This window comes from Bos indicus, chromosome 5 (genome assembly GCF_029378745.1).
Source record: "Bos indicus isolate NIAB-ARS_2022 breed Sahiwal x Tharparkar chromosome 5, NIAB-ARS_B.indTharparkar_mat_pri_1.0, whole genome shotgun sequence".
Classification (NCBI taxonomy): Eukaryota; Metazoa; Chordata; class Mammalia; order Artiodactyla; family Bovidae; genus Bos; species Bos indicus.
The window spans coordinates 5,010,193-5,071,856 of NC_091764.1; the positions used below are offsets into that span (position 1 = coordinate 5,010,193).

The following is a 61,664-nucleotide window of genomic DNA, read 5'->3' on the forward strand; positions in this document are numbered from 1 at the left end:
TCTGGATATTTGCCAACGTTACTTTAGTGAAAAACCTGCACTCACTTAACTCAACCGTCTGTTTCGGTTAGTTCTGCAGATGGTTTTCCCTGTTTTGCCTCTTGCTGATACTTTTCCCTCGGCTCCCGGAGAGGCGGGGCCCAGCGCGCCTGCACCGCCCCTCCCCGTTGACTGGTGGGCCGCCGGGGCGAGCGTGCGCGTGCGCACTGGCCTGTCCGCGGTAGGTGGACTATGGAGGCACTGCCCTTCTCCGTGGAGTGGTACGCCCGATGGTTTCCTTTGACGCAGACGGGCATTTGGAAGATGTGTCTGTGTGAGTTCTGGCTGCTACTGCTGGGTTCCGGTTTGAAAGCGCATCTTTTGCCTGACGAGGAGGACGTAACGTTTATCAATGAGTACGTGAACCTCCACAATGAGCTCCGGGGCAACGTCTTGCCCCGAGGGGCTAACTTGCGCTTCATGGTGAGGCCCTAAGGCGGTCGCCTAAACCTCCGACAACCCCTGTCAGGACGCGCCCCCTCAGCCGCAGAGTTTGGGCCTCTCCTCTGCTGAAGGTTGTGGGGAACCGCACTTAAGAGTTTGGATTTTAAAATACACGTAAAGTTTACACGTTCAAGAAATGAAAACCACTCTCACTCTAACGCATACTTGTCACCAAAGCTTTGCGCAGGGCTGGGACTAGGGTGAGTAGAGCTCCTCGCCTGGGGTGCAAGATTTAAGGGAGCTTTCCATTTGAGAAAATGATAGTTTAATCCAGTATTTTTTTTTAATTTAAAAATCAGTGCAAAAGTACTCTTGATGAAAATCGTATCGATTTAAACAAAGCCAGGATTTTTAAGCTTGAACTGGGGAGAGGCACGTGTGCCACGCTCAGGATAGTGCAAGGGAGAGGACAGATTCGGTTTTTACTTAAAATTTTGAAGTTTTATTATAGATGTTTTCACACTAATTTTGCCTTTTTGAAATATTTTTTATCATGGCTATTGAGTTTTTTGGTATCCAGCCTAAATTTTGCTCTCCGGAGGGTGTTTCATTCACTTCTTCCTAGACCAGACCTGATTTTGCATTCTTACGTTCTTGCTTCTCTGTTGCACTTTCCCCCTATTTCTTTATAATATCTCATTAGCTTTTCCTTTGGTACTGTGGCATCTTCATGGTTGTCATTAAAAAGGAATGCACAATTAATTGAGTAACTATAGGGCAATTGGGAGCTTCCAATTTACATTGTAAATATTGCAAAGACTGTCTTCCTAAATGTAAGTCTTTTCTTCCTTCTGGATTAGTCTTTTAGGAAAAATTCCAGGCTTGTGAAAAGAATGATTTTTTTTCTATGTGTACGATACATAGCAAGTACTCTATTGAAGGACAGTGCCAAAGTAAGCAAAGATTAGAATTATACTGTTTTCACCACATCTGACTGACTGGGCAGTTTAGGGAACTTTCCTTTTATGTTAATTTTAAAGCCTTATTTTGATTGGACATACTTTTTTCTTTCTTGTTCATTTTCTTTACCTTTTGCATTAAGTTTCTTCTTCTCTTTATTTATTTTCTTGTAGAAATACACTAGCATTGTATTTGCTGAAGGTAAAGTTTTTATCTTGTGAATTTAGTTAGAATTTGAGAATATTGGAGAGTGATATATATGTATTTTTCACCCTTCACACTTTGTGATCAATTTTATTTCTTTCAAGTTTGAAGATTGGCCTTCCTCCTGATAATGAATAATCACAAAATATTTTAATACAATGTTTAATAGGTTTTGTATTCTTAATCTCTAAAAATTGTATTTCAAACATAAAGCATAGAGAATAATTTGTGTCCCTACAGTATATATCTTCATATGTGAACATTTTTGAAGGAATAGTGTTTGGGGTACAGTTTAAAGCCCCAGTCTAAATTTTATCCTTCTTTTCTTTCTAAAAGTTGATGTCTATTTTTGCCATGGATTTTACTAGGATATAAATAATAACCAGTCAATAATATAGTCTATCATAATAGTACATTCTACTTAGAAATTTGCCTTGACACGTTTGGAAATCATACATTTTATTTTCATTGGTTATGCTCAACATTTTAGTGTATATAATTTATAAAGTCCAAAGTTAAGCAACATCTATAACCTCCTCCCGAATATTAAAAAGATTCTACAACACACAAATTCTGACTGTCTCCTGCCCATGTCCGTACTGTTGTTGTAACCTAGTAGTTTTGCTCTAGATTGTTTTTAAACTCAAAAATTTTATTGGTTTCTTTAATTATAAAATATACAAAATTTATGGTTTTAACCATTTTTTAATGTACATTTCTATATGCATTTACAGTGTTGTGCAATCACTACCACTATTCATCTCCAGAACATTTTCATCCTCCCCAACTGAAACTGCACCAATTAAACACTAACTCCCCATTCCCTTCTTGCTGCTGGCAACTACCATTTTGCTTTTCTGTCTGGAAACCTTGACTACTCCAGGTATGTCATATAAGAATCTGAAGTGTTTCTCTTTGAGATTGTCTTATTTCACTTAGCATGTCTTCAGGTTCATGCTGTAGCATGTGTCAGAATTTCCATCCTTTTAAAGGCTGAATAATATTTCACTTTATGGATATGTGATATTTCGTTTACCCATTCATGTGTCGATGGACACTTGAATTTCTTCCACCTTTTGGCTATTGTGGATAATGCTACTGTGGACATAAGTATGTGAATAAATATCTCTTCAATACCCTGCTTTCACTTCTATTGATTATATACCTATAAATGGAATTGCCAAAACAGGTAGAAATTCTGTTTAATTTTGAAGAACTGATATTCTCTTTCTGATAGTGGCTACACATTTCCCATTCCTACTAGCAATACACAGGGTTTCAGTTTCTCCAAATTTTTGCCAACCCTTGTTTTCTGGGTTTTTTTTAGTTCATAAGGGGTGTGAAGTTCTGTCATTATGGTTTTGATTTGCATTTCCCTAATAATGTTAGTTTGAACATCTTTATTCTTTACATAGGTAGAATTCTTTATATATTATAAACATATATATCAGTTCAGTTCAGTTGAGTTCAGTCACTCAGTCATGTCTGACTCTTTGCGTCCACATGAATTGCAGCATGCCAGGCCTCCCTGTCCATCACCAACTCCCGGAGTTCACTCAAACTCATGCCCATCGAGTCGGTGATGCCACCCAGCCATCTCATCCTCTGTCGTCCCCTTCTCCTCCTGCCCCCAATCCCTCCCAGCATCAGAGTCTTTTCCAATGAGTCAAGTCTTCACATGAGGTGGCCAAAATACTGGAGTTTCAGCTTTAGCATCATTCCTTCCAAAGAAATCCCAGGGCTGATCTCCTTTAGAATGGACTGGTTGGATCTCCTTGCAGTCCATGGGACTCTCAAGAGTCTTCTCCAACACGACAATTCAAAAGCATCAATTCTTTGGCACTCAGCTTTCTTCACAGTCCGACTCTCACATCCATACATGACTACTGGAAAAACCATAGCCTTGACTAGACGGACCTTTGTTGGCAAAGTAATATCTCTTCTTTTGAATATGCTGTCTAGGTTGGTCATAACTTTCCTTCCAAGGAGTAAGCGTCTTTTAATTTCATGGCTGCAGTCACCATCTGCAGTGATTTTGGAGCCCCAAATAATAAAGTCTGACACTGTTTCCACTGTTTCCCCATCTATTTCCCATGAAGTGGTGGGACCAGGTGCCATGATCTTCGTTTTCTGAATGTTGAGCTTTAAGCCAACTTTTTCACTCTCCTCTTTCATTTTCATCAAGAGGCTCTTCAGTTCCTCTTCACTTTCTGCCATAAGGGTGGTGTTATCTGCATATCTGAGGTTATTGATGTTTCTCCCGGAAATCTTGATTCCAGCTAATGCTTCCTCCAGCCCAGTGTTTCTCATGATGTACTCTGCATATATGTTAAATAAGCAGGGTGACAATATACATCCTTGACGAACTCCTTTTCCTATTTGGAACCAGTCTGTTGTTACATGTCCAATTCGAATTGTTGCTTCCTGACCTACATACAGGTTTCTCAAGAGGCAGATCAGGTGGTCTGGTATTCCCATCTCTTTCAGAATTTTCCACAGTTTATTGTGATCCACACAGTCAAAGGCTTTGGCATAGTCCATAAAGTAGAAATAAATGTTTTTCTGGAACTCTCTTGCTTTTTCGATGATCCATCAGATGTTGGCAATTTGATCTCTGGTTCCTCTGCCTTTTCTAAAACCAGCTTGAATATCTGGAAGTTCATGGTTCACGTATTGCTGAAGCCTGGCTTGGAGAATTTTGAGCATGACTTTACTAGTGTGTGAGATGAGTGCGATTGTGCAGTAGTTTGAGCATTCTTTGGCATTGCCTTTCTTTGGGATTGGAATAAAAACTGACCCTTTCCAGTCCTGTGGCCACTGCTGAGTTTTCCAAATTTGCTGGCATATTGAGTGCAACACTTTCACAGCATCATCTTTCAGGATTTGAAATAGCTCCACTGGAATTCCATCACCTCCACTAGCTTTGTTCGTAGTGATGCTTTCTAAGGCCCACTTGACTTCACATTCCAGGATGTCTGGTTCTAGGTGAGTGATCACACCATCATGATTATCTGGGTCATGAAGATCTTTTTTGTACAGTTCTTCTGTGTATTCTTGCCACCTCTTCTTAATATCTTCTGCTTCTGTTAGGTCCATATCATTTTTGTCCTTTATCGAGTCCATCTTTGCATGAAGTGTTCCCTTGGTATATATACATAAATATATCTTTATATATATAAAGTAATGCCCAAAATTATCCAAGCCAGGCTTCATCAATATGTGAACCATGAACTTCCTGATGTTCAAGCTGGTTTTAGAAAGGGCAGAGGAACCAGAGATCAAATTGCAAACATCTGCTGGATCATGGAAAAAGCAAGAGAGTTCCAGAAAAACATCTATTTCTGCTTTATGGACTATGCCAAAGCCTTTGACTGAGTGGATCACAATAAACTGAGGGAAATTCTGAAAGAGATGGAAATACCAGACCACCTGATCTGCCTCTTGAGAAATTTGTGTGCAGGTCAGGAAGCAACAGTTAGAACTGGACATGGAACAACAGACTGGTTCCAAATAGGAAAAGGAGTACATCAAGGCTGTATATCGTCACCCTGTTTATTTAACTTATATGCAGAGTACATCATGAGAAACGCTGGACTGGAAGAAACACAAGCTGGAATCAAGATTTCTGGGAGAAATATCAATAACCTCAGATATGCAGATGACACCACCCTTATGGCAGAAAGTGAAGAGGAACGCAAAAGCCTCTTGATGAAAGTGAAAGAGGAGAGTGAAAAAGTTGGTTTAAAGCTCAACATTCAGAAAACGAAGATCATGGCATCCGGTCCCACCACTTCATGGGAAATAGATGGGGAAACAGTGGAAACTGTGTCAGACTTTATTTTTCTGGGCTCCAAAATCACTGCAGATGGTGACTGCAGCCATGAAATTAAAAGATGCTTACTCCTTGGAAGGAAAGTTATGACCAACCTAGATAGCATATTCAAAAGCAGAGACATTACTTTACCAACAAAGGTCCGTCTAGTCAAGGCTATGGTTTTTCCAGTGGTCATGTATGGATGTGAAAGTTGGACTGTGAAGAAAGCTGAGCGCTGAAGAGTTGATGCTTTTGAATTGTGGTGTTGGAGAAGACTCTGGAGAGTCCCTTGGACTGTAAGGAGATCTAACCAGTCCATTCAGAAGGAGATCAGCCCTGGGATTTCTTTGGAAGGAATGATGCTAAAGCTGAAACTCCAGTACTTTGGCCACCTCATGTGAAGACTTGACTCATTGGAAAAGACTCTAATGCTCGGAGGGATTGGGGGCAGGAGGAGAAGGGGACGAGAGGATGAGATGGCTGGATGGCATCACTGACTTGATGGACATGAGTTTCAGTGAACTCCAGGAGTTGGTGTTGGACAGGGAGGCCTGGCGTGCTGCAATTCATGGGGTCACAAAGAGTCAGACATGACTGAGTGACTGATCTGATCTGATCTGATAGAGGATTTTTTATATATTCTAGATAAAATATATTTAAAAATACATGAATTTCAACTGTTTTCTCCCTTTCCGTAGATTGTCTTTTCATTCTATTAATAGTATCTTTGATACACAAAAGTTTTTAATTGTAATGAAGACTAATTCATGTATTTTTTATCGTGTTACCTATACTTTTGGTGACATATCTAAGAAATCATTGCCAAATCCAATGTCATGAAACTTCCCCCTTTGTTTCTTCTAAGAATTTTATAGCTTTAGCCAACAGGTACATAAAAAGGTCCTCAACATGACTAATCATCCAGGAAATGCAAATTAAAACTACAATAGATTATCACATTGTATCTGTTAGAATATCATCAATAAAGACAGGAGATAGAGAGACAAACAACACAATTACCAAAATTAAAAATACTCCAGAAGGAATCAACAGCAGAATATCTGAAGCAGAAGAACGGATCAAATAAAGTAAAAAAAAGAAAAGAACGTAGGATAGTCTCAGAGACCTCTGGGACAACATCAAAGTCACCAGCATTCGAATTATAGGGGTCCCAGGAGCAGAAGAGAAAAAGAAAGGGTACGGGAAAATTTTCAGCTCTAATCTTTTCAAAAATTTTCTCAAAAATAAAAAAAGAAAGGGTATGAGAAAATTTTTGAAGAGAGAAGAGTAGAAAATTTTCCTACCATGGAAAAGGAAATACTCCATCAAGTCCAAGAGGCACCAAGAGTCCCATACAAGATAAAACCAAGGAGAAACATGCCAAGACACATACTAATCAAACTAACAAAGACTAAACAGAAAGAATAGTAAAAGCAGCAAGGGAGAAGCAACAAGTAACATACAAGGGAAACCCCATATGCTTAACAGTTGATCTTTCAGCAGAAACTCTGCGGGCCAGAAGGGAATGTCAGGATATATTTAAAGTGCTGAAAGGGAAAAATCTACAACCAAGATTACTGTACCCAGCAAGGATCTCATTCAAAATTAATGGAGAAAGCAAAAGCTTTTCAGACAAGCAAAAGTTAAGAGAATTCAGTACCACCAAACCAGCTTTACAACAAATGTTAAAGGGACTTATATAGTCAAGAAATACAAGAGAAGAAAAAAGATCTACAAAATCAACCCCAAACAATTAAGAAAATGGCAATAGGAACATATATATCAATAATTACTTTAAATGTAAACAGATTAATGCTCCAAGCAAAAGACACAGACTGGCTGAATGGATACAAAAACAAGACCCGTACATATGCTGTCTACAATAAACCCACCTCAGACCTCAAGACACATATAGACTGAAAGGGAGAGGATGGAAAAATATATTCCATGCAAATGGGAAGCAAAAGAAAGCTGTAGTAGCAATCCTCATATCAGACAAAATAGTCCTTAAAATAAAGAAGTTTACAAGAAATAAGGAAGGACACTACATAATGATCAAGGGATCAATCCAAGAGGAAGAATAAATTGTAAATACCTAGGCACCCAACATAGGAGCACCTCAATATGTAAGACAAACACTAACAGACATAAAAGGAGAAATTGATAGGAACACAATAATAGTAGGAGACTTTAACATCCCACTCACACCAGTGGACAGATCATCAAAACAGAAATTAAAAGGGAAACACAAGTCTTAAATGATACATTAAATGAGATGGATCTCATTGATATCTTCAGGACATTCCATCCAAATGCAGAAGAATACACCTTCTTCTCAAGTGCACATGGAACAGTCTCCAGGGTAGACAACATCGTGGGTCACAAATCAAACCTCAGTAAATTTAAGAAAATTGTAATCGTATCAGGCATCTTCTCTGACCACAATGCTATGAGACTAGATATCAATTATAAGAAAAAACCATAAGAAACAGGAACACGTAGAGACTAAACAACACATTTCTAAATAACCCACAGGTTACTGAAGAAATCAAAAGGGAAATCAAAAAATTTCTAGAAACAAAGGACAATGAAAACATAATAACTAAAAACCTATGGGATGCAGCAAAAGCAGGGAAGTTTATAGCAATACAATGCTACCTCAAGAAAAAAGAAAAACATTGAATAGACAACCTAACTTTACACCTAAAACAACTGGAAAAAGAAGAACAAAAAAAAAAAATTAGTAGAAGGAAGCATACAAAGTCTGAGCAGAAATAAATGAAAAAGAAATGAAAGAAACAATAGTAAAGATTAATAAAACTAAAAGCAGGTTCTTTGAGAAGATATACAAAATTAACAAGCCTTTAGCCAGATGCATCAAGAAAAGAGAGAAGAATCAAATCAACAAAATTAGAAATGAAAAAGGAGAGGTTACAACAGACAATGCAGAAATACAAAGGATTATAAGAGAGTGTTATCAACAACTATATGGCAATAAAATGGATAACCTGGAAGAAATGCACAGATTCTTAGAAAAGTTCAATCTTCCAAGACTGAACCAGGAAGAAATAGATTCTGGATAATTACAGGAACTGAATTACAGGAACTGAAATAGAAGCTGTGATTTTAAAAATCTCCCAAAAAACAAAAGCCCAGGACAAGATGCCTTCATAGGAGACTTCTAACAAACATTTAGAGAAGAGCTAATGCCTAGCCTTCTAAAACTCTTTCAAAAAATTGCAGAGGAAGGAACACTTCCAAACTCATTCTACGAGGCCACCATCACCCTGATATCAAAACCAGACAAAGACAACACAAAAAAGGAAAACTACAAGCCAATATCACTGATGAACATAGATGCAAAAATCCTCAACAAAATTTTAGCAAACAGAATTCAGCAATGCATCAAAAAGCTCATACACCGTGATCAAGTTGGGTTTATTCCAGGAATGCAGGTATTCTTCAATATATGCAAATCAATCAATGTGATACACCATATTAACAAATTGAAAGATAAAAACCATATGATCATCTCAATAGATGCCAAAAAAAGCCTTTGACAAAATTCAGCACCCATTTGTGTTTAAAACTCTTCAAAAACCGACCATAGAAGGAACCTATCTCAAGAAGTAAATGGCATATATGATCAGGCTACAGGAAACATTATTCTCAATGGTGAAAAACTGAAAGCATTCCCCCTAAGACCAGGAACAAGACAAGGGTGTCCACTTTCATCACTATTATTCAACATAGTTGTGGAAGTCCTAGCTACATCAATCAAAGAAGAAAAAGAAAAGGAATCCAGATCAGAAAAGAAGTAAAACTGTCACTGTTTGCAGAAGACATGATACTGTACATATAAAACCCTAAAGATAGTATCAGAAAATTACTAGAGCTAATGAGTGAATTTAGCAAAGTTGCAGGATACAAAATCAATACACAGAAATCACTTGCATTTCTATATACTAACAATGAAAAATCAGAAAGAGAAATTAAGGAATCAATCCCATTTACCATTACAACAAAAAGAATTAAATATCTAGTAATAAAGTTAGGTAAGGAGATAAAAGAACTGTACACAGAAAATTACAAGACACTAATGAAAGAAAGCAAAGATGACATAAACAGAGGGGGAGATATTCCATGTTCCTGGGTAGGAAGAATCAATATTGTGAAAATGACTATACTACTAAATGCAACCTACAGATTCAATGTGATCCCTATTAAATTATCAGTGGCATTTTTCACAGAACTAGAACAAAAAAATTCACAGTTCATATGGAAACAGAAAAGCCCCCAAATAGCCAAAGCAGTCCTGTGAAAGAAGAATGGAACTGGAGGAATCAATCTTCCTGACTTCAGATTATACTACAAAGCTACAGTCATCAAGACAGTATGGTACTGGCACAAAAACAGAAATATAGACCAATGGAACAAGACAGAAAGCCCAGAAATAAACCCTTTCACTTATGGGTACCTTATTTTTGACAAAGGAAGCAAGAACATACAATGGAGCAAAGACAGCCTCTTCAATAAACGATGCTGGGAAAACTGGTCAGCTACATGTAAAAGAATGAAATTAGAACACTTCCTAACACCATATACAAAGATAACCTCAAAATGGATGAAAGATATAAATGTAAGACCAGAAACTATAAAACTCTTAGAGGAAAACATAGGCAGAACACTCGATGACATAAATCAAAGCAAGCTCCTCTATGACCCACCTCCTAGAGTAACGGAAATAAAAACAAAAGTAAACAAGTGGGACCTGACTAAACTTAAAAGCTTTTGCACAGCAAAGAAAACTATAAGCAAGGTGAAAAGACAGCCCTCAGAATGGGAGAAAATAATAGCAAATGAAACAACTGACAAAGGATTAATTTCCAAAATATACCAGCAGCCTCATACAACTCAATGCCAGAAAAACAACCCAATCAAAAGTGGGAAAAGGACCTAAACAGACATTTCTCCAAAGAAGATAAACAGATGGCTAACAAACACATGAAAAGATGTTCAATGTCGCTCATTATTAGAGAACGGCAAATCAAAACTACAATGAGATATCACCTCACATCTGTCAGAACAGCCATCATCAAAAAGTCTACAAACAATAAATTCTGGAGAGGGTGTGGAGAAAAGGGAACTCTCTTGTGCTGTTGGTGGGAAAGTAAATTGATACAGCCACTATGGAAGATGTTATGGAGATTCCTTAAAAAACTAGGAATAAAACCACTATATGACCCAGCAATCCCACTTGTAGGCATATACCCTGAGGAAACCAAAGTTGAAAAAAACACAAGTATCCCATTGTTTACTGTAGCACTATTTACAATAGCTAGAACATGGAAGCAACCTAGATATCCATCGACAGATGAATGGATAAAGAAGTTGTGGTACATATACACAATGTAATATTACTCAGCCATAAAAAAGAACACATTTGAGTCAGTTCCAATGAGGTGGATGAATCTAGAACCTATTATACAGAGTGAAGTGAGTCAGAAAGAGAAAGATAAATATCATATTCTAACACATATATATGGAATCTAGAAAAATAGTCCTGAAGAATTTATTTACAGGAAAACAATGGAGAAGCAGACATAGAGAATAAACTTATGGACATGTAGAGAGGGGAGGAGAGGGTGAGATGTATGGAAAGAGTAACATGGAAACTTACATTACCATATGTAAAATAGATAGCCAATGGGAATTTGCTGTATGGCTAAGGAAACTCAAACAGAGGCTCTGTATCAACCTAGAAGGGTGGAATGGAGAGGGACAAGGGAGGGAGGTACAAAAGGGAGGGGATATATGTATACCTATGGCTGATTCATGTTCATGTTTGACAGAAAACAACAAAATTCGATACAGCAATATCTTTAAATAAAAGGACAGGAGAAAACAAATGTTTGTGAGAATGTGGAGAAAAGGGAACCTTTGTGCATTGTTAGTAGAAATGTATATTCATGCAACAATTTTGGAAAACAGTATGAAATTTCTTCAAAAAAAAAAGTTTTTTAAAGTTCTGTGTGATCCAGCAATACCACACTTAGGTAGCTGCATCCAAAGGAAATGACAACAGAATATCACAGAGATGTATGCACTCTTATGTTCATTGCAGCATTATTCACAATAGGGAATATATGGAAACAACCTACGCATCCATCAATGAGTGAATGAACAAAGAAGTAGTAGTATGTGTACATACAATGGAAATCTCATGGTTCAGCCATCAGAAAGAAGGAAATCCTGCCATTTACAGTAACTTGGAGGGAACTTGAAGGCATTGTCCTAAGTGAAATATGCCAGATAAAGACAGATATTACATTTTGTTGATGTTTAGTTGAACCATGAACTTCCAGATGTTCGAGCTGGATTTAGAAAAGGCAGAGGAACCAAAGATCAAATTACCAACATCTGCTGGATCATCGAAAAAGCAAGAGTTCCATAAAAACATCTATTTCTGATTTAATGACTATGCCACAGCCTTTGACTACATGGATCACGATAATCTGTAGAAAATTCTGAAAGAGATAGGAATACCAGACCACCTGACCTGCCTCTTGAGAAATCTGTATGCAGGTCAGGAAGCAACAGTTAGAACTGGACATGGAACAACAGATGGGTTCCAAATAGGAAAAGGAGTATGTCAAGGCTGTAAATTGTCACCCTGCTTATTTAACTTAGATGCAGAATACATCATGAGAAACGCTGGGCTGGAGGAAGCACAAGCTGGAATCAAGATTGCCCGGAGAAATATCAATAACCTCAGATATGCAGATTACACCACCTTTATGGAAGAAAGTGAAGAAGAAATAAAGAGCCTCTTGATGAAAGTGAAAGAGACTGAAAATGTTGGCTTAAAGCTCAACATTCAGAAAATTAAGATCATGGCATCCGGTCCTATCACTTCATGGCAAATAGGTGGGGAAACAGTGGAAACCATGGCTGACTTTGTTTTTCTGGGCTCCAAAATCACTGCAGATGGTGATTGCAGCCATGAAATTAAAAGACGCTTACTCCTTGGAAGGAAAGTTATGACCAACCTCAATAGTATATTAAAAAGCAAAGACATGACTTTGTCAACAAAGGTCCATCTAGTCAAGGCTATAGTTTTTCCAGTCCATGGGGGTCACAAAATGAGTCAGATACATATGAGTCAGATATGTATAGATGTGTGAGTTGGACTATAAATAAAGCTGAGCACTGAAGAATTGATGCTTTTGAACCATGGTGTTGGAGAAGACTCTTGAGAGTCCCTTGGACTGCAAGGAGATACAATCTGTCCATCCTAAAGGAAATCAGTCCTGAATGTTCATTGGAAGGACTGATGTTGAAGCTGAAACTCCAATACTTTGGCCACCTGATATGAAGAACTTGACTCATTTGAAAAGACCCTGATGCTGGGAAAGATTGAAGGCAGGAGGAGAAGGGGACGACAGAGGATGAGATGGTTGGATGGCATCACCGACTCAATGGACATGAGTTTGAGTAAACTCCAGGAGTTGGTGACGGACAGGGAGGCCTGGCTTGCTGCAGTCCATGGGGTCGCAAAGAGTCGGACACAACTAAGCAACTGAACTGAGCTGACTGAGTTGCTCAGTCATATCTGACTAATTTTGTGACCCCCATGGACTGTAGCCTGCCAGGCTCCACTGTCCATAGGATTTCCCAGCAAGAATACTAGAGTGGGTTGCCATATCCTTCTCCAGGATATCTTCCTGACCCAGGGATTGAACTTACATCTCCTGCATTGGCAGGCAAATTGTTTACCACTGAGCCACCAGGGAAGCCCCCAATATTGCATGGTATCATTTATATGTGGAATCTGGAAAAAAAAAAAAGAAGTCAAATCATAGAACCATGACAGTAAACATTCCAGTGGCAGCAATTCCACTCCTAGGTATTTTTCCAAAGGGTGAAAAAAGGAAATACTAATTCAAAAAGGCATCTACACTCCTATGCTCATTGCAGCATTATTCACAATAGCCAAGAAATGGAAGCAACCTAAGTGGCCATGGATAGATGAGTGGATAGAGAAAATGTGGTATATACAATGGAATATTACTCAGCCATAAAAAAAGAATGAATTCTTGCTATTTGCGACCACATGGATGGACCTAGAAGGTATTATGCTAAGTGAAAAAAGTCAAACAGAAAAAGACAAATACCATACAATTTCACTTATATGTGGAATCTTGAAAATGAAACAAACAAACCATCAAACAGAAAAAAAAAAAAAAAAACCACAGATGAAAAACCGGTGATTGATTGCCAGAGGGGAGGGCAAGGAATGAGTGAAATAGGTGAGGAAAATTAACAAAGTTACAGTGACAAAACATATGAGTAAGGGAAATTAAATGTAGAACATGAAAATATAGTCAATAGTAATGTAATATCTTTGTACAGAGACAATGTACCTAGACGTGTTGTGCTGATCATTTTGTAATGTATGAAAATGTCAAACCACTATGTTGTTCACCAATAACTGATACATGTTTTATGTCAATTATACTTCAAAAACTATGTATATATATACCAAACTGATAGAAAAAGAGATCAGATTTGTGGTTATCGAGGGTAGGGAGGGATTGGATGAAAGTGGTAAAAAAAAAGGAACAAACTTCCAGTTATAAATAAATCCTAGGAATGTAATGTCCTAATGATTACTATAATTACTCCTGCTGATGTTACCTGAAAATGTTAAAAGAGCAAATCCTGAGTTCTCATCACAAGGGAAAAATACTTTTTTCTGTTTATTTTATATCTGTATGAGGTAATGGATGTTCATTAAACTTTTTGTGGTAATCATTTCATGATATATTATGTGACTCTTTGTGACCCCATGGACTATACAGTCCATGGAATTCTCTGGGCCAGAATCCTGGTGTGGGTAGCCATTCCCTTGTTCAGGGTATTGTCCCAACGCAGGGATCCAACCCAGGTCTCCCACATTGCAGGCAGATTCTTTACCAGCTGAACCCCAGGGAAGCCCATGTATTGTGCTATACACCTTAAGTTTATACAGGGCTGTGTGCCAATTATATCTCAGTATGAATGGAAGGAAAAAACCCACTTAGAATAGTAATTAGTGCACTATAAGCATATGGTGTGTTGTGTAAGCAATATGCAAAATTAAGTAGTAGAAAGATGGTCCATGGAGCTTTGTTTGTAAATGGGAAAGAGTCAGAAGGGCCATCAATAGTGGAATGATAACCTTTATTACATGCTCCTAGCCACACTATGTGGAGAAGGCAATGGCACCCCACTCCAGTACTTTTGCCTGGAAAATCCCATGGATGGAGGGGCCTGGTAGGCTGCAGTCCATGGGGTCGCAAAGAGTCGGACACGACTGAGCGACTTCACTTTCACTTTTCACTTTCATGCACTGGAGAAGGAAATGGCAACCCACTCCAGTGTTCTTGCCTGGAGAATCCCAGGGACGGGGGAGCCTGGTGCGCTGCCGTCTATGGGGTCACACAGAGTCGGACACGACCGAAGTGACTTAGCAGCAGCAGCAGCCACACTATGTAATACTATGAAGAGTTTTAAAAAGTTAGGTAGATCTATTTGTGGTAATAAGGAATAATCTCTCTGAGTGAAAACTGCATATGCAGGCCAATAATATTGTGAAGTTATGATTAAAACAGTGCAAGGACAAAAATCATAAAATATTCATCTAAAATACCCTAACATATCTTACTTTGGATAGTATGTACATGGAGATAGAGAAATGTATACATAAGCCATATTTTAAACAATGATTACCTTTGGGAAAGAAAATAGTGTGGGAACGGAGGGGATATGCTAAAATCCTGATTTATTTTCTATAATATATTTTCTGTTTATGAAACTAACCAAGAAAACTCTAAGGAAATCTTAGTAATGTTTTCAAAAATGTTTATTTTCAAATATACTGTAACGTACATTTTTAGCATGTTGGTTTTAGAACTATTGATTTTTCTATTTGTGTGTGTTTTTTTGTTGTTGTTCTTGTCCTTAACTAAACAATGAACATTATACTGAGCCTCTAAATATGACAGAAGTACACATTTTTGGAAGTTTCCATTAATGGAAGATGGCAGCATCTTGTAACATTTTCTCACATTTCTGGAAACATCCATAAAGCTTTACATGTACCTCTTGTATAACGTTTACAAACTACTTCTATATGTTAAAATTATATATACATGTATATGTGTGTGTGTGTATATATATATATATATGTATGTATTATTCCATGTTGTTCTAATAACAATAAGAAGCTAGAGGACAAACTTTATGTTGACTTCATTTTATTCCTCAAAGTACAACAGTTTGCATATAATCAGTGTTCAATAAATAGTTCTTAAATATGTTAAATTATTGTATTATTATGTATAAAAGGCATGAGGTTAAAAATATGCATTTTCTGAATAGACTACAGGTAAGAGTATTATAATCATTTGCATCATCTAACAATCTGACTTTCTAATTACAAAATATGCATAGTCCTTCATCTCCGGAAATAGTTGTTTCATTTATAATTATCTCAAAACACTTTCCTCCTTAATAAATTCCACAAATCAGACTGATAGGCACAAAATAAGAATTGTTTTCCTTAAATCTAAATATGAGAATTCAAGGAAAATAATTTAGAGCACAAAAAAAGCCTTCATTATTATTATTATTTTGTTTTCTTTGTCTTTTGCATTTTTTTTCAGACTTGGGATGTAGCTTTGTCACGGACTGCTAGAGCATGGGGGAAAAAATGTGTGTTTGAGCGTAATACTCATTTAGAAGAACTATATATGGCCCATCCTAAATTTAATGGTATTGGTGAAAATATATGGGTCGGCCCTGAAAATGAATTTACTGCAAGTATTGCTATCAGAAGTTGGTTTGAGCAGAGGAGAAAGTACAATTTTGAAAAGAACAGTTGCTCTGGTAACTGTTCTAACTATCTACAGGTATCTAATTTTATATTATTAATTCAATAGACTCCTTAATTGCCTTACTACTAAGTTTTTATTGATTGTTTCAATTTTATAAATAAATTCAAATGGTAAAATTACTTCCTCTAATAGAATCAAAATTCTGATCAGTCCTAGATCTTCTGAATGTTCGTAATTTGTTCTATTTGCTTGAACCATACAATTAAAGCATTCCTTTAAATATAGTAAATCTAATCTCTATACCCAAAGATGAAAGGTACCTTTCTAAAATAATGCATGCTGGAAAAGGAAGTAAACAGTAAATAAAAATTAGTTCTAGTTTATTGACTATTTAAACATAAATAAGAGACTTGATTTTTTTTGCATGAATCAGTACACATTCTATGGTATATGTATGTATGAAAACATTTTAATTGCAAATACATAGTATTATTTTCCTGCCTCATATCTAACAATTCACCCTTACACTTTGTACTCCAAGAATACTGAACCACTTTTTATTTCCTGTGCATACATTCATTATTTTACATATTACATTTTTCATAATCATTAATGTATGAATCTAATACTATGCAAAGGGCAGGGACATTGTCTTCTCTTCCATGTATTCTCAACACATCAACATGACATTATTTAGGTCTTCAATAAGTATTTGTATGAGGAATCAATAAACTATTTTTTTTAATTTTATTTTATTTTTAAACTTTACATAATTGTATTAGTTTTGCCAAATATCAAAATGAATCCGCCTCAGGTATACATGTGTTCCCCATCCTGAACCCTCCTTCCTCCTCCCTCCCCATACCATCCCTCTGGGTCGACCCAGTGCACCAGCCCCAAGCATCCAGTATCGTGCATCAAACCTGGACTGGCATCTCGTTTCATACATGATATTTTACATGTTTCAATGCCATTCTCCCAAATCTTCCCACCCTCTCCCTCTCCCACAGAGTCCAAAACACTGTTCTATACATCAGTGTCTCTTTTGCTGTCTCGTACACAGGGTTATTGTTACCATCTTTCTAAATTCCATATATATGCATTAGTATACTGTATTGGTGTTTTTCCTTCTGGCTTACTTCACTCTGTATAATAGGCTCCAGTTTCATCCACCTCATTAGAACTGATTCAAATGTATTCTTTTTAATGGCTGAGTAATACTCCATTGTGTATATGTACCACACCTTTCTTATCCATTCATCTGCTGATGGACATCTAGGTTGCTTCCATGTCCTGGCTATTATAAACAGTGCTGCGATGAACACTGGGGTACACGTGTCTCTTTCCCTTCTGGTTTCCTCAGTGTGTATGCCCAGCAGTGGGATTGCTGGATCATAAGGCAGTTCTATTTCCAGTTTTTTAAGGAATCTCCACACTGTTCTCCATAGTGGCTGTACTAATTTGCATTCCCACCAACAGTGTAAGAGGGTTCCCTTTTCTCCACACCCTCTCCAGCATTTATTATTTGTAGACTTTTGGATCGCAGCCATTCTGACTGGTGTGAAATGGTACCTCATAGTGGTTTTGATTTGCATTTCTCTGATAATGAGTGATGTTGAGCATCTTTTCATGTGTTTGTTAGCCATCTGTATGTCTTCTGTGGAGAAATGTCTGTTTAGTTCTTTGGCCCATTTTTTGATTGGATCATTTATTTTTCTGGAGTTGAGCTGTAGGAGTTGCTTGTATAGTTTTGAGATTAGTTGTTTGTCAGTTGCTTCATTTGCTATTATTTTCTCCCATTCTGAAGGCTGTCTTTTCACCTTGCTAATAGTTTCCTTTGATGTGCAGAAGCTTTTCAGGTTAATTAGGTCCCATTTGTTTATTTTTGCTTTTATTTCCAATATTCTGGGAGGTGGGTCATAGAGGATCCTGCTGGGATGTATGTCAGAGAGTGTTTTGCCTATGTTCTCCTCTAGGAGTTTTATAGTTTCTGGTCTTACATTGAGATCTTTAATTCATTTTGAGTTTATTTTTGTGTATGGTGTTAGAAAGGGTTCTAGTTTCATTCTTTTACAAGTGGTTGACCAGATTTCCCAGCACCACTTGTTAAAGAGATTGTCTTTAATCCATTGTATATTCTTGCCTCCTTTGTCAAAGATAAGGTGTCCATAGTTGCATGGATTTATCCCTGGGCTTTCCATTTTGTTCCATTGATCTATATTTCTGTCTTTGTGCCAGTACCATACTGTCTTGATAACTGTGGCTTTGTAGTAGAGCCTGAAGTCAGGTAGGTTGATTCCTCCAGTTCCATTCTTCTTTCTCAAGATCGCTTTGGCTATTCGAGGTCTTTTGTATTTCCATACAAATTGTGAAATTATTTGTTCTAGCTCTGTGAAGAATACTGTTGGTAGCTTGATAGGGATTGCATTGAATCTATAAATTGCTTTGGGTAGTATACTCATTTTCACTATATTGATTCTTCCAATCCATGAACATGGTATATTTCTCCATCTATTAGTGTCCTCTTTGATTTCTTTCACCAGTGTTTTATAGTTTTCTATATATAGGTCTTTAGTTTCTTTAGGTAGATATATTCCTAAGTATTTTATTCTTTCCGTTGCAATGGTGAATGGAATTGTTTCCTTAATTTCTCTTTCTGTTTTCTCATTATTAGTGTATAGAAATGCAAGGGATTTCTGTGTGTTGATTTTGTATCCTGCAACTTTACTATAGTCATTGATTAGCTCTAGTAATTTTCTGGTGGAGTCTTTAGGGTTTTCTATGTAGAGGATCATGTCATCCGCAAATAGTGAGAGTTTTACTTCTTCTTTTCCAATTTGGATTCCTTTTATTTCTTTTTATGCTCTGATTGCTGTGGCCAAAACTTCCAAAACTATGTTGAATAGTAATGGTGAAAGTGGGCACCCTTGTCTTGTTCCTGACTTTAGAGGAAATGCTTTCAATTTTTCACCATTGAGGATAGTGTTTGCTGTGGGTTTGTCATATATAGCTTTTATTATGTTGAGGTATGTTCCTTCTATTCCTGCTTTCTAGAGAGTTTTTATCATAAATGGGTGTTGAATTTTGTCAAAGGCTTTCTCTGCATCTATTGAGATAATCATATGTTTTTTATTTTTCAATTTGTTAATGTGGTGTATTACATTGATTGATTTGTGGATATTGAAGAATCCTTGCATCCCTGGGATAAAGCCCACTTGGTCATAGTGTATGATCTTTTTAATGTGTTGTTGGATTCTGATTGCTAGAATTTTGTTAAGGATTTTTGCTTCTATGTTCATCAGTGATATTGGCCTGTAGTTTTCTTTTTTTGTGGGATCTTTTTCAGGTTTTGGTATTAGGGTGATAGTGGCCTCATAGAATGAGTTTGGAAGTTTACCTTCCTCTGCAATTTTCTGGAAGAGTTTGAGCAGGATAGGTGTTAGCTCTTCTCTAAATTTTTGGTAGAATTCACCTGTGAAGCTGTCTGGACCTGGGCTTTTGTTTGCTGGAAGATTTTTGATTACAGTTTCAATTTCCGTGCTTGTGATGAGTCTGTTAAGATTTTCTATTTCTTCCTGGTCGAGTTTTGGAAAGTTGTACTTTTCTAAGAATTTGTCCATTTCTTCCTCGTTGTCCATTTTATTGGCATATAATTGTTGATAGTAGTCTCTTATGATCCTTTGTATTTCTGTGTTGTCTGTTGTGATCTCTCCATTTTCGTTTCTAATTTTATTGATTTGATTTTTCTCCCTTTGTTTCTTGATGAGTCTGGCTAATGGTTTGTCAATTTTATTTATCCTTTCAAAGAACCAGCTTTTGACTTTGTTGATTTTTGCTATGGTCTCTTTTGTTTCTTTTGCATTTATTTCTGCTCTAATTTTTAAGATTTCTTTCCTTCTACTAACCCTGGGGTTCTTCATTTCTTCCTTTTCTAGTTGCTTTAGGTGTAGAGTTAGGTTATTTATTTGACTTTTTTCTTGTTTCTTGAGGTGTGCCTGTATTGCTATGAACTTTCCCCTTAGGACTGCTTTTACCATGTCCCACAGGTTTTGGGTTGTCGTGTTTTCATTTTCATTCATTTCTATGCAAATTTTGATTTCTTTTTTGATTTCTTCTGTGATTTGTTGGTTATTCAGCAGCGTGCTGTTCAGGCTCCATATGTTGGAATTTTTAATAGTTTTTCTCCTGTTATTGAGATCTAATCTTACTGCATTGTCGTCAGAAAAGATGCTTGGAATGATTTCTATTTTTTTGAATTTACCAAGGCTAGCTTTATGGCCCAGGATGTGATCTATCCTGGAGAAGGTTCCATGTGCGCTTGAGAAAAAGGTGAAATTCATTGTTTTGGGATGAAATGTCCTATAGATATCAATTAGGTCTAACTGGTCTATTGTATCATTTAAAATTTGTGTTTCCTTGTTAATTTTCTGTTTAGTTGATCTATTCATAGGTGTGAGTGGGGTATTAAAGTCTCCCACTATTATTGTGTTATTGTTAATTTCTCCTTTCATACTTGTTAGCATTTGTCTTACATACTGCGGTGCTCCCGTGTTGGGTGCATATATATTTATAATTGTTATATCTTCTTCTTGGATTGATCCTTTGATCATTATGTAGTGACCTTCTTTGTCTCTTTTCACAGCCTTTGTTTTAAAGTCTATTTTATCTGATATGAGTATTGCTACTCCTGCTTTCTTTTGGTCCCTATTTGCATGGAAAATCTTTTTCCAGCCCTTCACTTTCAGTCTGTATGTGTCCCCTGTTTTGAGGTGGGTCTCCTGTAGACAACATATGTAGGGGTCTTGTTTTTGTATCCATTCAGCCAGTCTTTGTCTTTTGGTTGGGGCATTCAACCCATTTACGTTTAAGGTAATTACTGATAAGTATGATCCCGTTGCCATTTACTTTATTGTTTGGGGTTCGAATTTATACACCATTTTTGTGTTTCCTGTCTAGAGAATATCCTTTAGTATTTGTTGGAGAGCTGGTTTGGTGGTGCAGAATTCTCTCAGCTTGTGCTTGTCTGAAAAGCTTTTGATTTCTCCTTCATACTTGAATGAAATCCTTGCTGGGTATAATAATCTGGGCTGTAGGTTATTTTCTTTCATCATTTTAAGTATGTCTTGCCATTCCTTCCTGGCTTGAAGAGTTTCTATTGAAAGATCAGCTGTTATCCTAATGGGAATTCCCTTGTGTGTTATTTGTTGTTTTTCCCTTGCTGCTTTTAATATTTGTTCTTTGTTAATTTGATTAATATGTGTCTTGGGGTGTTTCACCTTGGGTTTATCCTGTTTGGGACTCTCTGGGTTTCCTGGACTTGGGTGATTATTTCCTTCCCTCTTTTAGGGAAGTTTTCAACTATTTTCTCCTCAACTATTTTCTCATGATCTTTCTTTTTGTCTTCTTCTTCTTCTGGAACCCCTATGATTCGAATGTTATAGCGTTTAATATTGTCCTGGAGGTCTCTGAGATTGTCCTCTTTTCTTTTAATTCGTTTTTCTTTTATCCTCTCTGATTCATTTATTTCTACCATTCTATCTTCTAATTCACTAATCCTATCTTCTGCCTCTGTTATTTTACTATTTGTTGCCTCCAGAGTGTTTTTAATTTCATTTATTGCATTATTCATTATATATTGACTCTTTTTTATTTCTTCTAGGTCCTTGTTAAACCTTTCTTGCATCTTCTCAATCCTTGTCTCCAGGCTATTTATCTGTGATTCCATTTTGATTTCAAGATTTTGGATCAATTTCACTATCATTATTCAGAATTCTTTATCAGATAGATTCCCTATCTCTTCCTCTTTTGTTTGGTTTGGTGGGCATTTATCCTGTTCCTTTATCTGCTGGGTATTCCTCTGTCTCTTCATCTTGTTTAAATTGCTGAGTTTGGGGTGTCCTTTCTGTATTCTGGCAGTTTGTGGAGTTCTCTCTATTGTGGCTTTTCCTCGCTGTGTGTGGGTTTGTACAGGTGGCTTGTCAAGGTTTCCTGGTTAGGGAAGCTTGTGTCGGTGTTCTGGTGGGTGGAGCTGTATTTCTTCTCTCTGGAGTGCAATGAAATGTCCAATAATGAGTTATGAGATGTCTATGGTTTTGGGGTGACTTTGGGCAGCTTGTATCTTGGAGCTCAGGGCTGTGTTCCTTTGTTGCTGGAGAATTTGCTTGGTATGTCTTGCCCTGGAACTCGTTGGCCCTTGTGTGGTGCTTGGTTTCAGTGTCAGTATGGAGGCGTTTGATGAGCTCCTGTCAATTAATGTTCCTTGGAGTCAGGAGTTCCCTGGAGTCAGGGTTTGGACTTAAGCCTCCTGCTTCCAGTTATCAGTCTTATTTTTACAGAAGTTTCAAAACTTCTCCTTCTATACAGTACCATTGATAAAACTTCTACGTTAAAGATGAAAATTTTCTCTACTGTGAGGGTCACTCAGAGAGGTTCACAGTGTTACATGGAGAAGAGAAGAGGGAGGAGGGAGTTAGAGGTGACCCAAATGAGATGAGGTGGAATCAATAGTGGAGAGAGTGGGGTAGCCAGTAGTCACTTCCTTATGTGCACTCCACAACTGGACCACTCAGAGATGTTCACGGAGTTACACAGAGAAGAGAAGAAGGAGGAAGGAGACAGAGGTGGCCAGAGGGATAAAAGGGGGGAATGAAAAGGAGGGAGACAGATCCAGCCAGTAATCAGTTCCCTAAGTGTTCTCCACCGTCTGGAACACACAGAAATTCACAGAGTTGGGTAGAGTAGAGAGGGGTTAGGGAGGAGACACAGGCGACCTGGTGGAGAAAAAGGAGAGTCCAAAGGGAGAGAAAGCAGTCAAACCAGTAATCTCGCTCCCTAGTGAAAAATGGGTCCTGAAGATTGGGTTCTTAAAGGTACAAAATTGGTAACAAATACATAAAAGCAAAAATTAAAAATCTAGAGTAGAGTTTGGAATTTCAAAAATACGATGTTAAAGAAAAGAAGAAGGAAAAGAAAGGAAAAATGAACAAAGAAAAACAAACAAGGTCGTGAAAATTATAAAGAAAATATAGGTACAAAATTGATAACTAATACCAAAAAGCAAAAATTAAAAATCTAGAGTAGAGTTTGGAATTTCAAAAATACAATGTTAAAAAAAAGGAAGAAGAAACATAAAGGGAGAAAACAAACAAACAAACAAAAACAAACAATGTCGCAAAAATTATAAAGAAAATACAGGTACAAAATTGATATCAAATACCAAAAAGCATAAATTAAAAATCTAGAGTAGAGTTTGGAATTTCAGATATACAATGTTATATAAAAGAAGAAGAGAAAGAAACAGAAAAAAAAGTCACAGAAATTTTAAAAAAAACTATAGGTACAAAATTGATAACATAGGTACAAAATTGATAACATATGCCAAAAAGCTAAAATTAAAAAACTAGAGTAGAGTTTGGAATTTCAAAAATACAATGTTAAAGAAAAGAAGAAAAAAAAAAACAAGGTCAAAAAATTATAAAATATATATATATATGAAGTTTGCTGAAGAAGAAAAAAATAGGGTCTTTTTTTTTTTTTTTTTTTGCAAAGTAATAGGTTATAAAAGTGAAAATTAAAGGAACAATAGAGGACTTAAATTTTTTTTAATTAAAAAAAAAGAAAGAATGATCATAAAAATAGTAAAAATATATCTAGGACTTTTTCTGGTTTTGTTGTGAGTATTGTGGGTTCAGTTCATTTTTGGCTGGTTCCTTGGTTCGACTTATATTTCTCAAGATCTATAGGCCCCTTCCTATGTAGTCCGTAGTAACCACAGGGTTTTAATCTCCAAGGCATTTCCCTCTGTTGTAACTTCTTCTGTTTGCTGGTCTCTTCAGGGTCTGGTTTCCGCCCTGACACAAAGGGCACGGTGGAGGACACTTTTTTTTTTTTTTTTTTTAGGCTTACTTGTTCAGTCACGCTGTGGGGAGGGAGGGAGGGATGCTGCAAACAAATAACACTGGCGTGCGCTCGCAGTGCCTCAGCCACACTGGGTCTGCCCCCGCTCACAGCGCGTGTAGCCTCCCTGCCCACACTGCTCGGGCTCTAGGTTGTTCCGCCAGGAACAATCCGAGGCCGGCCCTGGGCTGCATGTACCTCCCAGGTCCAAGCCGCTCAGGTTCAGGCACTCGAGTAGTCCTCAGAGGCGCAGACTCAGTTGGGCCTGCGTTTTGTGCTCTTCCCAGGTCCGAGCAGCTCAGGTGATGAGGTGTTTGGCGAGCGCCAATGCTGCGACTTATTGCCTCCCCGCCACTCGGTTATCTGGGTGTAAAACCGGCACACCTTCTCAGGCAGATGTTGACCGTCCAGACCCCCAAGAAGTTTTAGTTAGCAAAGAAGCCTGCTTACAGTTTTATAGATAATGTCTCTCTGGGGCTGCGATTGCCCCCTTCCAGCTCTGGCTGCCTGTCACCGGAGGGGGAAGGTCTGCAGCCAGCTATCTCTGTTCAGTCTTTTGTTCCATGCGATGGCCTGGCGGTGTCTTAGGTTGGGGCTGGCTTTTCGCGTGGTAGATATCCCACAGTCTGGTTTGCTAGCCCAAATTATTTCCCTCAGATAGCGCTCAGGGTATGCAGGCCAGATTCTTACTCTCAGCGATGCAGCCCGCGCCACACCTCCCTGCCCAGCCCCCGCTTGCTAATGGCGTGTGCAGGCATCTGCGCTGCTTCTCCGCTGGGGGAGTTACCGTAGGGCTCACAATCTGCGAGTTTTAATTGTTTATTTATTTTTTCTCCCTGTTATGTTGCCCTCTGTGCTTCCAAAGCTCAGCACAGATTCGGCAGTGAGAAGGTTTCCTGGTGTTTGGAAACTTCTCTCTTTTTAAGACTCCCTTCCCGGGACGGAACTCCGTCCCTCCCTCTTTTGTCTCTTTTTTTGTCTTTTATATTTTTTCCTACCTCCTTTCTTAGAGTTGGGTTGCTTTTCTGGGTGCCTGATGTCCTCTGCTGGCATTCAGAAGTTGTTTTGTGGAATTTACTCGATGTTTAAATGCTCTTTTGATGAATTTGTGGGGGAGAAAGTGTTCTCCCCGTCCTACTCCTCCACCATCTTGGCTCCTCCTCTCAGTAAACTATTGAATTAACTTCCAAGCTCATTTAAAAGATGATTATTTTTCAATGAGTCGATTCTGATGTAGAACTTAAAATTTTGGAATTTTTTCATGTTGAACTAGTGTCTTTCTGTTCCATCAAATGAATCATGTTTCAAAAATTTTTTGATCAGTTCTTTCTTCTAGAAAATGAGAGACTCTCTATTATCTTACTCATGTCAAAGCTAAACTCCTTTATATGACTTCAGTACTTTGAGCAAACTAACCAAGTCTCCTCCCTGACCTACTCCTCTGTATTTTTTCCTCCTTAAATCTAGTTTCCTAGACACTTTCATCTCCTGGATTTGACTTAACTTCAACTGCTGCAGACATTCTATTCTCTATTCTTTTAATGCATTGGTCTATTTCTTTTGGAGTCACACATTTTTTAAATTGCTAAGAGTTATAGAGAAAAGGAAAACAAATGGTTTCTTCCTGTCCCACAGAGGTTAACAAAACAACTTTTTTCTTTCTTCACTTAAGAGTATTGGGACAATTAAATACACTCAGGAATTATTTTCTAGAATATCTTTAATTGTTTTCCTATTTTCATTCCAAGACCTGTCTTGCAAGAAATTATTTTATAGGAACCAGCTCTTTTACTCATTTTTTTTTAATGAAAAGCCCAGACTTTATTTTACTTTATAATAGAATTTCCTCAATAAAAGAAAAAAAAATTCTGCAACATTCAATTACTTTCTACTCTTGTATTTCTTTTCCTTCTCTTCTATAATCTTACTGTCCCCTCTTTTTCTTCTTTCTATTCACAGCTTCCATTCTTCCAAGGCCTTTTCTCTTCTCATTTGCCTCTTCCTCTCTGCCAATAACCTGGAACTCTCAGATTTAACAAAATGTTGAAAATTGATTCTTCCTTCCTTATTCTGGATCAGTTTTTCTCAGACTTTTTATCCTAAGAGTACAGTATTGGTAGAACCTATTGAAATGTTTCTCTAATTACAGTTTTGTAAATGCTTAACTAAATTCATGATAATTTTCTGCCTGCAGCCAAATGAAGAATAGTTCATTCTTGAATTGGCTTGGTTAAAGTTCTATGTGTATTGAATATACTATTGATTATACTATGGCAGAGTAAATGTTTAGAATTAAATTTTATGTTTTCTTTGAAAATTTTATTTTAGCTTGTTTGGGACAGGTCTTACAAAGTTGGTTGTGCTGTTACTCCATGTTCAAGAATTGGACGTATTAAACATGCAGCACTTTTCATATGCAACTATGCACCAGGGTAAGTTTCTTTACATTTTTTAAAGAGTACTAAAATAAATTGGGGATTTTTAAAGGATTCCAGCCTCCCTAGAAGTTTGGTTATACCATATGACTGAGCTTTCAACATATTCTTCTAAATGTCTTTGTGAACTATAAAAGGATTAATTATAAGATAGCAATTAAAGAGTTTTTATTGAAATATTTTTAATTCTATAATAAAATGAGTCATAATTTAGACATACTAATTTTACCTGTAGATAGCCAAATATTACTTCCAAAGGGAGTTTTAAGCTTGGTATTATTTCATAGTACCTAGGCTAATTAGGATTTAAATTATTTTCTAAAATTGTTTGTTTCCATATTTTTATAAAAAGAAAATAAGATATGTTGAAATGTATGTTGTAAAAATGACATCAGGAGCACCTAAGTTTTATAACATGAAGGACTCTTTTAATTGACTATCCTCCAGAGGTTGCATTATTAATTGGTGCTAGTCACATAAATATAAGGAATCATAACTCAAAGGTGGAAAAGTACTTCAGAAGTCTTCTAGTCAAGCTATCCATATGAAACTTGAACTCTTAACACTTACCATGTAATTATGTACCTATACCCAAAAACTTTCCAATGATGGGAAATAACTACCTTCCAAAATAGCCTCTATTTCTGGAGAACTTTATTGGAAAGCCTCAAGTTTTCCTACAGGTCAATAGGATCCTATAAATAATGTTGTTAAAATGAATAATTGAAGTGAGAAAATATCCTAATCAACATGCCAAGAAAAATTAACTACATGCTAGGATTGAGAAGGAGCTTCTTAATATAAATAAAATGCTTCTGAGACTAAGCCAAAAAAAGAAAGGAAAACAGAACAATGATTGCTAATTGATGATTGTATTCCCCTAGAAAGGAAAAACAACAGAACTGTGAAAGCAGGTCGAATTAAATTCAGAAAGCCACTTCCTAAATGGAAGCTTTGCTGACTTTGAACATAGGCATGAAAAGCAAATTTTGAATGTACAGTAATGGCAAAAGTTTTTAGGCTTCTTTCAGTCCTACAAAGTGGAAGCATTGGGATGTTATCAACTACATGGAATAGCTTTTAAAAGTTGATGTATCCACTAACAAGAACAATAAAGACCGACCATGCTTAGTTTGTAGTCTTGGAAGAGACTTACAAGTGAACATATTAAACAAGTGATATTTAACTAATAGTGAAATATGCCGTAGAAACAGCACAATAAGCAAATGGGGAATAACTACTATAGAATATAAATAGTGTTGTTAGTTGCTCAGTCATGTCTGATTCTTCACAACCCTTCAGACTGCAGCCCACCAGGCTCCTCTGTCCATGGAATTCTCCAGACAAGAATACTGAAGTGGGTTGCCATTTCCTTCTCCAGAATATAGATAGGATATCTGTGAAAGGAGGTGACATTTGAGCTGAAAGCCAAAAGATGAACAGATGGCTAAAAAATATTTCAGGTAGAAGTGAGAGCACGTATTATAAAATCTCTGAGCTTGAAATGAGTTTAACATGTTTCAAAAATGAATAATTGTGGTTAGAGGTAGAAAGTTAGGTGACAACAAAACCAAATAGAATATCACTGGCCAGGTTAGGATTTGGGGGTTTATTCTACACAATGGCAAAACCATGGGAAAGTTTTAAACAAGTAAGTGGCATGATCTCAAACTATGATTTGAAAAGAAAAGTAAAAGTGAAAATTGCTCAGTCATGTCCAACTCTTTGTGACCTCATGGACTATGCAGTCCATCGAATTCTCCAGGTGAGAATACTGGAGTGGGTAGCCTTTCCCTTCTCCAGAGGGTCTTCCCAACCCAGAGATCCAACGCAGGTTTCCCACATTTCAGGCAGATTCTTTACCAGCTAAGCCACAAGAGAAGTCCTTTGAAAAGAAAACTTAACAATAAAAGATTGCTCTTGCTATTATGGTGAAAATGCAGTATAGGAAAACAAGGGTACAAAGAGAAACAAGCACAATTGGAGACTGTTTCTGTAGTACAGGCTATAGACTTGTATCTTGGGTTAGACTTTCAGTATATGGATTGGTTTTTATTCAGTTCAGTTCAGCTGCTCAGTCATGTCCGACTCTGCAAGCTCATGGACTGCTGCTGCATGCCAGACTTCCCTGTCCTTCACCAACTCCTGGAGTTTGCTCAAACTCATATCCATTGAGTCAATGATGTCATGCAACCATCTCATCCTCTGTCATCCCCTTCTCCTCCTGCCTTCAATCTTTCCCAGCATCCAATGAGTCAGTCCTTCGAATCAATATTCAGGACTGATGACCTTTAGGATTGGCTGGTTTGGTCTCCTTGCAGTCCAAGGGACTCTCAAGAGTCTTATGCAACACCACAGTTCAAAATCATCAATGGCATGTGAGATATGTACAATTTGATCTGGGAATGGTTTGAAGTAAACTGCTGCTATAAAGGCCCTGACATAGAAATGAATTGCAGTCCTGAATGATATCACCTTATGGAAGAGGAAGTTTGGTGAGTTAATTTAAGTACTAAGATCTAGAGTAATACAGTATTTCAACCTAAGGCAAAAGAGCTGACAAAGGAAAGTAAAGAGGCTAATAAGAAAAGAGGGAAACCCAAACAATGCTAAGGATAAGGATACTTGGAATCCACGTGAAGAACATGAGTCATGATGCCCAAAGTGGTTAACTGTATGAGATACTCCTCAAAGAATTAGAAAGAAAGATGAGGAAGGAAAGATGACATTTCCATTTGATAAGATGAAGGTATTTGTTAACCTTAATAACAGGAGTGACCTATAGACGCAGTAGAAGGAGAATAGTGGGATGAACTGAGAGAGAAGCATTGACATAGATATATATTACTATGTGTAAAAAAGATAGCTAGTGCCATGACTATAGTGATAAGATGAACCTACTAGATGTTGCTGCTGCTGCTGCTGCTCCTAAGTCACTACAGTCGTGTCCGAATCTGTGCCACCCCATAGACGGCAGCCCACCAGGCTCCCCTGTCCCTGGGATTCTCCAGGCAAGAACACTGGAGTGGGTTGCCATTTCCTTCTCCAGACTAGATGTTAGGATTACTCTTCTTTCCACCCATTTGTCCCATAGGCTTCTTTGTCTTGAAATTTTTACAACTATTTTCTTCTTTGATACAGACATTGGAAAATCTACTTATGAAGGATCTAGGTTGGCTCATATATCAGGCACCTCACCCCAAGGTTTATTTGATATGCACTCAAAATAGGCAGTCATAGCTATCTTTCTTAACAATAGTTGGTAGAAAAATCAGTTCATCACAGTCTTATAAAATACTTAGTAGGAGTGAAAATAAGAAAGCCAAATTGAAAATTAGAATGTGTAGTGGACTGAATGGTGACCCGCCCCCCCCCCCCCCACTAAAGGATGTATCCAGGTCCTAATTCACAGAACTTGTGAATATTAACTTATTGATACATGGCAAGAGTGAATAGTGACTTATAAAAAAAATATGATATGTTTAAGATAAGGATCTTGAGAGGAGGCACTTGTCTTATTCAGGTAGGACCTAAATGCAATTACTCGTACCCTCATAAGCGAGAGGGAGAAGGGGATTCAGCACTAGACACACAAAAGAGAAAAAGGCAATGTACTGTGGAGGGAGAGGTTGAAGTGATACATTCAGAAATCAAGGAACTCCTGGAGCCACCGGGAGCTGGGAGAGTCAAGGAATTTTCTCTGTGAGCCTTTGAAGGGAGCAAAGTCCTGACAGCACCTTGATTTTGGACTTCAGACCTCCAGAACTGAGAAAACAAATTTCTATTGTTTTAAACCACCCAGTTTGTGGCAATTTGTTAAAGTAGCAACAGCAAGCTAGTACAGAATGGAAGAATAAAATAGATTTGGCAATAGGGAAAATATGAGTCAATGACAATCTTGAAAATTTTCATAACACAAAGATGGAGAATAGAAGTAAAAATATATGTAAAAAGAAAGGAACCATGTAGGGTAATAAATCTATAAATTAGTGTTCCTAAAGAACAGAAAATAAATGGAACAGAAATAATAATCAGAGAAAAGAAAATTATAAGCAAAAGAAAAGAATCTATAGAGAGTAAAATCTATAGAGAATATATCAGTCAGTCAGTCAGTCAGTTCAGTCGCTCAGTCGTGTCCAACTCTTTGCGACCCCATGAATCGCAGCACGCCAGGCCTCCCTGTCCATCACCAACTCCCGGAGTTCACTCAGACTCACATCCATCGAGTCAGTGATGCCATCCAGCCATCTCATCCTCTGTTGTCCCCTTCTCCTCCTGCCCTCAATCGCTCCCAGCATCAGAGTCTTTTCCAATGAGTCAACTCTTCACATGAGGTGGCCAAAGTACTGGAGTTTCAGCTTTAGCATCATTCCTTCCAAAGAACACCCAGGACTGATCTCCTTCAGAATGGACTGGTTGGATCTCCCTGCAGTCCAAGGGACTCTCATATAGAGAATATATAAAGCTTAAGATAGCTTATAATGCATCAGAAAAAGTGAACTGAAGCAGTATTTACATATGTCATTTCCTAGTGATTATTTTCAATTTCAAAGGTAAAAACTTATACATTTCTGGGAATTCCCTGGTGCTCCAGTTAAGATTCCACACTTTCACTGCTAAGAGCACAGGTTCTGTCCCTGTTAGGGGAAATGAGATCCCACAAGCCTTGTGGTGTGATCAAAAAATAATAAAATTTTAAAATTATACATTTCTAAGCAAAACACACTAAAGTAAAATAAAACAGCATTAATTAGATTAGCCTTGAATTTAGATATTGAAGGGGGTACAGTAAAAGATGAGCATTAGAATTTAAACTTAAGTGATAATTTTATTAACAGCACTATGAAAAGATGTAGGGTGGAGGGAAAAAAATTGGTTGTTATTAGACATGTTGCAGCTGCCTACAGGATCTTTTATTTATTTAAATACATTTGTAGTAAGTGTATTTAAACAATAACTAAGCAATAGAATTCCATATTATTTACATTGTGTCTATCCTGAAAACACTTGTAGACCATTGGGAAAGAAATTTTTAAAAAAATACACAACATTAACCAAATACACCCAATATCTGTATTTTAAATAAAAAAGAGTTGGTGTAAAAGCAGGTATGAAATCATGGGCTGGGAAAAAAGACTTTAACAAGGGATGTCTAGGTTGAGATTGGAGAAGTTTCAAGAAATTTCTAGAAGGTGTAAATAATAAGATTTGTAATTTATTGCTTTAAATAATCCAAGAGAGGAAATAGTCAAGGAATATTCTCAAATTTGTGACTCAGCCACGAATGGTATTGGCATTAACTCCAAAGAGGAACAAGGAACTTTTTGGGAGGAAATGATGAGTTCCATTTTATACATAATGACTTTGGGTTGGCTGTGAAATACTCATCTTGAGATGTTTAGTAAGCAGGTGGTTATTTAGGTCAGAAACTCATGAGTGAGGAATGGCATAGAACAAATATTTGGAGTGCTAGAATACATAGGGTAATTTAAACCATGGGAATAGATGAGACTGCTTAGCAAGAAAGCATAGACTGAGAAGAGAGGAGGCCCTGGGGAATGTCATGCCAACATTTAAGGGTGGATAGTGAAGCATGAATGGGAGAGGTGACCAAAGAAGTGTAGCCAGACAGGTAGGAGAAAAGGCCAAAGAGTATGGGATCAGTTAAGATGTGGGGAAAGAATATTTTTAAAGGGATGAATTTATCCATAATTTCAAATTCTAAGAGGTCAGGCAAAGTCAGGACTTTAAAATATCAGATCTGAAGAATTCATTGGTAAACATAGGAGAAGCTGTTTCTGTGGAGCAGAGGAAATTGGTACTAGGATGGAATGAACTTAGAACTGTTTGTTATTTTTATTTTGTCTCATTTTTAAAATGCAGAAGATGTGAACATACTTAAATATTGACATGAAGGCTCTAATACAGAATAAAAGTAATTCTTTATGAATAATAAAAGCAGTGTATATGTAAAGATACAAGTCCCTGAGAAAGCAGAAGTTTAAAAGAGATTAGCCTTAGAAAGAATGAGGAGCAATTCTTCAGTTGTACCAGAAAGGAAAGAAAGAAGGAAAAGGTATATTTCTCAAATTTAGTGACAGAAAACTTCTCAAGTTCCAGTCTAAGGGCTGTTATGTCTCTTTGTGAAAAAGAATACATCATGTCCTAAGAATAAAGGGGAAGACAGTGAAATGAGAATTTTGAGGACTGGGAAGGTTTGAAATAGTTATTATGGATAATGAGAGAGGAAGCTGAATAGAGAATGATAGAAATATTCTCTACCTAATTTAATGATTTCCCTCCAGCAGCACCCAGCAGCCCTGAAGCAGGTATGGAACATGCAGACAGTAAGATTCCCTCACTTTCCCCAACTCTGGGGTTTTGTCAGGTGGCTGTAAAGGAAAATAGTGCAAGAGAGTTTCAGGTTTTTAGCTAAAGAGTATGCAAACTGATAAATCTAAACTGGATCGAGAAGAGAGAACATGATGGATAGGGAGAAAAATAGGAAAGAAAGTAGACTTGTGGAACCAGTGAAATTAATGGACAAATGTTACAGGAGTAAATGACTTAACAACCTGGAAGGATAGGATGTTGCAGTCAATGAGTGGAATATGTAACTTTTGTGAGTTCAGAAGTAGAGACATTTTAGGAGATTACAAGATCTAGAATGTGGCTATAAAAGTGACAGTTTTGGAACATTATGATGGTAAAGATATCCAGTAACACAGAGACCAAGTTATTGGATACTGTAATCATCTAGGTCCCAAATTTGTAGATGATGGCAAAATTTTGACTGAAAAGCAAACTGTGAGTCAGATACCAATGTGAGTAAGGAGGCCTGATCAGAGGAAGATGGTATCCTGGGGAAGATGAGAGGATTGGTACAGCTACATAATATCAGCCTCAAAGAAGCGTTGATGGTGTTTGTGGTTCCTAGTCCTTTAAGTGCAAGATGTGAAAGTGAAGGGAAGAGACCAACTGATTTTCACAGGAAGAGATATAAATTGAGATAGCTTTGCACATACAGGGATAATCTGAGGCAGGAAACAACAGAGTCCTTGACCTTGACCTTGAATACGTCCAAGAAGTAGTCATGAAGTTTTTGGCAAAGACAAATAGGTGAAGCAGAAGGAGTGCCAGATAGAACCTCTAAAAGATAATCTTCTTTGCTGCTTATTGCATTGTAGTTTTCTCTAGCTTATTGGGATAGGCTCTTTAAGTCTACTTGGAAATCTGTAGATGTCTGGATATGAATCAGAAGCCAGAACTATGACATTTCTCAATGTTATAGATCAGATCAGATCAGTCACTCAGTCGTGTCCGACTCTTTGCGACCCCATGCATCGCAGCATGCCAGGCCTCCCTGTCCATCATCAACTCCCAGAGTTCACTGAGACTCAAGTCCATCGAGTCAGTGATGCCATCCAGCCATCTCATCCTCTGTCATCCCCTTCTCCTCCTGCCCCCAATCCCTCCCAGCATCGGGGTCTTTTCCAATGAGTCAACTCTTCGCATGAGGTGGCCAAAGTACTGGAGTTTCAGCTTTAGCATCATTCCTTCCAAAGAAATCCCAGGGCTGATCTCCTTCAGAATGGACTGGTTGGATCTCCTTGCAGTCCAAGGGACTCTCAAGAGTCTTCTCCAACACCACAGTTCAAAAGCATCAATTCTTCGGCGCTCAGCCTTCTTCACAGTCCAACTCTCACGTCCATACATGACCACAGGAAAAACCATAGCATTGACTAGATGAACCTTTGTTGGCAAAGTAATGTCTCTGCTTTTGAATATGCTATCTAGGTTGGTCATAACTTTCCTTCCAAGGAGTAAGCGTCTTTTAATTTCATGGTTGCAATCACCATCTGTAGTGATTTTGGAGCCCAGAAAAATAAAGTCTCAATGTTATAAGGATGGAGTAAAAGTGAAAGGAGTTATTATAGGTGGCCTAGCTATTCTGGTTGTATAATATAGAAAAATCAACATCCATTTGATGCACTCTGGCCATTGTTCCATGGACAATATACAGACTATATGAGTCTGCATATGGAGAACTTTGAAGAGAAGAATCTACCTATAAGCTGTAATTGCTTGATTGTCAGTCCATGGAGCTGGAGTCCCTCCTTTATGGGCAAAGTGGCAGGCATTGAAAGTTTACATCACACTGGAACAGTATAGATCTCTTATAAAATTTGAATAATGGTCTTCTAATGGACGTCAAGTTGGGCATGGGAGTAGTTTACCCATTGGACCACCCAGGCAACATGGGTGGAAGGTAAAAGTGAAGTCACTCAGTCGTGTCCAACTTTTTGCAACCCCATGGACTGTAGTCTACCAGGTTCCTTCGTCTATGGGATTTTCCAGGCAAGAATGGACACATATCCTGTCGGTAGCAATAAACTAAAGATATGACCAGATGTGAGTCTAACAAAAGCTCCAGAGGTCAGTGTTCAGAGTCATAACTTTGTCTCAGAGAACCACTGGGCTGCTTCTCAGCAAAGGCAGGTGTCTAAAGTCTCTACTATCATCTATTTCTTCAGGCATTGCCAGGAAACCTATGAAATTTCAATGAACTTTGCTAATTATACTTATCTGTTGTTTTCTTCTAATCCAGTCTAGTAATTCCAATTGCAATTGTGGACTTGTACAGAAGGAGTGCCAGATAGAATCTCTAAAAGATAATCTTTGCTACTTATTGCATTGTGTTTTTCTCTAGTTTATTGGGATAGTCTGTAGATTCAGACTCAGACTGCTTTAGGTTAAACTTTTTAGAAACTCAGAACAAGGGGAAGATTAACATGAAAGCTTGGCATTTCTGACTACCTAATATAAATATCTTTATAATCTTATCTTCAAAAAAGGAGGCCCACTGTATTCTAGCACAGTGTGAATTTATTTATTTTGATTAAATAATATGTTTATTTACATATTTATTTGCCTTTTCAGAGTTATTCCAAGCCAGAGTTATCAGACATTATGGTCACAGGGTCATTGGCCTATGCTCCAGGTGTTTAAAGGCCATCTTTATAGCGAGTAGCTCTGCACTGGTACAGGAAAAAAGCTTCCCCCATCCCTGGTTTTACAACAGGATAAGCTCTTTTGTGTTGGAGGCATCTGTTTCAGTGCAAAAGGATTAACACAATAAAAGTAGTGGAGGATATTAGGTAAAGGTGATTAGATCAATTCTTGGATTTCTTGAAGGCTAGTATTCTGGCTGGGATCCAGACAAAATCCATTTCCTCCTTGAAATGGTTTGACTGTAGAACAGTCTTTTGCAACCGCATGGACTGGAGCCTGCCAGGCTCCTCTGTCTGAATTCTCCAGGCAAAAATACTGGAGTGGGTTGCCATGCTGTTCTCCAAGGGATCTTCCTGAACCAGGGATTGAAACCAGGTCTCCTGCACTGCAGGGAGATTCTTTGCTGTTTGAGCTATCAGAGAAGCCCTAGAGCCCTACATGATCTGCAAATAACAACAGATCTCTGTATATCCTTGATGGACTTGAAAGTTTGCCATCCAAAGATATCAGATAGTTTTTGAATGTCTATTTCCAAGGTTTGTCCTTCTTCTAAATGGTCCAGATGGCCAAGGACTTAAATGCCTAATGTTTGTTTTTATGACTTGCAACTATACACTGAGTAAATAGCCTTGTTTAAATAGCCACAAATAATGACCCTCTCCTCACTCAAAAACGTATTTTCCCCATTTATCTTCTACTTTTTATTTTAAATATTTTAAACTATGCTTCCCAATTCATACCTGTTTCAGGCTGCCATCCTAACTTGGGCTTCCCTGGTGGCTCAGATGGCAAAGAATCTGCCTGCATTGCAGAAGACCTGGGTTCAATCCCTGGGTCCAGAAGATCCCCTTGAAGAGGAAATGGCAACCCACTCCAATATTCTTGCCTGGAGAATCTCATGGTCAGAGGAACCTGGCAGGCTATGGTCCATAGGGTTGCAGAGTCGGACACGACTAAAGCGACTTAGCAGTTTCCTAACCTAGCTCTGGGCAATTGATGTAATATTTTTTTAACTTCTCCCCTGTGCTCTGTACAATGGATTAAACCAACTTTCTAAAATCCCATTTTCCTTTATTGCTTGTTTATACACTTATATATTTTTCATGATTACCTCAAAATAATCCATGTAGCTGGATCTTTGGAATAATAGGCATTTCAGGATTTTTCAAATGCTCCAAAAAATTAATATATCATTCATACATAGCTTTTTGTATATTTATGCCAACCAGAAAGCAATTAGTTATGAAGCATTCTATAACATCCACTTTTTAAAGGAAAATTTTGCTACAAACTAAAATGAAAGAAGCTTTAAAACTCCCTCAAATTTAAATTACAACACTTTGTTTAAGAGTCATGGGAATTAGTTTCAGAAGAGACTATTTCTAGGGAGGAAAAGGGGGAAGACTATATATCCAATTTAAGTACTTTCTTGAGTCCCTTTTTTAAATGAAATCACCTTTATAAATTAACTAAAAGTCCAGTAACTATATTATTTAGATAACATGAAACTTGAGACTTTTTCTAATAAGATGTTTCTGCTTTCTTGTAGAAGAGGTCTGTCAAGAAGGCCTTATCAACGAGGATTAATGTGTTCTCAATGTGACGGCTATGACAGATGCACAGATTTTCTATGCAGTAAGCTAAAGAAAATAACTGAAACATGAAAAAATTCCATAATGCATTGAATGACAAGAAAATGAAGTGGTGAACACTAGTCTTTCATTGTCATGTTAATATTGTTCCTTAGATCAGAAAGGTTTTGTTATATTATCAAAGGTGGTATCAAACTGTATCATCTTTAGACTTTTTTAAACTGCACAGCCTTTTCTGCCCTCTCTAACTCTTATTCCTGCCCCTAAGGACATACTAGAATATCTGAAAGAAGGAATGAGAACTAACAGTTTTACTCTGAAGACAAGCTTTGCATCTAATTCCTGAAATATCAGCCTGTTTGAGAATGACTGCTCTAAAGAATAGGATATTCTAAAACATTTATTAAAAAGAGAAAAGAAGTAAAATAGCAAATGGTTAATATAATAGCCTTTTACTTTTGTTTTTCCCCCAAAATATTCAGAAGATAAAACTAGAAAATGTTTTATTAATAAATTTTTCTTTTCATTTTTCTAAATATAAGAGCATATAACCCAAGATGCTTACAAGAATGTAGTAGGGAGTAAATTCAGACAGGGGCATATTATCTTTTGTGTTAAAGAAACTAGTGCTGGAGTTACCCACGGTAACATTTCTTCCCTTGCTTCATCTGAATCAAGATGCAAAACCTTGCCTTTCCTCTTCCCTTTTTCTATCTCTTCCTAGGAATATCCAGACCTAAAACCGTTGCATAGGTCAGAAAGGGGTAGGCATCCACACAGAGGGAGACATGTTAGCACCTAAGCAAGAAGGCAGGGAATCCATACATGATGCAGCGGGCATGAGGAGAGAGCCGAAGCGGGGTGAGGACACATGGGGTAGCAAGAACACAAGGAATTCATACATGATACAGTGGGCATGAAGAGAGAGCCTAAGTGGGGTGAGAACACATGGGGTACGGCCATGTGTGGAGAGCTAGAGCCCTCAAGGGCTGAGGTGAGTGTGCCTGCTGGAGATCAGGCTTGGAGCCCCTCATCAGAGTAATGGCATGTCCATGCAGAGTGGCTCACTCTGCGGTGTCACAGTCCAGGCATGGTGGGGACAGATCCACCCGGGGTGGGAGGGAGATGCCTGGCAGTGTGTCAGAGTCTGACCAGGTGAGGAAGGCATCCCTGGAGGTCTGGGCTGGACCTGTGTGGGAGCCCAGGCAGAATGGGGAGAAGATTCACATCTAGGGCTGACCTGAAGAGAGGTGTTAAAAAGGAAGCAGCTAAGGGGGCCTCCGCATTTGAGGGCAATCTCCTCACACTAGGTATCAGAGTCCAAACTAGGTGAGGAAGCTTTTAATGTCGGGGGAGGTGGCTTGGCATGGGAGGGGTCAGAGTCCTAGTGGTGTAAGAAAGGAATCCATATGTTGGAGAAGCCCAAAGCTAACTTTCAGAGTCTGAGCAGGGTGGGAGAAGGATCCAAGTAGAGGATCAGCCTGCCCATTGCCAGATTAAATGCTGGGCATCCAGAGGAGGAGGGAGAGAGATGGACTGAGTGTTTGAGGTTGGTAGATGGAAGCTATACATTTAAAATAGATAAACAACAAGGTCCCAATGTATAGCACAGGAAACTGTATTGAATATCCTGTGATAAACCATAATGGAAAATAATGTAAAAAATAATTTATATATGTGTTTAACTGAGACACTTTGCTGTACCACAGAGATTGGCACAACATTTAAAATCAACTGCACTTCAATTAAAAAATTTTGAAATGCTAGGCATCCAGTTAAATTTGAATTTCAAAAAAATAAAAGTATTTTTAGTATAAATATATCCCAAATATTACATAGGCTATTCTTATACTAAAATATGTCTGTTGTTTTCTGAAATTTGAATATAACTAGGCATCCTATATTTTTATTTGCTGAATCTGGCAACTCTACCACCCCAATGTGGAGTATCAGAGTCCAAGCAAGAAGAGGGAGTAGAAGCAGTGATGGGAGATTAGAAGCATTTTGGAAAGTGAAAGTGGAAAAAAAAAGAGAAAGTGAAAGTGAAAGTCTCTCAGTCGTGTCTAACTCTTTGCGACCCCATATGGACTGTAGCCTGCCAGAATCCTCTGTCCATGGAATTCTCCAGGCCAGAATACTGGAGTGGCTAGCCCTTCCCTTCTCCAGGGGATCTTCCCAACCCCGAGTCAAACCCAGATCTCCCACATTGCAATCGGATTCTTTACCATCTGAGCTACCAGGGAAGCCCAGAAGCAATTGGAGGATAGATCAAATAAGCAAATAGATTAAGGATAATGGAGCAGATTTTCTCACTGTCAGAGGATGGCATATGAATATGTAAAGGAGGAAAACAAGCCCAAATCTTTTGGTGATGATTTGGATGATTTAGAGTTACTGGAACTTAAGAGTTTCAATAAATATAAATAAACATAGACATAAATATTTCTATATGTATGTATCAACATACATTTATTGCCTAGCTCTGAGACAGCCTTGGAACAGTGTCCTCTCAGCCCTAAAGCAACGGGGGCTTCCAAGGTGGCGCTAGTGGTAAGGAACTTGCCTGCCAATGCAGGAGATGTAAGAGATGCAAGTTTGATCCCTGGGTGAGGAAGATCCCCTGGAGAAGGGCATGGCAACCCACTTCAGTATTCTTGCCTGAAGAATTCCATGGACAGAAGAGCCTGGTGGGCTACAGTCTGTGGGGTTGCAAAGAGTCGGACATGACTGAGTGATGCAATGAGCACAATAGTACTCAGACCTTGGTTTCTAAATTCCAGTCCACACTAAAGGGAGCCAGGACTCTCTGGAGAAAGGTCAAATTCCAGGGCTGGGGCAGGAGAAACATTAAATAAACCCCAAACATCTTTTTCTACCTGAAAGCAAGGAAGTGCTCAAAGAATGGTGGAGACATGTAACATAAAGGACACAGAAGCCATCTTAAAGGGCTTTTACTGGTCAAACTGGGACAATTTGAGCACCAAAATAAGGATAATAGTAGTCAATTATAACTCACTGGATAAAACAGGACACTATAATTCATACTGATATAAATTAATAAGTGACTAAAAGTTGTATGAGAAACAGTTTATTTGCATAGTTCAGAAGTAACTCCTCATAGAAGTACTTCATTAGGGGTAAAGACTAACTTCACGATGGAGGAGCCTGGCAGACACAACCTAACACAATGGTCAAAGTGAATATCACCAGCAACAGGAAGTATCAAAAACAAAACCCTCCACCACCTAAGAGAATTCAATGAGGAGAGCATGTCATCCATCACCTGTGTGGTATTCCTACCAAAGATGCACAACCTAATCCAGCCACAACGAAGCACCAAATAAATCAAAATCCAGATTTGTTTAAAAACTGGGGATAGATAGATACATAGATATCTAAATAAATCAAAATCCAGATTTATTTAAAAACTGAGAATAGATAGATATATAGATATTTAAAGAAATAACTAAAAACTTCAGAAATAGAAATTCTTGAATGTGCATACTATAGAATGTAAATTGAGATAGCCACTATGGAAAATAATATGGAAGTTCCTCCAAAATTAAAAATACAACTAATGTGTGTGTGTGTGTGTACACATGCACACTCAGTCATGTCTGACTCTTTGTGGCCCCGTGGACTATAGCCTGTCACTCTCCCCTGCCTGTGGAATTTTCTAGGCCAGAATAGTAGAGTAGGTTACCATTTCCTACTCCAGAGGCTTTTCCTAACCCAGGAATTGAACCTGCATCTCATGCATGTCCTGTATTGGCAGGCAGATTCTTTACCACTGCACCACCCGGGAAGCCCTACAACTACCATCAGTTCAGTTCAGTTCAGTCTCTCAGTCGTGTCCAACTCTTTGCAACCCCATGAACTGCAGCACGCCAGGCCTCCCTGTCCATCACCAACTCCCTCTATTGAGTCGGTGATGCCATCCAGCCATCTCATCCTCTGTCGTCCCCTTCTCCTCCTGCCCCCAATCCCTCCCAGCATCAGAGTCTTTTCCAATGAGTCAACTCTTCGCATGAGGTGGCCAAAGTACTGGAGTTTCAGCTTTAGCATCATTCCTTCCAAAGAACACCCAGGACTGATCTCCTTTAGAATGGACCGGTTGGATCTCCTTGCAGTCCAAGGGACTCTCATATGATCCAGCAATTCCACTTGTAGGTATTTATCCAAAGAAAATGAAAACACTAATTTGAAAAGATACATACACTGCCATGTTTATTGCAGCATTATTTATACTAGTCAAGATATGGAAACAACCTCAGTGTCCATTAGTGGATAAATGGATAAAGAAAATGTGATATATATGCACAATGCAGTATTATTTATCCATGAAAAAGAAGGAAATCTTGCCACTTGTGACAATATGAATGGACTCTGAGAGCATTACATAAAGTGATTTAAGTCCGAGAAAGACAAATACCATATGAGCTCACTTGTATGTGGAATTAAAAACAAACAAACAAAAAAAAAGCTTGCAGCTATGAATAGATTAATGGTTGCCAGAGGTAAGTGAATGAAATGGATGAAGGGGGTCAAAAGTACGAAATTCCATCTCCACTTATTATGTAATAATGAACATCATGGTGACTATAGTTTATAATACTGTATTACATATTTGAAAGTTGTTCAGAAAGTATATATTAAAAGTTCTTAAGGAAAAAATTGTGTAACTATGTATACTAATGAATGTAAACTGGACTTATTGTGGTGATCATGTCACAAAATATACAAATGTCAAATCATTATGTTGTGTGTTGTAACAAATGATTTATGTCACTTATACTTCAATTTTAAATAAAATAAAATAAAACCCTTGTAAAGAAAAAAGGTATATACTACGTGCCAGAAAAAGTGACAGAAGGTAGTCACCATCTGGACATTGCCTAGTAAGTAAGAAGAAAAAAAGAATCCTTTAAGCATCTAAGCAAAAATGTAAAATCATTTATTAAAGAGTTTAACAGTCAAACTCTTTTTTGAAGAAAAGAGAAAAAATAGCCACTCTAAGTATTCTGAAAATACAGTGTTCAGAATGAGAAATATGCTGTAAACTCTCAGGTAGTGAAAATAAGAGAAGGTGCCACGAAAAAGCAGAGGAAAATAGCTAAAATGTCAGGGAAGCAGACTCTGAAGACCTCTTAGCCTGGGACACCAAAGTAGGTGATTCTCAAAAGCTCACCAGAAAATTGCTGCAATTCTCAAGAATCTTTGAGAAAGTTCCCACAAACTGTCTCAGTGTTCAGCAGCAAAGCAAAACTTTCCCATTCTACCGAAGAGGTAACTGAATCTCGAATCCATTCGGGTCTCTGGCCAGCAGCCACTTCTGAAGAATAATGGTCTCTCCTTCTTTCAAATAGTCCAAATTTCACTAGCAGTCTTGTCTTTGGCAAACTCAAACCTAAAGCTTTGGAGCTTTCCCCGTGGCTTAGCAGCAAAGAATCTGCCAGCAGTGCAGGAGATGCGGTCAGGAAGATGCCCTGGAGGAGGCAATGGCAACCCACTCCAGTATTCCTGCTGGGAAAATGCCATGGACAGAGAAGCCTGGTGGGCTGCAGTCCATGGATTGCAAAGAGTCAGACACGACTGATATACTTATGTGATAGTAATGCCATACTGGCAACTGACAATCCTGCAGAGAGGAGAAACATCCAGACCAGCCTCAAACTTTTCTACAATAACAGTAAAACCTAAGGGTCAGTGGAGTGATGCCTACATTGTCCTTAGTACAAGTGTCAACCAGGAATTTGTATAGAGCCCAAACTTTCATATATAAGCAAATAGACATACTGTGGGAATATGCAGTAACTTGTGGCATATAGTTCTCATAAGCACTTCAATAAACTACTAGAGAATGACTTTCACCAAAAAAGATAAATGGTAAAGCAAAACACTGCGCTGAAAGAACTGTCCTCAAGCACTGAATCTTAATTGATAGACAAAGATTAAAACAAACCTGAAGGTTATAATGATAAAACAAACTGTATGGGTAATAAAATCTGGTGATATACAAATAATATAATTCATAAAACTTGGCAAGAGAAGAGAGAGGTAGAAAAAATGTGCTTAATTTCATCATCTTTTATAGCCAGGGGTCAAAACATATTATTTACAGATGATAAATCAAACAATAGCAATGTTAGTAAATTTAAATGTATTTAAATCAAGTACAAAAGTAAAAGAAGAATGTAATCAATGAAAATTAGTGATGAGAACTAAAGATACAAAGAAATGTACTAATTGCATCATTGCTCAAAATAAGCAATAAATACACATACACCAAAGGGCTTCCCTCATAGCTCAGTTAGTAAAGAATCCGCCTGCAATGCAGGAAACCCGGTTCAATTCCTGGGTCGGGAAGATCCCATGAAGAAGGGATAGGCTACCCACTCCAGTATTATTGGGCATCCTTTGTGGCTCAGCTGGTAAAGAATCTGTCTGCAATGCAGGAGACCTGGGTTCGATCCTTGGGTTGGAAAGATCCCCTGGGAAAGGGAAAGGCTACCCACTCCAGTATTCTGGCCTGGAGAATTCCATGGACTATATGGGGTCACAAAGAGTTGAACACGACTGAGCGGCTTTGACTTTCACTTTCACACAAAAGGAAGTAGAGAAAATACATACAGACTGTACTGTAAAAAGGGTTTTTTTTGTATTTTGGCCACACTGTGTAGCATGTGAGATCTTACATGCTGCCCTACCAGGGACTGAACCTTCAGTAAAGTGTGGAGTCTTAACCACTGGACTGCGAGGGAAGTCCCAGTAAAAGATTTTCTAAAATAGAAATTAGTTCATAAAATATGAAGTAATAAATAATACCAAACACAGAAAGCTAACATAGCTTCAGAAATCCAACAGATAACTTCAGTTCATCTCCAAGGTGCCTGAGGAGTGATTTCTAAATTTTCCTCTAAGATTTGCATCATTGCAAGACAAAGCCCTGGTTGACATTAAGGTTCAGTTCAGTTCAGTCGCTCAGTCATGTCCAACTCTTTGCGACCCCATGAATCGCAGCACGCCAGGCCTCCCTGAGTTCACTCAGACCCACGTCCATCGAGTCAGTGATGCCATCCAGCCATCTCATCCTCTGTGGTCCCCTTCTCCTCCTGCCCCCAATCCCTCCCAGCATCAGAGTCTTTTCCAATGAGTCAACTCTTCGCATGAGGTGGCCAAAGTACTGGAGTTTCAGCTTTAGCATCATTCCTTCCAAAGAAATCCCAGGGCTGATCTCCTTCAGAATGGACTGGTTGGATCTCCTTGCAGTCCAAGGGACTCTCAAGAGTCTTCTCCAACACCACAGTTCAAAAGCATCAATTCTTTGGCACTCGGCCTTCTTCACAGTCCAACTGTCACATCCATACATGACCACAGGAAAAAGCATAGCCTTGACTAGACGGACCTTAATTGGCAAAGTAATGTCTCTGCTTTTGAATATGCTATCTAGGTTGGTCATAACTTTCCTTCCAAGGAGTAAGCGTCTTTTAATTTCATGGCTGCAGTCTCCATCTGCAGTGATTTTGGAGCCCCAAAAAATAAAGTCTGACACTGTTTCTACTGTTTCCCCATCTATTTCCCATGAAGTGATGGGACCGGATGCCATGATCTTCGTTTTCTGAATGTTGAGCTTTAAGCCAACTTTTTCACTCTCCACTTTCACCTTCATCAAGAGGCTTTTGAGTTCCTCTTCACTTTCTGCCATAAGGTATCTATGGGTAAAACTGCATTTGTCCTTCCAGTCTCCTTCCTAGTGGAATCTGGGAGTGATTGTTTGAACTTCTCTGCCCAAATGAGCAAAGGAAAAGAAATTTATTTCCTGAAACACATTGTGATAGCACTGGGCTAGATAGCAAAAACAAGGAGTACCAGGCTCTGCAGTTAACCTTGCCATCTGTGAGATGAAGAGCAACCAAAAGCTTCTGAAAATAAGAATTAAATGAGGAAAATGAATAGATTCAGAGGACTAATTTTGAATGATATTGGGGGGTGTGGGGACAAGAAAGATTAAAAATAAGATAACAATATTAAATTAACTGTACTTCATTTTTTAAAAAGGATGTTATGGAATTCTAGAATGTTGAAGCTGGAACAGTCTTTGGAAAGAAGAAGTGAAGTGCTTTATATAAGCTGACAGGATGATTAAGAAACAGAATAAGTACTGGAATCCATACCTCTTCTTCCTATACTTCCATGCTTTCTCTAGCAGACCAGGAGAATCTACTGAAAGAAATATGTTGTACCTTACAATTGGCTACTGGTTGAAGGGGGGACATCAAAGATGAGGGTATGGTACCTGAAAACTAGAAGAATAACATTATTATTGTTGGGGAAAATATCTTATATTCTAGAAAAATAAGAAATTTTATGTAATTCTTTATGAACTTTCTTTTTCTTTCTAGGCAATGCAGATCGTGACCAAGCCATATGTATGTATTGTTGTCCTTTATTTCTTGAACGATTCAACTACTTCATGTGAAATCCAGCTTTCAATTACTTCTTTATTTACAGATTACCGATATTGGTATCCAAGATGGGAAGTACCCCGGCCAATTGTGTGTAATCCACTGTGCTTATTGATTTTATTTCTAAGAATGATGTGTTTTTCACTGAGTGCCACAATTGTCTTGATAATACAGTCTTATTTTCCAAATATATTAGTGGAAGAAGAGATGGTTTTTACCCCTGTGGAAACTGGGCCAGCAAAAGAGAAGGGAAAGAAAGAGAAGCAGGTGGAGGAGGAAGAAGAGAAAGAAGAGGAGGAGGAGGAGGAGGAAGAGGAGGGAGAAGAGGAGAAAGAGGAGGAGGGGGGAGAAGAGGAAGAGGAGGAGGAGGGAGAGGAGGAGGAGGAGGGAGAGGAGGGGGAGGAGGAGGAGGGAGAGGAGGGGGAGGAGGAGGGGGGAGAGGAGGAGGCAGAAGAGGAAGAGGAGGAGGAGGAAAAAGAGGAGGGATAAGACTTACCACTGTCATAGGATAAAATTGTAATATAAAAAAAGACAAAAATTAAAAAATGAAATAAAAAACACTGGGAAAAAAACCCACTGAGCTTTAACAAAAAATAATATGCACAAATCACTACTGTAATACCTTTTATCCCCTTCTCTTTCCCATATTTATTGAAAAAATTTAAATTTGAAAAACAAACAAAAAAACATGTATTTTGTAATAAGCACTATAAACCAAGTTCTTGCACATGAAGAACAAATAAAGACATGATGACAGAAAATACTAAAAAAGATTTGACCAGTCTAATTAATCTTAAGCTTTCACTGTATTATTCTGATAAAAGATGAAATTTCTACTTTCTAAATATGTTTCTATCTCTGTATTTTAAATATTTTTAAATGGGTTAAAAAATTTCTCAAGTATTAAATAAGATTATACATGTAATGTGCTTAGGACCATTCCAAGTTCAGGACAACCATTTGATAACTTTTGATTGTGTTGTTTTTATCACTCCTATCATAATTGTTACTCGTGGTGGTGATGGTGGCGATACTTTCTATGTGTTATCAAGACTTCTAATATCATTATTTATCTTTGTAGTACATGTGTTTAGAATGGTGTAAGTGGTATTTGTACATGCTATTAGCAGACAAATTTTTTATTTCTACTTCATGCTCAGTATTTCAAAAGCTTAACTGTAATTCTTTACTAGACTATATAATTTGTTGACACCAAGGGCTAATAAATGTCAAAAGTTTAATTAGTTGTATCAAAGCAATCTGCCTGCTTCCAAATTTGTGTTAAAAATAAAATAAAATTTTTATAATAGTTATCTACTTATTATATATAGTAAAAGTTCATAAGTTAGTAATATAAATTAATTACTTACCACTTGTAGTACTAATAAATGAACTGAGTAAAAATACCAAACATAAGCAAAATACATCAAATGGTGTAAACTTTTTATTTATTAACTGTATTATATTAAAAGTGAAAGTGAAAGTCGCTCAGTTGTTTCCGACTCTTTGTGACCCCACAGACTATACAGTCCATGTAATTCTCCAGGCCAGGATACTGGAGTGGGTACCCTTTCCCTTCTCCATGGGATTTTCCCAACCCAGGAATCAAACCCAGATATCCCACATTGCAGGAGGATTCTTTACCAGCTGAGTCACAAGGGAAGCCCATTATATTAAAAACCTGTTCTTAAATGGGACTTGAGAATTATACAAAAAAGCAATGAATTTGCTTGTTGTATTTGATAGTTTGTATTTAATAGTTTCTGCTTTTTTGCTTATTCGTTTCATTTGCTTTTTTTTGTTATATAAGAATTCAGCATTATATACATAATTTATATATATTATAATATATACTAGTTAATATACAATTATGTATATATATGTTTATATATAGTTTTATATATATATATATGTATATATAATTTCCATTAAGTCAGCATCTTTTCTACCCAGCCTCCTGAGAAAAAGCCTAAGGTAGGAAAAAGAACTGGTTCTCCACAGTGATTTTCAGTTCAGTTCAGTTTAGTCACTCAGTCGGGTCCAACTATTTGAAACCCCATGGACTACAGCACACCAGCTGCGCTGTTCTACACCAAATCCCAGAGCTTACTTAAACTCATGTCCATCAAGTCAATGATGCCATCCAACTATCTCATTCTCTGTCATTCCCTTCTCCTCCCACCTTCAATCTTTCCCAGCAACAGGATCTTTTCCAATGAGTCAGTTCTTCCCATCAGCTGGCCAAAATATTGGAGCTTCAGCATTAGTCCTTCCAATGAATATTCAGGAATGGCTTCCTTTGGGATTGACTGATTGGATCTCCTTGCAGTCCAAGGAACTCTCAATAGTCTCCAACACCTCAGTTCAAAAGCATCGATTCTTTCGCGCCCAGCTTTCTTCATAGTCCAACTCTGATATCCATACATGACTACTGGAAAAACCATAGCTTTGACTAGATGGACCTTTGTTGGCAAAATAATGTCTCTGCTTTTTAATATGCTGTCTAGGTTGGTCATAGCTTTTCTTCCAAGGAGCAAGCATGGTTTAGTTTCATGGCTATAGTCACCATCTGCAGTGATTTTGGAGCCCAAAAAATAAAGACTGTCACTGTTTCCATTGTTTCCCCATCTATTTGCCATGAAGCGATGGGACCAGATGCCATGATCTTAGCTTTTTGAATGTTGAGTTTAAGCCAACTTTTTCAGTCTCCTCTTTCACTTTCATCAAGAGGCTCTTTAGTTCCTCTTTGCTTTTCTGCTATAAGGGTGGTGTCATCTGCATATCTGAGGTTATTGATATTTCTCCCAGCAGTCTTAATTCCAGCTGATGCTTCATCCAGCCCGGCATTTCAGATGATGTCCTCTGTATATAAGTTAAATAAGCAAGATGGCAATATACAACCTTGACGAACTCCTTTCCCAATTTGGAACCAGTCTGTTGTTCCATGTCCAGTTATAACTGTTGCTTCTTGACCTGCGTACAGATTTCTCAGGAGGCAAGTTAGGTGGTCTGGTATTCCTATCTTGAAGAATTTTCCACAGTTTGTTGTGATCCACACAGTCAAAGGCTTTGGCATAGACAATAAAGCAGAAGTAGGCATTTTTAGGGGAACTTTCTTGCTTTTTCGATGATCCAACAGATGTTGGCAATTTGATCTCTAGTTCCTCTGCCTTTTCTAAATCCAGCTTGAACATTTGGAAGTTCACAGTTCACATACTTTCGAAGCGTAGCTTGGACAATTTTGAGCATTACTTTGCTGGTGTATGGGACGAGTGCAATTCTGCAGTAATTTGAACATTCTTTGGCATTGCAATTTTTTAGGATTGGAATGAAAACTAATCTTTTCTAGTCCTGTGGCCACTGTGGAGTTTTCCAAATTTGCTGGTATATTGAGTGCAGCACTTTCACAGCATCATCTTTTAGGATTTGAAATAGCTGGAATTCCATCACCTCCACTAGCTTTGTTCATAGTGATGCTTCCTAAGGCCCACTTGACTTTGCATTCCAGGATGTCTGGCTCTAGATGAGTGATCACACCATCGTGGTTATCTGGGTCATGAAGATCCTTTTTGTATAGTCTTCTGGTATCTTGCCACCTCTTAATTTCTTCTGCTTCTGTTAGGTCGATACCATTTCTGTCCTTTATTGAGCCCATCTTTGCATGAAATTCTCCCTTGGTATCTCTAATTTTCTTGACGAAATCTCTAGTCTTTCCCATTCTGTTGTTTTCCTCTATTTCTTTGCATTGATGGCCGAGGAAGGCTTTCTTCTCTCTCCTTGCTGTTCTTTGGATCTCTGCATTCAAATGGGTATATCTTTGTTTTTCTCCTTTGCCTTTCACTTCTTTTCTCAGCTATTTGTAAAGCCTCCTCAGACAGCCATTTTTCTTTTTTGCATTTCTTTTCCATGGGAATAGTCTTGTTCCCTGTTTCCTGTACAATGTCACGAACCTCTGTCCATAGTTCATCAGGCACTCTGTCTATCAGATCTAGTCCCTTAAATCTATTTCTCATTTCCACTGTATAGTCATAAGGGATTTGATTTAGGTCATACCTGAATGGTCTAGTGGTTTTCCTTACTTTCTTCAATTTATGTCTGAATTTGACAATAAGGAGTTCATGATCTGAGCCACAGTCAGCTCCTGGTCTTGTTTTTGCTGACTTTATAGAGCTTCTCCATCTTTGGCTGCAAAGAATATAATCAATCTGATTTCGGTGTTGACCATCTGGTGATGTCCATGTGTACGGTCCTCTCTTGTATTGTTGGAAGAGGGTGTTTGCTATGACCAGTGCATTCTCTGGGCAAAACTGTTAGCCTTTACCCTGCTTTATTCTATACTCCAAGGCCAAACTTGCCTTTACTCCAGATATCTCTTGACTTCCTACTTTTTCATTCCAGTCCCCTAGGATGAAAAGGACATCTTTTGGGGGGTGTTAGTTCTAGAGGGTCTTGAAGTTCTTCACAGAACCATTCAACTTCAGCTTCTTCAGCATTATTGGTCAGGGCATAGACTAGGATTACTGCGATATTGAATGCTTTGCCTTGGAAATGAACAGAGATCATTCTGTCGTTTTTGAGATGGCATCCAAGTACTGCATTTCAGATTCTTGTTGACTATGAGGGTTACTCCATTTCTTCTAAGGGATTCTTGCCCATGGTAGATATGATGGTCATCTGAATTAAATTCACCCATTCCAGTCCATTTTAGTTTGCTGATTCCTAAAATGTCAATGTTCACTCTCGCCATCTCCTGTTTGATCACTTCCAATTTACCTTGATTCATGGACCTAACATTCCAGAATCCTATGCAATATTGTTCTTTACAGTATCGGACCTTGCTTCTGTCACCAGTCCCATCCACGGCTAGGTGTTGTTTTCACTTTGACTCTGTCTCTTCATTCTGATAGCGTACAGTGAATGGCATCAGATTCATGATCTCCGAAGAAGATTTAGCTTCGCGACCAGGGACCAGGATTGATCACTCAGGAGCTTTTGTGTAGCAGAGTTTTATTAAAGTATGAAAGGGACAGAGAAAGTTTCTGACACAGACATCAGAAGGTGGACAGAGAGTTCCCCCCTCATTAGTCTAAGCTAAGGAGTTATGTACTTTTTAAATTGGTTATTACAATAAATCAAAAATCTCAATATTGTAAAAATTTTACCATACCCACTCCCACAATTTCTTCACTTCACTTCAAGACCAGTTTTTGAGCTTCCCTGGTGGCTCAGCTGGTAAAGAATCCACCTGCAATGTGGGAGACCTGGGTTCGACCCCTGGGTTGGGAAGATCCACTGGGGAAGGGAAAGGCTACCCACTCCAGTATTCTGGCCTAGAGAATTCCGTGGACTGTATAGTCCATGGGGTTGCAAAGAATGGGACATGACTGAGTGACTTTCACTTCACTTCATATCACTCCCACAATTTACATTTTAAGGTAACAAGATTAGAACTTAACAATAGAAAGATCTTACCAGACCACTCCCATAATATACATTCTAAAATATCAGGATTAGCCAGAAGGTTTTCAGGAAGGAGAAAGTGTCCTCAAGCTTAAAGAAAAAGACATTTTATGTGACTAAGACTAAGGAATGTAGAGGGAAAAAAAATGTTTGTCCTTTCCTCCTCCTTGAGAACTCCAGACCCCTATTTCCTCTTCAAGAGCCCCAGACTCCCCTCTCCTCCTTGGGGAGCCTCAGCTTCCTATCAATCTGCCTAGGAATTGACCCTCTCAATTCTTTCTGAGTTATTTCTCCATTCTTCTCCAGTAGCATATTGGGCACCTACCAATCTGGAGAGTTCACCTTTTAGTGTCATGTCTTTTTGCTTTTTTATACTGTTCATGGGGTTCTCAAGGTAAGAATACTGAAGTGGTTTGCCATTCCCTTCTCCAGGGGACCACATAGATTTTATTGATTATTATTCTTTTATTTATGGGCCATTTCGTAGTTTCCAAAGTGCTTTACATAATTATTTAATACTCAAAGCCACTCTCTATAGTTGGTGTTGCTTCTACTTTTAAACTAAGGAAACTGCATTTGCGAAGTGGTTCACTGCCGGGAGCAGGAGCTCCGCCGTGGCAAAGGTCATGAGGAAAGAGGCTTGGCATACGCAAGGCGGGATCGAGCCTCAGGAGTCCCCCTGGAAATTCTTGAGCATCTACCCCCAAAACCAGAAAGCCTACTTTCTGCTTTGTGCTCTCACCTACACCTCTGACTTTACGGGGGGGCTGTCCCCCATTACCTCTCTCTGAAAAAAGAGTTAACTTACAGCTCCAGTTAAGAAAGTTCCTGAGTGTGATAGCGTTTCAACCTACAAACTCCTTTGGAAGTCCTCTAGCCTGCCTGAATACGTTTTTCCGGCCACATGTGATTGCTCAGAGCCTCCCAACTGTGAGAGGGATGAGATGTTCTAAACTGTCTAAATACAGATTCCTTTGAGCAGTTAAAAGATTGATTAGAAATTGTATTGGTGAAGGGTTTTTCACTTGTTGGGCCAATGTTTGCTGCTAAGTCTCCATATCCCTTACCTGCTGTGTCCCTGGCAGTGTATTGATTAATATAATTGGTGTAAGTAGTAGCTTTAATGTTTGTAACCTTGGACCCTTGAGTTAATTCTTTTTCTTGTTATAGCCCACCATACCTTTGCCCTATAGGAATGCAACTTTATCTAATGCTTTTGGAGGGTGGCGCCTGACTTTAAAATAATCACCTTTAGAGAAAAATAAGTTTCTTAAAATGTCAACAGGCCTCCGGGCCAGAAGATGATGCAAATCACCTAAACTTTTGCATATGGTAAGTTTGCAGGAAAAAAGCCTGGCTTACCGCATGACTCTACCCCTTCCCCCATTATCCTTTATGCATAACTTAAGGTATAAAAACTACTTTGGAAAATAAAGTGCGGGCCTTGTTCACCGAAACTTGGTCTCCCCGTGTCGTTCTTTCTCTCACCTTCTGACTGAATTATTCAGCCTCTTTTCTCCACTGAATTTCCTCACTGAGCTATCCTTATTTAACCACTCTATATCCTTAATTAACGTTTAATTAAGCAGTTGTTTCCTGATCCTCACCGACGCCGTCCCCGCTTCGAATTCCCTGGATCCACCGGGGCTGGACCCAGGCAGTTCACTCTAGGACTGAGAACAAATTGATTTCTGAACATTCTGATGCATTTGTAAGTAAACATTCTTCAGGATACCATGTTCTATTCCCACTGTGACAAACCTGATATGTATCTGTGTATGTAACGTCCACTCTTCTACATCTACTCTTCAACATATTCTCTGGTGATTTCATGGAGTATGATTGCTGTAGGCCAGGGGTTCTTAACTGGGGGCAATTTTGCCACCTCGCCACCCATGACATTTGACAATGTCTAGAAACATTTTTGATGGTTATGTCACATGAGTGTACATTCCTCGGTTCTTTGTCTCGTCACAACAAAGATTTGGAGCGACAGACATTAAAGCCCTCGGCGCATCACAGCTCTTACGTCTTGGACAAACCGTGCTACAGCTCTTAAGCAAATCAGTGTTACAGCTCTATTTTATTTAGAAGATAGCAGGAGAATCCAAGACTCGAAGAGAAGAGAGTGGAGGAGTGCGTGGGGAGGGAGAGGGAGGGGGAGGAGGGGGGGCGGGGAGAGAGAGAGAGAGCGCGCATGCGTGCGCGCAGGCACGCGGGAGATAGAGTCTGTGAGAAAGCGCTTTGGCTCCTCCTTTTATATGTTTTTTCCTCCACCTGGGCCTGCCCTATGCAAATTGGGCTTAGCCAGGAGTGCTGTTTGTTCTGCCTGAAGTTTTCACTCTGGTCCTCAGACCTTCCTTTGGCCTTCCTTGTCTTTTAGCCACTGCCATTTTGGACTCCTTTTCCCTATTCTACCTACCTAACAGTTACAACCAGGAAGGTGCTGCTGGTATCTATGGTTAGAGGCCAGAAATGCTGCTCAGCATCCTAAAGTGCACAGGCAGCCCTCGCAGCAAAGAATCATCTGGTCCAAAATGTTAACAGTGTCATTTTGTTATTGTGATTCTGGCTCCCGAGTTTGAGTGATGGTCCACTGACCACGGCTGCATCCAGTCATGGTCTTTGGTTTGGGGGGTTCAGGCAGACATTTGAGGCAGGTCCTCATTGCTGGCTAAAATTTTAGTGTATGAGGCTCTGAGGCTATATAGCATACCACATGGAAAGAAAGATGAAATCCAAACGGAGAGAAACAGGAAAAGACTGTTGGCTCTGGTGTCTAGTTTCATCCCACTGTTTCACATGAACCGTTTGTTTTGTTTTTTCAGAATATATCCCAATTCCATTCAGTAGATTTTTCTCTTTTATTAGGTTATTTCAAATTCAATTTCTCTAACCGTGTCAACTGAAGGACATTCTTACTACAAAGTTATTTTAATTAAGGTTTTCTTTATTTGAAATAGCATGAACAAAAACTCAATCCATAGATGTTCTTCATATCATCATGTGGTCAAAGGAATAGTTTCATCTTAAGTAGCATTTCCCGTATCTTTTTTTTTTTTTTGGCCCTCCTAGAAGTACACAGCCTATGTACTTAGAATGCTTGTTTTTATTTTTAATATGCAAGCCACAGGTGAACTCCTTCAGCTGTGGGATTATTATATTATTATATATTATATATATTATAATATTATATATTATAGCTCAAGGGATTATTAGTCTGAATCCCAGAGATGTGTGTGGAAATTACCCTTGTTCTGTTTCCATGGCACAGAGTTCAGGAATGTACTTTAACCAGATATTCTAGCACGGATAGGCTGGGGTGATGGATGAGCATTTGATTCCTTATTAAAGCACTGTGTATTCCATTCAGCACTATAAAACTAAAAATACAGAAATGCTCCTGACCCTGGTAAGGTCATCTCCAGCAAGTGTCTATACAGCATTACCTCCAGGTATACCCCAGTAGATGACTAGGCCAGAAGAAAACAGATAGACTTCTAGTCCTTCCGTCATTTATATTTAACCTCTGCAATCATACGTCTGCTGGTGAGGCTTAGCACTAGGAAGTTTTCACTCTTTGGTCCTGGAGAATGTTGCTGCTCTCTGCCATATATCCTAAAATTCTTTTGTGTCATTTACGTGAGTAAAAACTGATGTTCTCAAGTGTTTGCGCCTTGTTTATCTGTCAGTCCATTACATTGTTATTACAGCAGTTGTGCAGAGTGGCAGCCAGTGGAAATGACACAAAGACTTCATGTCCATATGGATTTTTTCTGTAGGGAAAGCTCTCAGATAATAAAGGGGACAGAGACGATATTGTGATACCAAGTTGGTTTTCTATTTGCCCTTGATTTGACTAAGGGCTTGAAACAGAGTGTGAAAAACTCAGTACACTTAGTCAATAAATATTGACAAAATGTTAGTGATCCAGTGCTATCTTGAGTCCTCCACTTAAATGGCAGTAGGAGGATACGTGACCTTGAAGATAAGTGATATCGGTGATTTTACTATTGGCTGTTGAAAACATAATTCCATGCAGTAAACTTGCTCTCATAAAATTGAATTCAGTAGTGCATCTATATTAATACTTACATTACCTAGACCTATTAAATATTTGGGTTTCCCTGATGTCTCAGGGGTAAAGAATCTGCCTGTAATGCAGGAGATATGGGTTCGATCCCTGGGTCGGGAAGCTCCCCTGGAGAAAAACTCCAATATTCTTGCCTGAGAAATCCCATGGAGCCTGGAAATCCCTGAGCCAGAGGTCCATAAGGTTGCAAAAGAGTCAGACACAACTTAGCAACTAAACAACAACAATTGAAATGTATGCCAAGTTCCTAAATACAATGGTGAGGATCTGAAAGTGGCTTACATTATGTAAATAACTACATTTATATAGTATAGTCTTGGCATAACAGGGTGCTATGATGATTGTTTTAGAAGCCATGACTCAGATTAAAAACAAAGCTGATTTTTTTATGAAAGCAGAGATGTAATGAAGAAAAAACAGTAAAATGGGAGCCTATGAAGAGGTTCTGTTTCTGAATCTTGGTCAAGAGTGAGAGTTGCTGAAGCTTTGTGAACATGGACGATCTAAACTTACATTTTCAGAAAATGGCTGGGAATTCTGTTATTGCAATTCAAGGGAGAAAAAATCCTGACTCACTTTGGATCAGCAGTGATATGGCAGACCATTAGTGGACCTTGTGAAATGCAGTATACTCCAAGAGAATGATTCTCAGGCCCATCCTGTTTTCCCACTGGAGAGACTAGTCTTACTGCCTGATCATGCCCTTCTTGGGAAAGGAGTCTCAGTGTACTGTGTGTTCTTATCTCATATTAATAACATGTATCTAAATACTTTTTAATGGCTGCAAAAATGTCCACTGTGTGAATGCTCTTTTTATTACCTGTCTCCTTTTATTGGATGTTTGTGTTCTTTCTGAGACATTCACAGATAACAGTGGCTATTGGTGTTCCTGCTCAAAAGAGTTTCCCTACTACTTGTTCAGTTCTAATTTGATGGGAACATGGGAGAAAGTTCTTCCTTTTTGTTCCATCTCCACATACGTCCCATTAAGACGGGCTAACAAAGTCTAGTACTGTTCAAGTGTAAGATTTCTCCAAGTGACCAGTTGATAGTAGAAGAGAGCAGGTCCTAAGTCCCTTCTGCTTTGCTCACTGGTCTCCTCTGGACATTTCTCCAACTCCATTTCATTTTGATTCGAAATTTATGCACTTGAAAATGCTGAATTTAAAAAGTTATACAGATTTCTTTACTGTATACTATAGGAATTCTCTGAGACTTTAATAGACTAAATGTGAATTAGGGATCTTTGAATCATGTGTAGAATATGAAGAGTTTTTCCACCCTTCTTACCATCAAGTACTTTCTCACATATTTTCTTCTCTGTTTTCAAGAAAATATAGTTTGGTAAAAAATGCTGCCATATATTAAATTCTTATAAACATTTGCAATTTTTTGGACTCTATTTTATTTCTGATCTGTCTGGTTAGGTTATTGGTAAGAAATGGATTATACTGAGATGATGGTTAACTTTATGTGTCAACTTGACTGGGCTAAGAGATGCCCACATAGCAGGTGAAACATTATTTCTGGGTGTTTCTGTGAGGGTTGGAGGAAGAAATGGCAACCCACTCCAGGATTCTCACCTGGAAAATTCCATGGACAGAGGAGCCTGGCTGACTATAGTCCATGGGGTTGCAAAGAGCCGGACACGACTGAGCAACTTCACTTAAGATGATGTTAACCAAGAGGCCTAGGGGTACCACAGCCATCTCACCTCCTCCCTTCCTCAATGCACACTCCCTCGCTGCGTGAGAATTATGGAGGACAAAGAAACTCTTTAGCAAAGACTTTGTCCCCAAGTTCCCATTAAGGAAGCGGAGTGAGCATGATTAAGCCATATCCAGCTATGACCTGTGCACTTTCTCACCTCAATACGTATCCCTGGATCTCAGGATTTGCCACTAGATAAACTGAAATCCACATCAGCTAGTTACCAGAGGAAACAGAAGCAAACAAACAGCATATGTATATCCCAGGCCTATCGTATATGAGTAAAGATGGAAGTGCTACAAACTCCAGAAGGAGATGTCCCAAGCATGGAAGAAAAACAGAAAAGAAATCACACCCATGGGTATTAGGACTTTTTTTTTTTTCCTTTGAATGCTCTGTTCCAAATAACAGTGCAATGACATATGATTAATGAAGTTTAATATTTCTGCTCAGGGTAGAATAAGAGGACTAGAATGAATATGAGGAGTTTGAGGTCAATTTATTCATTCTGAAACTGGTAAGATTCTTCTTATTCTTACTATAGTAATCTAGTACATTTTCTCAGCTCTGTCAGAGGACTCTTTCCTTGTCCTTTCTTTTTTCAAAATATTTTTTTGCTATTTCCAATCTTCTGAATTGGGATTATATTGTCAAGTTACAAACAAACCTCACTGGTATCTTTCATTGGGATTATCATTATGATGATTGTTGTTCAGTTGATTAGTCATGTCCATGACTGTATTCAATTTATATTAAATTGAATTATATTAAATTAGGGAAAATTGACACCTCTCAATGCAGTTTTCCAACTATTTTTGCTCTCGCTCTCAATTTCTTTTCCACTATGTTTTCTGTTTCTTCCTTGAGGCCTTCTTCCCCACATTTTTTGCATTTTCCTCAATATGCCTGCTGTCTTGATATTATACATTCCTGTATTATAACTAGATAATATAAGCATATGTATACATCTGACCACAGCTTAATAGTCTTATAATTTATGCATAATTAGCACTTCAATAAAAGTTAATGGTCTCAATTAATAGTTTATTTAATGTCAAAGGGACTTTTGAGTAAAAGTTATTCTGTACCTATTTTAATGCTAAATTTATTATTTATACTCTAATAAACAAAATTATGAACATCAGTTTTATTAAACACATATTAAATATTTACCTCTCCTTAAAAAATACGTTATAATTGCAGCCTTAGGTGTTCTGTTGAACTATTTATATAACATAAAAGCAAGAAAAAACAGTATTTTTGTAAATATAATAACTTAAAAACTATGTCCTATTGTAAAAATGTCAGTACTTTGAGTTTAATTATTTCTTTACTATTTGTACTTCTGATGGCTTTACAGGGGTATAATAATGTTTATGTTGCCACCCTACCAGCGTGATACCCAAGGAAACTTTCCTCTAAGCAGGTTCTATTTTATTATTGTCCTCTCAAGTTCCGGAACTCAAGAATTAACATCCCTCAAATCTAAGCTGGAGACTGCATTAGCTTCCCAGGGCTGCTGTCACAAAACACCACAAACTGGGTGGCTGAAAACGAGAGAACTTTATTCTCTCACGTTTTTGGAGACTAAAAGTTCCAAGTCGACGTATAGGTTGGGCCGTCCTCCCATTGAAGCCTCAAGGAGATTAAGCGTCCTTTCCTCTTCCAGCGTCTAGCAGCCCAGGTCATTCCCTGCCTGTGGCAGCATGACTCCCGTCTCTGCCTCCGTCTTCATGTGGCCTCGTCTCTCTTTGCCTCTGTGTCTTCACATGGCATCCCCCTTGCTGTATTTCTTCCCCATTTCTAATAAGGACACTAGTCATATTGAATTAGGGTTCATCCGAACAAGCTCATCCTAACTTGATGATCTGCAAGCGCCCCATTTCCAGATGTCATTCTGAGGCTTATGGGCTTAGGGCTCCCACATAGCTTCTGAAGGGGCTCAATGCAATCCGTAATAAGCCCCTTAACCGGGGCTACTGAAATCTCTCTGAATAACTTCTGTTAAAGTTGCTTTTATCTTTCAGCCTCCTACACAAAGCAGAAACTAACTAGCTTCATCGTATCCCCAGTCTGATAAAGGCACCATTCCTTCCTGCCGTCTTTTTCTTCATGCCTGGAATGTGAATGTGAACCTACTGTTGGAGCGGCTGTCTTGTGACCATGAGATAAGAAGCATGAGTAGAAAGGCCACATGCTAAAGATGATTGAGCAGCAAAATAGGAAGAGCTGGAATTGTGTTGCTACTGCACCAGCTTTGGACTCCCCACCTTTGGACTTATTATTATGTTAGAAAAAGTATAGCCCATTGTAGTTAAGTCACTGGAGATGAGCTTTTGTGCAACCGTCCCTCTTTTCAAAAACAACCTCAAAACAAAACAGCTGTGTTAGTGGACTGCTTCCCCTGGGCTAACTGCTTATGCAAGCTTAATGAAGTAAATCATGTTTATCAGTGATTTAGTATTGGGACACCTCTGCAGCTCAACACAAGTAGCTGGCATCTTAATTTAAATAACAAATAGTATATGTTTTAGTTCTGGTTTTTGTTTTCTTTCTATTTCAAATCAAAGTGTGACCTCGTCTATTTCCTCACCTATTCTTGAAGTTGACAGTGACAATCTTGCGGTGGCAGTATCCTCCTCACAGGAGAACTCTTCAATAGCAACTCACTTATTCACTTGTCTGACTTCATCTTTGCTGGCTCTGATTCTAGATGTCAAATGGCCTCAGACACTGCCCACTGACAAGTTCCCTGTTTTGGTTTCTGATTTGACAGCTTAAATTTCTCCATTCTTTCTCTATGCCTGGTTCAGCTTTCCAAACCAGATGTTGGCTGAAGCTTTTAACCCAGTGGCATCCTGGCTGAGCTTACCTGCAATAAGAGAGGCTGATCAAAACAAAAGAGAGAGAAAATGAAAATCACCAATATCAGGAATAAACAAGGGACACTGCGAGAGATTTCGGGAAACTAAAAGAATGATAAACTGACGCGAGTAACTTTTTGTCACTAGATTCAACAATTTAGATGAAATAATCAAATTCTTGAATAAATCCACTTCCAAAACCAACAAAAAAATGAAGAAAAAAAATTGAAATGGACTCCTATCAAAAATTATGAGAGGTCTGGGACTGTATCCTGCCATCAAGTTAACAACTTAGTCAAGGATACTTAGAGAAAATGTAATACTTGTGGGTCGGAGACAAAAGAAAACACTTTACTCACAACAATGAAAATAAAGCATTTAAAAACAATTTTGTTTCTTAAATTTTATTTATATGAAAGATCTACATATGCATACTGTGGCCATTGATGAGTTTTCCAAATTTTCTGGCATATTGAGTGCAGCACTTTCACAGCATCATCTTTCAGGATTTGAAATAGCTCAACTGGAATTCCATCACCTCCACTAGCTTTGTTTGTAGTGATGCTTCCTAAGGCCCACTTGACCTCACATTCCAGGATGTCTGGCTCTAGGTGAGTGATCACACCATCGTGATTATCTGGGTCATGAAGATCTTTTTTGTACAGTTCTTCTGTGTATTCTTGCCACCTCTTCTTAATATCTTCTGCTTCTGTTAGGTCCATCCACCTTCTGTCCCTTATCGAGCCCATCTTTGCATGAAATGTTCCTCTCATTTTCTTGAAGAGATCTCTAGTCTTTCCCATTCTGTTGTTTTCCTCTATTTCTTTGCATTGATCACTGAGGAAGGCTTTCTTATCTCTCCTTGCTATTCTTTGGAACTCTGCATTCAGATGCTTATATCTTTCCTTTTCTCCTTTGCTTTTTGCTTCTCTTCTTTTCACAGCTATTTGTAAGGCCTCCTCAGACAGCCATTTTGCTTTTATGCATTTCTTTTCCATGGGGATGGTCTTGATCCCTGTCTCCTGTACAACGTTATGAACCTCCATCCATAGTTCATCAGGCACTCTGTCTATCAGATCTAGTCCCTTAAATCTATTTCTCACTTCCACTGTATAATCATAAGGGATTTGATTTAGGTCATACCTGAAAACATCTATTTCTGCTTTATTGACTATGCCAAAGCCTTTGACTGTGTGGGTCACAATAAACTGTGGAAAATTCTTCAAGAGATGGGCATACCAGACCACCTGACCTGCCTCTTGAGAAACCTATATGCAGGTCAGGAAGCAACAGTTAGAACAGGACATGGAACAACAGGCTGGTTCCAAATAGGAAAAGGAGTACGTCAAGGCTGTATATTGTCACCCTGTTTATTTAACTTATACGCAGAGTACATCATGAGAAACGCTGGGCTGGAAGAAGCACAAGCTGGAATCAAGATTGCCGGGAGAAATATCAATAACCTCAGATATGCAGATGACACCACCCTTATGGCAGAAAGTGAAGAGGAACTAAAAAGCTTCTTGATGAAAGTGAAAGAGGAGAGTGAAAAAGTTGGTTTAAAGCTCAACATTCAGAAAACGAAGATCATGGCATCTAGTCCCATCACTTCATGGGAAATAGATGGGGAAACAGTGCAAACAGTGTCAGATTTTATGTTTCTGGGCTCCAAAATCACTGCAGATGGTGACTGCATCCATGAAATTAAAAGACACTTACTCCTTGGAAGGAAAGTTATGACCAACCTAGATAGCATATTCAAAAGCAGAGACATTACTTTGCCAACAAAGGTCCATCTAGTCAAGGCTATGGTTTTTCCAGTGATCATATATGGATGTGAGAGTTGAACTGTGAAGAAA

At 38.3% G+C, this 61,664-nt stretch overlaps 1 protein-coding gene across 3 annotated transcripts; it reads left to right on the top strand.

Annotated features, from left to right (window-relative positions):
- Nucleotides 1-224: 224 nt before the first annotated feature.
- GLIPR1L2 (GLIPR1 like 2) lies at nucleotides 225-45,903 on the top strand. Of its 3 annotated transcripts, none has more exons than XM_070788837.1 (5): nucleotides 225-462; nucleotides 16,108-16,353; nucleotides 26,503-26,606; nucleotides 45,616-45,642; nucleotides 45,725-45,903. In XM_070788837.1, the coding sequence occupies exons 1-4, from the start codon at nucleotides 232-234 to the stop codon at nucleotides 45,629-45,631; spliced, it is 597 nt and encodes a 198-aa protein (XP_070644938.1). In that variant the 5' UTR covers nucleotides 225-231; the 3' UTR covers nucleotides 45,632-45,642; nucleotides 45,725-45,903. The 3 variants fall into 3 exon arrangements, with proteins under 3 accessions (XP_070644938.1, XP_070644936.1, XP_070644937.1); XM_070788835.1 differs by adding an exon at nucleotides 37,171-37,256 and having other exon boundaries at nucleotides 45,616-45,823; XM_070788836.1 differs by lacking the exons at nucleotides 45,616-45,642; nucleotides 45,725-45,903 and adding an exon at nucleotides 37,171-38,907.
- Nucleotides 45,904-61,664: the final 15,761 nt, after the last annotated feature.

What these genes read in the sequence shown, in the direction of transcription:
- GLIPR1L2 (XM_070788835.1), top strand. Translation starts at nt 232, where the DNA reads ATGGAGGCACTGCCCTTCTCCGTGGAGTGGTACGCCCGATGGTTTCCT. An exon ending in ATATGCAACTATGCACCAGG is followed by an intron (nt 26,607 to 37,170) that starts GTAAGTTTCTTT and finishes GCTTTCTTGTAG; the next exon opens with AAGAGGTCTGTCAAGAAGGC. An exon ending in ATGCACAGATTTTCTATGCA is followed by an intron (nt 37,257 to 45,615) that starts GTAAGCTAAAGA and finishes TTTTCTTTCTAG; the next exon opens with GCAATGCAGATCGTGACCAA.